Here is a 71,885-nt window from a genome sequence, read left to right as displayed (position 1 = left end):
GGTCATATCAGGGCAAGGACATGAGTGGCAATCAGTGAGTACGTGTCACTTCCCCAGGGAGCCCAACCTAACCTGAAAAGATTTAGTAGCAGGCATTTGCTGATTCTGAATGTTAGTTCTGTGGTGAATACACACTGTTGACCAGCATCGCCTCAAGAACTAACTTCTAGTCTTACTCAGTTTTACCTTGGAAGAAACAGAAGCTCCAGAAAGATTCAAGAGTCCATCAAGGCACAGGGATTTATGTAGGAGAAGGAGCAGAAAGATTATAAAACCCAGAGGTAGTGGATGACTTCAGGGAAGCAGAGTTTTATTGACACAACAGGGCAGAGGCACATGTGAACTCACCAAGACTGACAGCATGCACAAGACCTGGACAAACACCCAGCATGGGAGGGAGAAGTAGGCACCATTTCCCACCCTCTTCCAAGAAGCTATTCTCAACTGATAACTGCTGGGAGAAGGAAAACTCAGTTTTCTTCAGTGGAGTGACACTGAATATATCACCCATGCTCCAGGAAAGGCCCCATGCTCTGGGGTAGTCAGCCAGCAATTGAACTCCCTGGGTGGTGTTTTGGTGTGTGTGTGTGTGTGTGTGTGTGTGTGTGTGTGTGTGTGTGTGTGTGTCTGTCTGTCTGTCTGTCTGTCTGTCTGTCTGTATGTATGTATGTCCGTATGTTTAGGGTTTTTTTTTCTGATTTTAAGAGAGAGAAAGAACATGAACTTGGTGGATAGGAGGTGGGAAAGGGTCTGGAAGGAGTAGGAGAAGGGGGAAAAGAAAGATCAAATGATTTTGTATGAAATTCTCTAGGAATCAATAAAGTATTATTAAGAGAGGAAGAAAGAAAGGAAGGAGGAAGAAAGGAAAGAAGGAAGACAAGAAAGAAGGCAGGAAGGAAAGAAAGAGAGGAAAAAAGAAAAAAGAAGACAAGCAAACTGGATGACTGATTGAGCGCTTGCTCCCCATCACCTAGGATTACATGAGGCAGGAATAGGAACCCAGCTTAGTTTGTGTCTTCATTCACATGCTCACATCTCCAAGCTCACAGTCATAGGAGTGTGTTATGGTGAGCTGGTTCTGAGTGGAGAGTGAACATAAATAGGAAGATTCCATGAAACATGACCATATACTTTGAACACATTTAACTATGCAAAAGTGACCCCCCCCCCTTTAAAAAATGGAGTAAAAACTAGCACAAGTTTGTATACGGCCTAAATCTTGACAGTGAAATGAAAAGTGGCCTGAGCTGGTGAGCTCTGAAATGCATAGAGAGGCTACAAGAAACAAGGGGTGCCTAGAGAGTGATGGGGAGTAAAAAATGTCCCCCACTGTAGGCCAAGTAACAGTCTCCATATGCAGCAGTATTCTGACCTTGCATGGTGCGGCCAATGTCAATAGCTGTTGTCCCTAGTCGATGGGCCGCCCGTTTGCTACTTAGAGAGTCTCTTTATGCACTTAAAAGGCATCATTAGTACCAAGTGGCTATTAAAACAGTCTTGCTGTTCAGAATGATTTTCTGAAGCAAATGCAGAGGAAACGTGTTGAGAGTTGAGTCATTATCTGTGACCACAGAAGGACTGACCATGGGCAGCTGGTGTCATTAATCTCACTAAGGGGAAGTGTGAGCAATTCATAAAACCTACTTGGTGAGGTTTCTCCCTGAGTGGACACCCGAGCAAATGACCCCATGTCTTTGCTCTAGGTAAGAGGGACACATTTGGCTGAGACATCCACTTGGCATAATGAATCGTGGGGACACAGGAGGGATTCCAGGCATTGTCAGGGACAGCTGGAGTACAGGAGTTGGGAGAGCTGTCACAGCTCTCTGCTTGAATGCTGACCGAAGGCCAGACACAGTCCTGGTACTTTACATATTATCTGTTTGATACTTACAGCAGTCCTGTGATGAAAACGAAGTCTAGAGAGGTGAGGTGACTTGCCTGAGGTTGCACAGCTCTGCTCTTGGGACAAAAGGGATAGCTGAATCAGGAAAGTGCTTGCCATGACAAAGACCTGAGCCCCACCCCTTTTGTCCATGTAAAAAGCCAGGCATGGTAGAGTGTAATGTCAGTACTGGGGAAATAGAGACAGATGGATTCCAGGGCTCACTGGCCAGCTAGCCTAGTGGCCCTTAGTGGCCCAGCTAACTTAGTGAGTGCCAGGTCTCAATGATGGGCCCTGTCTCAAAAAGTAAGGTACATGGCTCTTGAAGAATGACACCAAAAGTTGACCTTTGACCACTGCAGAGGTGTACACCTGCATGCACATATAGCTGTGCTCTTAATCTTGCTATAGAGTGTGACTTTGGAATGAACTCTGCCTCCTGACTGTCCCCACCCATATTCCCTTTTTTCTAACTGTGCAAGAGCTCTACCACTGAGTTACATCTCCAGATTCCTCAGCCCTTTTCAGTGTTGGCTTTGGGGGACACAGGCATCTGAATTTCTGCTCCAGTTTTGTCATGTCTTGGTTGTTGGAGCCTGGACAAAGGACTCATTCAAGAATCACCTTCACTCTTGGGGGAGAGGGTGATCTCGGAATCACGTGATGCTTCAATGCATATCTTTGCTCTCTGGTGCCACACCCAGGGGACAGACCCAGTGCTAGACAGGCCAGGACACTGGTGGGAAGACGTGGATGTGGCAGGATCCCTGACTTAATTAGATCCTGTGCCAGGGGAAGCTGCTTCATGGAGCGTCTTCCTGACCATACTTTTCATGCTGGGTTCTGGGTTAAAGTCTAGTGAGGACTGGATGTTTGTGTCCCCTAAATTTACCTGTGGAACCTCCCATATGATCTTACTTGGTGACAAAACCCATGAAGAGGTGACAAGGTTAAATGAGGTCAGGGGGGCCTGATATGATAGGACTTTGTCCCTGTAAGAAGAACAAAGGGAGCAGGGTCATTTCTCTACATGAGTGTAATGAGAAACCATTATTTGTAAGCCAGGAAGAGAGCCTATAGGAAGGGAATTGTCTGGTCCTTTGACTTTGGACTTTCCTGATTGAAGAGCTGTGAGAAAATGAATCACTGTTATCCAAGGAATATGTTGCATGGAATATGTTGGCTTGCCACAAAGGAGAGCTGAGTCAAGAAAGACATTCAAACCTCAGCTTTCACTGGCAGTACCCAGTGATGGAATTTTGGTATAGATGGCTACTTTGCTACTCTTGCCATGAATTGGTAGTGTCAAATTCCCCTCCTCTTGGATAGCTTGACCTACGGAATGCAGTGGAAATTATGTTCAGGGACTTCTGAGACTGGGTCTTGCAACTTCTAGCCAAGGTCGCTGGGAGCTGTTGTTGCTCTAGAAACTCAGCTGCCACAATGTGAGGAGCTGTGAACAGGGTGGCACCAGAGCCCTGCTTGAACCTGACTTTCAGTGAGTAGAGGATCTCACACCACACCTGCCCCCATGCACGCTTAGAAAATGCTGGGGCTGGGGAAAGGGAACAGCCTGGTTATAGTTTCCTGATTCTGCTAGACTGGGAGCCAGCAAACCTCAGTCTTCCTGTCTCTTCCCCTTCAGAGCTCAGGTCACAGGTATGCACTGGAGTGCCAGACTTGTCACATGGGAACTGGGATCTAAACCCCAGTCTCCATGACTGCACAGCAAATGCCCTGAACTGCTAAGCCATCTCTTCAGCTCCAGGGAATCAGTTTTTAATACATAAACTCTGGGGGCACATTCATACCACAGAAATGCTATACAATAATACAGATTAATTCACTAAAGTATAAATGTTATCACTGGTGATATGAGCTGTGTATGAGTAATGTTACATGCAGTAATGTTTATGCTTGAATTTTAATTAAGATAGCAATTGTATGGGATATACTTACAGGAATCATGTGGCATTTTGGCACAGCATGCACTGTTTTAAGGATCAAACCAAAGAGTCTGTCCTATCCATCACCTCAATCATTTATGTCTTTTTTCTTGAAAATTTCAAAGTCCTCCTCACTCACTATTTTGAAATGTGCAATTAATTACTGTTAAGCATAGTTACCCTAATGTTCAATAGACCACGAGAAAGTATTCCTTCTGTTCAACTGCACCCCCGTGCCTTTAAAAATCTCGTCTCCATCTCCCTCTCCCCACATCTCTCCCAGGCTCTGTAACTATGATTCTGTCCTCTACTTTTAAGATTCCAGATTTGAGCGAGATCCTGGAAGATTTGTGTTTTGCTGTCTGTATAATTTAAGTTTCAAAGAATAAGAAGGTGCAGATAGGATGGTCCCCTGCTACATCATTGGGAGATGCCCAGTAGGACTCATGTCCTATTCTTACCCCTGAGTAAGGGCATCATGTAAGAAGCATGCATGGAAAGTCACAGAAAAAAATCATCAGAAGTTATTGAAGGTATATAAGACGCCAATTTGGTCCAAGAAGAAAGAATGTTCTAGTACTTGGTGTGAACTAGATAGGTCAGGAAACAGCTGGGGTATTAGCCTGACCCTCACCTTGGTGCTGGGAAGGGATTGATTGGCTCTAGACCAACCGCATGTGTCCTATGTCTTGGTGCTAAGCTTAAAGTCTGGCCACTTGAGTCTCAGCCACCAGGATCCAGGTGAAAAATCTATCACATTGCCTGTGGCATTTATTAGATGGATGCATATCCTAGTCCACTACAGCCTGTGTAAATCTCCATACAGGCTGATTTTGAGCCATACTGACCAGTGTTGTCTGAGACAGCTGGCTCTAGGGAAGTGCAAGAGTGGAGTAAATAAAGGATGCTCCCTCTCAGGATGCCTTGGTCCAGGATGAACCAAAGCCCTTTCCCATTGGACATTGCTGAGGAGAAAGGAGGGCAACCTTTCCAAAGCATAAAATAATCGGTTCATGGACTCTCTGAAACATATGCTCTTAGTAATTGAATTTTAAAAAATAAAATGATAAAACACCCTGACAGGAGAGCCTCTTGGTTAAACAGTATCTTAAGAAGATCCCGACTTCTTTAACTATACATAGATGCCTGATCCAGATCTACATAACTTCCATCAGCCCATTTCCTGATGGGCTCATTTGATCAGTGTACTGATAGAAAGAATGCCACTTTTTTGAAGTGTTGTAATACATAAAAAAATCTACATATTTAAAGACAGTGGTGGTAAGATTATGCTTGTGCCCAACCCTAAATGTATTGCTGAAACCTACCTCCCAATATGATGGCATTGAAAGTGATGAAGTACTGATATTAGTGCTCCCCCTAAAGTCCTGAACCCATTAGAGACTTTGTAAAGACCCACAGATAACCTTCTCTTCTACTGTGTGAGGATACAATGAAAAGTGCTACCTAGAAACCTGAAAACAGATCTTGCTGGTACCTCCAGCTTGAACTCTCCAGACTTCAGAACTATGAGAAGTAAATTTCTACTCTTTACCAGTCCCCCAGCCTGTAGTGTTATTATAATATGCAAATAGATGAAGACACAAGACACTGAACCTAGCACATAATAGGGGCCCCAGATGTTCCACCTAACAAGGTGACATAATTTCAGGTTATGTAAATATATATGTAAATGTGCATGTAAACACAGTCACCCTGTGAGTTCAGTGTTCATATAGTAATATCTGGCACACAAAGGAGCACACGGAAGGAGAAGACCCTGGCCTCCTATACAATTTCCACTGTCCTCTGCAGGCTAGCCCCTGGTGCCACCCAAAAAAAGCAAAGGGCACTTTAGCCATCTATGAACTTTGGGTGTATAAGATCATATTGTGTGATGGACACTTACTCTGAAGAACTTTAAACAATGGCCAGCTGTCCGTGGATACCGGCAGGCTCCAGCCCCCACCCCCACCATTGCATTTAATCAAAGAGTATTCAAAATATGATTCTGGGAGATTATAGTGGAGATTTGCAGGAGGCTCTCAGTGTAGGCAGAGGTAGTGGGAACAGATTGTGGCTGGGGGCCTGAGACTGGGATAATCACAGGCTCAGACGTGCCATTCTCAGGCCTTAGGGTTCAACCATCAGCTCTGGAAAAGACCTTGAGTATTGGAAGGAGGAACAGCAAATCTCATGCCTGCCACGGCCCTCCCCTTTTTCCAGCAATCACTGTGGAGAAGTCTCTGTTTTTCACCTGGGTTTTGCAGGCTCTCCTCTGCAGTTTGGTCTTCAATGGCTGTTTTCCTAATGCTGACTTAATGTGATAGGGCCCCTCCACCCTCCTCTAAATGACTAGACCCAAAAGGAGTATCAGAAGCCTCTGCTGCAGTCTCCTGGTTGGGAGGGTCTACCTGGACTAAGGAGGGGATATGGTGGAGAGTGCCTTGAAAGAAACCTTCAGCTAATGCTCTTTATTACAAGCGTTAATCCTGCAAAGCCGACTGGAAATAATGTTTATCTTTTCGCAGTTTAATTTTCCAGACCCTAAGCCTCAGGTCAGCAAGGGCGACTGCAAAGTCCCTGGGGAAGCTAGGGTGGAAGGTGGGGGGTGGGGTGGGACAGGACCAGCTGTTGCCCAAGAGCCAAACGCCAAACTGGGGGGGGGGTCTCCCAAAGGAGATGAGGGAGAACCAAAGGAGGGTTTTGCACTGCCGCAGGAAGCTAGGATCAATCAAACCACAGATCTGAGATGTTTTCTGGTTCCCTCCTTGGACTTCAGTTTCCTCATCTGAGGAGACACATAGTTTTGTCATTTTTGATCTTTAAAGACACACCCTACTCCGAAGGGTTTTATTTTTCTATAGTCCCCCTCATGTCCAAACCTCATTTCTCTCCGAATCTTCCAAAGGCCTTAAAATTGGATGCTTCTGCTGCCCCCTTTCTCACCCCATCCTGATCTGGAGGGCATCAACCAACAGGGGCCGGTCTCACAGATGAGTGGTCCAGCCCTGAAGGAGACTGAAGTTCCCAAATGCACACACCAACTTTCCTTTCTAGTCCCTACAACTTCCCGGGGCTCCCTCCCAGACTCTACCTGCTTCACTGCCTACATTGGAAGCTGTGAGTTTGTCAGCTGAAGCTGAGTTCTCTAGAGCTGGGATTTGGGCCTCATCCAGCCTTTGTTCTGTGGGTATCTTCAAACCTCTCACCCAGCTTCCAACTCCAGACAGATTCACAAAGGGACAAGGACACAAAACCCCTGCCCTGCCCCTCATCTGTACTGGAAGAGTTTGCTGACACTTAAGATTAAACAGAAAATATGCCTTCTGTGGTCTCTACCAACCCCTCAAAACTGCCCTATTTCATTGCTAGGTTCTGGGGAAGCAGTGGGCCAAGGAGCTGTCAAGTTTCCCTTCATGGATCTTCAACACAATAAATTTATAATCCCAGCACCACCAGTAAACAAACATTCCTTCTCAACAAATATTTTGATGTCTTTCTGCTGTTCAGCTACTGGCTTATGCAGTTGGGGGCTGGGGGGTGGTTACTGTGTCCTGGGCATTGTGTGTGACTTCCTCAGTTTCTGTCTCTGCTATAGAATTCAGGTCTGCAGCCCAAGACCCTGTCCCAAGAAGCCTTTGTGGTGATTCCATGTCCCACTCCTGTTCCACCAGACTTATCCCGGCGTCCCTGGCATTGATAGGCTGTACACCTTGGGTTCAACTAGGTTATTTTTGAAGTTATAGCCTGGGGAGGGGAAGGAGACACAGACCGTCTTTGGAGACCATTTCAACAAGGAAGTTACAAAGTGAGCAGGCTGGGCAGGGGTGGGTGAGCAGGAGATGCTGTTCAGGCCCTCCATCTGGAAGAGGAGGAAGAGAGACTTGGTCAAAGTACACAGGGCATCCACTGGGTTTTCCCCAATGTGCCTGCCATCTCCCCTCCAAGTCTGTTAGGTGCATGTCTGCCTGGCCAGTCCCAGCCCTGCGAGCAAGGATAGCTGCAAGGATGGTGCTGTGTGTTTCTCTTGGGCAAAGTGAGAACTCCTGGTCCCTGCCAAGGCCTGGAAGCTTCTTCATATGAAGGTGAGTCCAGAAGCAGCTGTTTCCAAAATTATTCTGCAAACTGCAGCCATTGCGCTAACCTGCTGAGAGAGGAGAGATTGATTAAAACCCGAAGGCCGCTTGGTCGCAATTTCTAGAAAATCGGAGGTCAGCTGTGTCCCACCCCAAGGGAAGCCAAGGTCTAGAGGCAATTTGCTTGTCAGAGGTAATGCTTGGGCAAGTTATGTGTAAATTCACATAACAATGTAACCCAATTTTCTAAGCCAAGAGCTAATCCTGAGAGAAATTACTACAAAGACCAGAATCTGACATAAGTAATTGCTGGAGGCTGCCTAGTGCTTAGGGACTGTCTCTTTGTAGCGGTAAAGTTCCCCTTTACCAGGTCCTTGCACATCAGAGGAAGGGGCCATTAAATGGCAGTCTTGCCATGCTAGGGGTCAAACCTTTGGGACTATCCCGAGGGACAGCCTGGACCTTGGCTTCCAAGTTGTAAAATTCAGAGAATGTCTGCATTGTCCGAATATTTCAGTAGGCCAGGAGAAGCAGCACACTGACCAGTAGCCCGTGGTAGGCATGCCCCTTCCCCCAGATACCTCCAAAAGCCAGACCAACTCTAGAACATGCTTGGTACCAGCCAAGCAGATGCCACGTACTCTTCTAAGAGGTCAGGCTGGGACCAAGGGTGCTTATGGGGAGAGACCTGGCAGGGTGGAGACATAGGGCTAGACTGTACATGTCTTCAAAGATTATGTGATTGAGGGGAAATTCTCTCCTTGGCATTTATTTTTATGATTTGGATTTAGATTTAAGGGTGTTTAGACTTTGAGAGTGTTGTTTGTGGGCATTCTTGCACCAGATCTGGGGTGATAGGTTGTTATCTTTTGGACAGGCACTCCCAGCGCCTCTGGGGTCCCACTACCTTCAGCTCCAGACGGGTACTGGAACCGCACTTCAGGCTCCCTCCGCCTCGGGCATGGCGTACAGTTCAGTGGCAGCCCCTGCAGGGCGAACGTGGAGTTTCCGAAAGCTTTGGCTGCAAGAGAATCCTCTTCAATTGCGGAGTCTCTGGAGACCAGGAGTCGCCTGATGGAGATGGGCTGTCTGGGAATCATGTGGCACTCTGGACTTTGTGCCCTGGGTGGGGTTGGGGGAGCATCTTCGACAGTGTTAGCTGCGGCAGTGTGAGCCAAGGACCAGATTCGGGGTTTCTGGCCACTTGGGTAGTGCACGATCATTGTGGGGCCACTTGGCTCTGCTGTAATGAAGTCAGCTTCTCCTGATCGCGGGGCCTCGGTGAGGGAGAAGCGGGGTATCGCCAGGCCGCACTCTCTGCTCTCCAAGCGGCCTTCTTGAGCGGCAGTGTAGGGAGCAGGCAGGGACTGCGCGCTTTTCTGAAAATCCACCAGCCTGCGGGGTGCTGAGACCGCTGCCTCATCTTCGTCTGCTTCCTCCTCTTCCTCCTCTTCCTCCAGGTCTTCCAGGTCACTCAGTCGCAGCCCCTGGGCCTCCTGGCTGGCAGTAGCGTCTGTAGGAAATCAAGAACGAGTGAGAAAAGCCTAGTACCCTAGGGAAACTCGCGGGAGTCCTACCCAGAGAAGCTTTTAGCGAGTGGCGCTCTGCACTTTAGCATTCTCTCGCCACCCGCTGCTCTCCCCAAGGTCGGCTGCTTGCCCCCAGGGAAGAATTCCCCACATCGCCTTGCCTGCCCTGCCTCTCTGATCTCCTGGACCTCGCTAAGCCAAGGGAAGTTTACTTTGCACTGCCGGAGTCCCTCAGTTATAAAAGGGGAGGGACACTTTTCTTTCAACCTCAGCACCCACGGGAGACTGGTGTCATGTTATTTAATTCAGCAAATATTCACGTGTGCAGAGCATCGTTTCGGCATTCAGGAGACATTTAGAACTACAGCAGTAAAACGTCTTCGGGTGGGGGTGGGGCGGCGGGGAGGGGAGGCTGTGACCTTCTAGAGGGGTAGGCAGAGACAAACTGCAGCAAATTTTCTTACAGTGATAAATATGGGAAGCGAGCAAAACCAAGCCGGGAAGGGACTTGAGAGCTTGAGTGAGAAGGGGATGTACATTTGAGAGGACATTTTGAAGCTGAGAAAAAGCTGGAGCTACACTGTTTCTCTGTAAGGTACTGGTGCAACACTGCAGGGGCGGGGGAGCGCAAGGATAAATGGACTTTAGAGAATCTATAGTAGCACAGGTGGCTTTGGGCCCGATGTTTAATGTCTTAAGGAATCTGCCAGGTGAGCTAGTGACTCTTCTGTCTGTACCTTTGGTGTCACGGGTCAGGCAGCCCAGAGAGTCTTCTCCTGCACTGTCTGCCTTCCTCTCCTCCCCACCTTTGTTCTTGGGCGCCCATGTCATCTTGTTCTCTTTCTTGAGGCGCCGTCGAGCGTTGGCGAACCAGGTGGACACCTGGGTGAGGGTCATCTTGGTGATGATGGCCAGCATGATCTTCTCGCCCTTGGTGGGGTACGGGTTCTTGCGGTGCTCGTGGAGCCAGGCCTTGAGTGCACTGGTGCTCTCTCTGGTGGCATTCTTCCTGCGGCCAGCACCGCTCAACTCCACTCCACCATACCTGTGGGCAGACAGGGTTCCAATTCCAGGCTTGGAACCAGGGGCTTGGCCAGTAGAAAGTTCAGGTGCCTGGAAATTTAGTTCTGCTCCCGCCCTTCTTCCACCAAGGTGAAGGCAGAGATGGGGAGGATGATCAAAGGAGGCCAGCCACCATGCTCCCCATTTCTCACCTGTCATATTGATACTGTCCCAGAGTTGGCTCATAGGGGTAATAGGCCCCTGGCTGGGTCAGGCTGGGGGTAAAGTTTCCTGCAGGGTCCTTAAACTCATACTGAGGATTCTGGTGGGAAAGGAAAAGAGAATCCAGGACCACACAAAAGGATACCCCTGCCCTGTAGGATCAACATCCCAACACCACCCCTTGGATTGGCTGTGCAATGTTGGCATAACCATTTAATGTTTAATGTTCTGTGCCTTAGTTTCTCCCTTATTAAGTTTGGGACAATAAAGTCATTCATGCTGATAGAGTATTTGGTAGAGACCTAGGGACAGAATAAGCAGCAATTGAGTATCAGCTACTAAGATGGCTGCAACTTCTGGATTCCTCGCCCCATATGCACCTACTGGGACTCTTCCCAGCAGAATATTCCTGACCCTTGGCATGCTTGTGATTTGGGGGTAAGTTATTTGAACTCCTCTACACCTCAACTATTCATCTGCAAGTCAAGAATAAGGATGACTTACCTACCTTACAGAATTAAAGGAGATACAAATGTTTTCTAAGCAGTGTGAAGTTCTGCAAACTGTGAAGTGCTGTGAACTTGGATTTTTTCCTTACTCACTATGCTATTTTCTCAGCATTGTCTGTCCCACATAGATTTTCTCTGGACAAGGTCACAGTAGAGTTCATCTGTGCTAATTGCCTATACTCCCATGCCCCAGTGTTCACTGAGCAGTCCCAGGCCCCACCCCATTACTCACCAGTGCACCACATAGTGGGGATGGCTCTGGGCCATAGGGCAGGTACCCAGGGTAGCTCTGGGCAGCTGCATAGGGTGCTCCATAGATGCCCAAGGCAGCACCCAGCTCTGGCCGAGCACTTCCCAGCAGCCCACTGTCATAGGGTGTACAGCAAAGAGTAGATGCAGAGGTGGAGGCTGAGGCCACATCTGACACTGATCGTGGGGCCGTTTCACAGCAAGTGGCACTGGAACTTGCAGACACTAGAAACTATAAAAACAGGAAAGGAGTCACTAGAAGTTAAAAATCCACGCAAACCATCTGCTGGCTCTAGCCAAAGGAGGGTAGGAAGAATGCTTCGTGATGCTTTCAGTCCTTCATTCGAGAGCAACCAAATACTACCAGGTGCAGAAACTCTCTGCTGACTGCTGGGATGGGGATTCTCTGACAGAAACTTAACCCAAATTGCTTTTAGGGATGCAACCAGGCCACTGATAAGTCTCCACCATCCCAGACACTTTGTGAAAATATAACCAAACCCCTACCTCTCCCCATGAGGTTCTGCAAAGGCACAGTTATGTTAGCCTTCAAGACCATCACCAGCATCTCATTGCTGTCCCCATTGTACTAAAAGGAAATCCATTCAAGATCAGAGCAGACTTGTCAAAGATCCCACAGCAGGTCAAAGGTCGGCCAGACACTAAACCCCAAAGAGATATGGAGGACAGTGGGGGGCATCCTCAGAATTCTTCCAGGAAATCCTCACGACTGTACAACTCCCTGGTTCGGAAAGCGGAGGGATGCAGAAACAGAGCTTAAGCCAGCCCAAAAAAGGTGTGGGATCGGAACCGAGATTCAAGCGGTACCAGCACTCTGACCTGGAGCACATTTGTTTTCTCCTGAGAGTCCACTGGCCACCTCAGGAATCTCTGTACAAGAAGAACCGTGACTGCAGGATCCCTCAGATGCCACTCCACCCCCCTCTGTGCAGAGACCGAGTTTTCAGGTGGCACTCAGGAGTGAAAGCTCTCAGTCTGGTGTCCGGATGTCAGAGGGTGCTGTGGCACATTTCCCTCCTCGCTCCTGGCTTCTCTTGGGAAGCTCAGGGGTCAGAGTACGCACCGGGCATCCCTCCCGCCCCAGTCCCCCTTTCCTCCAGTAAGGCACTACTCACCTGGGATGCACCACCATACGGATGTCCAAAGTGCGGGAAGGCCATAGCTGCTGACCTTCCGGGGGCCGCTCTCCCTTTTTCCTTCTGAGTTCCTGGCTCAGCTCAGCTATTTGATGGCCCCAGCCGAGCGGCTTCTGGTTTTCTTACAGGGCTGCAGGTGCTCGGCACCAGTTCCTTGGCCCACTAAGAGGGACCAGAGGCAGAGCCAAAGGCAGCCGAGCTGCCGAGCCCTGCTCGTGGGAAGGCACCCCTGAGGCCTGTGGGGTCCTGAAGGAAGAGGGGCCCATGGATCGGCAGAGTTAGGAAGAAGGCGCAGGGTGCCAAAGGTGCGCGGTGGCGAGGTGAGGCGCGGCGCGGCGCGGGGCTGTGAGGTTCCAGAGGTGTCCCAGTCCAAGGTGGCCAGAGGCTCAATGTGACGTCACGGTAATCCCAGGCCGCCAGAGGGGACCGTGGGCCCCGGGGCCCCGGGCCACCGAGCTTGCCAAGGGCAGCCAGACCGTGTGTACGCGCGCTCACTCTCGGACACTCTTCCTTACTCCGCGAGGTTTGTGCAGCGGGCGAGGAACGTCAAAGACCCTGACCCTCTGCTCGCCACTAGATCCTACCAGCTTTCGCCTCCAGCTCACGCGCGCGCGCGCACACAGACCCTCTCCAAATTCCCCGGGAGAAGCGGGAGAATCGGGAGATGCGCCTCCCTGCCCGCTGCACGGGCCCAGGGCGCAGCGTGCTCGCCTCCTCCCCTGCGGCCCCGAGGAGGCGAGAGGCAAGCGGGGCGGCGAGGGAAGAGAGAATACAAAAGAAGAGCCCAGAGGAAAGTGGGGGAGTCAGACAAGGGGGGAGAAGGAGGGAGAGGAGAGATGAGGAGTCTGATGGCGGGGTGGGGGGGGGGGGTGGGCGAGGGCTGGGCGGAGGCAGAGCCGGAGCAGGTGGAAGAGAGAAGCGGCTCCCGGGACCAATCCCCAACCCACCTCTGCTTCTCTGCTATATCAAAGTTTGTTGGCTCCGCCGGCCCGGAGCTCGTAGGGTTGGACCAGCTCTGGGCAGCTTTGGTGGAGCCCATCTTTGTCCTTGGGGACCTGGCTTGGGTCTCAGTTTCCTAAAGCCGTTGGCTAATTCTAACCCTGTCCGGATCCCCTTGACCCCTAGGATGTCTCTGCAGGGGTCTGACCCTGGGCTAGACCGACGAGCGCCCCCTCCAGATCAAGGTGCCGCATCCGTTGGAGAGCTCCCATAGACGCGCCAAGTCTGATCTCTGGCATCTGTAGGCTGCCAGCCAAGAGTCTGGGCCATCTCCTCCAAGGGCCAGGCTCGGCTGCCTCCCGAGCGCCGCCTGCGGTGTCTGTCCAGAGCCTGGAAGAAGGTCGAAGGCAGCAGGGTCCGGCTGCAGCTGCTGCGTTTTTCTAGGGGTGGCGCTGGCGAGCCGCAGTGGAGAGCTCCGGAGGGAGCTTCGCCAGGGACACCCAGCTGGGCCCAGTGGTGAAAGAAACCCCTCGCGGGGCTTCTCAAAAGAGCATGGATTCCCAAGGCGTGGGGTGGGGGTGGGTGGCTTGCCTGTCTTCGGGTCAGGGGAAACAGTTCGCAAGTGCTATAGATTTTGCATACTTGCAGGCTTGACACCCTTCCAAATAACTCCAACATGGGACTAGATGTCTAACAGACAGGAGGGACTTGCAGACTGGGACAATAGGTCTTAGGCGGCGCTGCTGGGGCACCAGGTGGAGTTTGCAAACCAGAAAACCTTTTCTTTTAGTCACTGGATCACAGTGCAGGGCACTTGACAGCTTTTGGATAGTGCTAGATCTTTGCTACATCTCTTCCAGGGGCCGTGGGGGTTTGTTCAAGGACAAGAGCAAATCTATTTAACTAACTTTATTTTTTTTTTATTGAAACTCGAGACAGCGTGACCCAGAGGACACTGAAGGCTCTGAGTTCTTGTTTGGCAGAGGGATCTCAGCACCAGAGGCAAGGTTGAGTTCCCTGGGAGGGTGGGACCCCTCATGCAAGCTTGCCTCTGGCCTCTGGCCTGGTAGGCCATACCTGGTAACCTCTTTAGAATGGCACCTTAGGCTCAGCACCTGCTCACTTCTCACAGCTTATGCAGAATAGACAATGAACTTAAAGATGTCACAAACCACACGCATCTAGAACCCAGTCTAACCACAGCCTGAGGTTACCTTGGAGAAACCTTGCCGTCAAACTGTGAGAGTCCTAGTTAGAAAAAGAATTATAGTCATTGCCAGATTGACTTAGTGATAAAGAGTCACAGTAATAAATGGATCCCTTGATTTTTCAAAACCCACTTTGGAGCAATCCACCCCTTTATAGCTTGGATATCTCTAAGGACTCGCTCTCTCTCTCTCTCTCTCTCTCTCTCTCTCTCTCTCTCTCACACACACACACACACACACACACACACACACACACACACACTTTAAAAGTAGGAATTGGAAAAAAATCATTAAATTAGTCCCCTGGGGAACATTACTACTAATTAATTAATTGCAAACATTTCCAGAGGGAAGGTATGTCAATTGTAAAGTAATAAAATTAGATAGTTGAAATACTTACTCAGCAACTTTGATTGCCCATTCATTCCTAAGCTGAGGAATTTTTTTTTGACAGAAAAATGGGGATGGTGGTGGAAAAAAGCATTAGCCCTGTCCCTTGGTGATATTGCAAAGTAGAAACTGCCTTATAGGATTTATTGATTTTCCTTGATTTATAAAGCCCTCTGTGGTGTCAATGCTGTGTGTGGGGACTCTAGGCCTAGCTCTCTGGTGTTTGCTCTTGAATGTGAGAAAAACCAACAGGATTTAGAAAAGAAAACTCAAAATCAGTGGCAGAACAAATTGGGAAGTAGGACTGACCAGAGCACAGACTTTTCCTTCTGCTGTGTCTGGGTAACACATGGGGGGGGGGTGTGCTTTCTGTTATGGTTCTTTACCTATTGTTTTCAGAGTGGCTTTTATTAGAATGAATCCCAGGAAGGAAGGCTGTCTCTGTCCCCTCTGTGTTCACTACTTTAAGAGACCCTAGTTTTATGTAGCCTTCCTAGGGACAGGGTGTAAGTTCAACAAAGCTCTCCCCACCCAGTATTGATGGTGCTTGGTTGTTAGAACATGCCTTGCATATTTTAGTGGAAGTCCCTAAGAATGATTATTATGAGATATGCCTCAGAAGAAAACAAAAGCAGCAATTTAAGCCAATATCCACCTCTGGCAGAACCCTCGGGGCAGAGAAGTCTTTCTTGGAATTTCTAATTCAGGAATTCTATAGAGTTTGTGTTCATCTTCCTCTCTGTTTCCAGACTCTCACTTCTATAGCCTGGTGCTCTGGGCTCCTCCATCATGTCAGCTTTTCATTGTTTTGTTCAATGCTGATTAATTTATTTTCGGGGGGAAAAATCCCCAATTGTATATGTGTGCTCATAGAATTTTATTGAAGCAAGTAAATAAACCCATCAAATACAGAACCCCCTCCCCAGTTATATTTAAGGGAGTCAACAAAAACCACTCAGTGTCTCTTGAAAAATGATATTGGTTCTTTTGTGATATTGTGCAACGTGTCTGCTAGTTCTTCTAGCTGCTCACCAAAACTAATAGGAAACAAAGTGCAAAGAGGCCCATTTGGACCAAAGAGAACACTAATCCATAGTGTTCATTTGAAGTTCATATTGCCCCTTGTTAAGCTCATTGAGGCTCTTGAGCAAGTCAAGTAAAGGATGTGTCTATGGCAATAGCTGGAGAACACTACCTCGCAAAGGGGAAAAGACAAACAAACCCGAGGAAAACCAAATCATCCTGTAGTGTTTAGATTTCAAACTTCCCCTGATTTCCTAGTGATTTACACAAAAGACCAGAGGCAAAGAGTAACCCTAAATTAGGTCTGAAGGTCTCAAATTACAGATAGAGCGAGTGAGTTCAGGGGCACAATGACATAGTTGAGACTATGCTAAAACGCATTTTTTAAAAGTATGCAGTGTTTTTAGTGACTGTTTTTGAACTGAGAAGAATGAAATTTCCTCCAATCTATGCATGAATGAACAAGTGCATCTGGACAGATGCATCCATAATTTATACTGATCAGTCACCGCAGGTCTCCCCGAGTAAAGCCGAAATGAACACTAATTGTTTTGACGGAAGTAGTGTGCATGGCATCTGATAGAGAAATGCAGCGAGCCCCTGCCTTGCCTAAATACATATTGTCAACAGAAAAATCTGGCATCAGGAGAGGAAAAGAAAATGGCAGCAATTCCCAGGTGAGGGTGTGAAGCAGCTCCTCTGGAAGAGAGAGGATTAACTTCGTAGAGATAGAGTAGAAAATGCGACTGGATACAGAAAGCCTGGTTTGCAAGCATTGTGTCTAGCGTAGTGCTAAAACTGGTAGCTTGATAATAAGAGTCTAATTCTTTTGTATTCTGTGAGCTCGTGAGCATTCCTGGACACCTCTGATGATTTGTCTTATTAGAGGCTCTTGAGAGAAACACCGAGAGGTGAGAAGAAAGTCCAAGGTGTCACCGAGCCAAGCAGATGACAGAGGAGAGGCCAGAATCCTGCCCTCTCGATTTGGGTCTTCCTGGATAAGTGTATTTTACATGCATAAAGTCAGATACAGTCACGAGAGGTTGCAGACTCCAGCTGAACTGTGTGAATTCACAGCTAATGCCTCATGGTGACAGTGTAATTTAGTAGAGAAAAATCTGAAAAGATGCCGCTGTGAGCATAGAAGTTCCAGGAGGCTTCTGCATGTGCCGTGTGGGTCTGTCTTATGAAACGGCTTACTGGCATAGCAATTGGGGAGTTTTACAAATTTGATGTGACTCATTCATTGAGATACTGAACAGCAATCAGAGTCAGCTGTGACTGATGGGCATATGAAAAGAAGACAAGAAGAGGGAGGAAAAAAAAGAAAGGCCCTCTTTAAGCAAAGCAAAGATTGCTATGCCTGTACTGATTTAAAAACAGTAATAGAATTTAGTAACTGATTCTATTCATGAAGAGGATGTTTTTAAATCTTTGATTTGGTCTCCTCTAAGCTGGGCTTGCTATATTAACGTTGCACTTTCCCAACAGTCTTTGCACGGAACAGTTCTTGATTTTTTTTTTTTTTTTTTTTTTGTCCTTTGCATGTTGACATCTTTCTAGAGATAGGATCAGGCGTCTGCTGTGGCTTCAAGGAATTAAGCTTTAAAGTAAATAGCAGATGTATGGGTTTGAAAACCGGAGAGCAGATTTTGAAGCCAAAGTCTTTGGCAAAGAAATACAAGTAAGCAATGGAGACATTAAAGAGACAACCGTTAGGGATCCTGGGGGTAAGACTCTGTGTTCTTCTTCCCTTTGTGGTAGGGTCTGGGGATGGTTCTTGAGCAAGGGAGCAGCATCATGGTCAAGACAAAAGGGAAAGGGAAGCATAGCATGTTGGGCTTCAGCTACAGAAGGAGTAGGATGCAGTTTTAGAAGAAGGCTGGCTAAGATAACATTTATAAGGATGGTATTTTGCTATTCTTGACCCTAAATGATTTCACTGCCATAGAAAATAAAGCTTCAGTTAAAATTGTGAGCAAGTTGGAGTTGTGTGTCACCTATCTTGTGACATTCTCTCAGTGCATTTTCCTTAGCTTTCCAGGTTGTGATCTGGGCAATAAGCTGGGTGTGGTGATACACGTGTTGAATGACAGGGAGGCTGAGGCAGGAAACTTGCTGGTTGGAGGGTCTGTGCTCAGACTGTTCCAAGGAAACTCAGAAGACAAACAAATAAACAAAAGGCTCAGATTTTTTGAGCTGTCCTGAAGCCTACTCTCTGGTGTGGCCTGAAATTTGCTACTTTAGGGAAAGGGGCTTTGGCAAAGCCACTCACTGGGCAAAGTAATTTATTACAAATACTCACAAATCAATAAAAATATGGGCAGTATTATTTTTACAGAAAAAAGGAGAGAAACACATGAGACATGCCCATTAAGCCATGGTTGTTCTAATACCTGTGTGTCTGCATGGGTCTGCAATTAAAAACACTCTGGTAATAAATCTCCTTGCAGTCTCTTTTAATGCTTTTAACTTTTCTGAAGGTTCAAATTGGTATCCCAAAAATGTGCCAGGACATTCACCAGGTATTTTATAGACTCATAAATAAATATGGCAATTAATCTATGCTATATTTCTTTCATATTTGATGACAATTTATTATGGTGTTCACCCATTCTGTGCACAAAAACTCTAATGCACTTAAAATCGGATTTCAAACCAAACATTTTATGGGAAAATACAGTATTGATCATCCATTTAAAGATATCATGAAGATGATTCATAACCTGCTGTAAAAAAAGATCTCCTGAGAATCTTACAAATGAGTGGGCTGGGGCAAGAGTCTATTCATAAAAGCAAGGTTGTTGAGTCTGCTCCTCTTGTTTCCTTCATCTATCTCTGAGTTTTTCTGGCACTGATTGCTTTTGCATGCTGCTGTTTCGTAAGAAAACCCCCTCCTATGACATTTTTCATAGAGACACAGGTTGTGGGATTTCATAGAGTCTTTTTTCCTGCTGCCATTTTGTGTTGACATTCTGTCTGCAGAAAGAGTTTGGGGGACAATGGAAGAGGCTCCTTTCACTTGGGTGATAACCAGGCTCTTGGGTAGGGATGGGGCCTTCCTTAGCACTTCTCTCATTGTTGTGACAGCCCCACCCCTGACAAGACAAAGTGACTTAAAGAAGGGAGCGCTTGCTTGCGTTTCTCTCACTCTTTGAGAGTACAGTCCATCATGGCTTGGTGATGAGAAGAGCTCTTGCCATGGTGGCAAGAATGTGAGGTAGCTGGATCCACTGTCAGAAGTAGGGGAGGGGGAAGACAGAGACAGAGACTGAGGAGATGAATGCTGGTGCTCAGCTTGCTTTCTGATTTTTATTTTTATCCAGTCAAGGCTTCCAGCCCATGGGATGGTGTCACTTACACTCAGGGTGGCTCTCTCTCCTCAGCTAAACCTGTCTAGAAACACCCTTATGCACATACATCTAGAGGTGCATCTTCGAGATGATTCTAGATCCAGCCTGGCTGATAATGAAGATGGCCAATCAATCTCCATCATGTTTGTTCATTATTGGTCAACTGTGTCATACTTGGTGAACTCATCCTGGCACCGCCCATGGCTTCTAAAAGTTATCAAATATCTCTTGTGCACATGTACTTCGAGACAAAAGGAGAATATAAGAGACTCTGAGGTTGCTGGCCCCTTTCTTCAAGGAGCACACAGTTTATGAGGGGAGAAGTACATTATGCAACAGACATTTACTGGGTGTCGACTGAATGCCAAGCTGCCTAGGAGACTAGGATTCATCATTGAACAGAAGCATAGTTTTACCAGTGTTAAATACTTTGACATCAGCTTGGCCTCACCCAGCACCATAATAATTTGGGAGAAACACCTAGTAGTTACTGAATACACAGAAGTCTCTAACCATGAGATTACACATATTTTACATCACCCTCACTTAGAGCCTCCAGCGTGCAGTTATTGAGTACTTGTTAAGGAGTCCTGAGTTAGGGGTTAGGGGTTTAGGGACAATTGCTTCTTTGTTTGTCCAAGTTGTTTTGTTTGTGTTTGGCTTCTAATGTTTTACGTCTATAGAATACCAAGTATTTGCAGAGAAAATGAGAGAGTTGGGAATGTTTTGTCTCCTTTGGATGCTCAGCTGATATTGTGAACTCTTGACTTCAGTGGATGACTAGTGCCCTCCATAGTGTCTAAAGGATGGCACCTCCCAAAAGCCTGGACTGATGCAGTGGAGGACAGAATAGATCACGGTGTATCTTTAAGACATTGGTCACTTGATTACTTCAAATCTGTGCACTTTATTTGTACCCAACATCCCATGCCTTGCTCTCTTGCATTCTCCAAGTCACCCTGGGATCTGATAGGACAAGATTCTCATTCTCAATTCACAGATGAACAGGAAAAAAATGTACAAATGTTCAGGAAGCTTAAGCCATGGACTTGGGTCATGAGACTGAGCAGCATCAGAGACAAGCCTGGGACCTTGAGTGTTGGAGTTCCTACCTGGTCCACTTACAAGGCCTCAGTATCTTTTATGAAACAGGACGAACACATTAAGAAAGGTCTAAGCTTAGAGTTGCAAAGATGTGTTTGTGGATAGTGCAGTAGCTCCTCCCACCACTGGGAAGCTATAGCTCACTCTTCTAATTTAATTTGCAACAGGAATCCCTCTAGCAGAGTTAGAGCTCTATGAGTCACCAATTTCTGCTGGCTCAGGTCTGCTCCCACCATGACCTGAAGAGAGAATGAGAGCTTGCCAAGCTCATCATAGTGCCTAGGACCTCTTCACCCACTGTGTAGACTATCCAGCAACACCTAGTCACGTATATCTCTGAACCATCCTAGACCCAGTGTCCTATAGACAAGGTGTCCAGGTTCGCTGGAGAATGTCACTGTTCTTCATCTGCAGAGATGGAGGCATGAAAGATAATGCTTGTCCCGTGCTGAGAGAAAATAGACTAGATAAAGACAGTATGAAATACACAGGGAAGGATTAGACCTTTCCATGTAAGCTGGAGAACATAAAGCATTTCCTCTGTCACTCAGGCTAGAGGGCAGGGGTAGAGCAGAGGGGAGACCTGTGATGATAATTATGAAATATAAATTTATACACATATTCTGGGAGCCTTGAGAGTAGACAGGAACCGTTAAAACACTTTTACATTACCAATACCACAGGGATCTGGAAAGCAGGAGGGGGATTAAGGGCATCTTTCCACCTCAGAACTAATTTATAACTGTAGATGATGTGGTCAACAGACAAGGAAGCACCGATGTGCAAGGTTTCACTGGAGAAGTTCAATGTGAGTGTTGAGAGGTCCTGGCCTCCCCTGTAAACCTGTGACTGTAAACACAAGGCAGCCAGGCTTGAAGGGAATCGAGTGCAGGGCTCTGACACCCAATCCAGCCCTGACTAAGCTTTTGATTACCTGGGAGGCTTTGGACAAGGCTCTTCTTCTCTGGAAACCTCAGTATATGCATCTGCCAAATGGAGACATTGAGCCCACTGATCCACAGAGGTTTCTCAGGCTTACATTCTTATTGAAGTTGGATTATTCTTTCTCTTTTAGTGCTCGAAACCCATCTGCTACATGCAACTGTGGACTTTCTAGAAAGTTTTCCTTTTCTTTTCCTTCCTTCCTTCTTTCTTTCTTTCTTTCTTTCTTTCTTTCTTTCTTTCTTTTTGACTGAAGCTCACTATGTAGGGTAGATTAGCCTAGAACATGCTATGCTGGTCTTGAACTCTCAACCTTCCTGCCTCTGCCTGTTACATACTGGAATTACAAGCCTCCTCTGCCATGGCCAATGCTTGAAAGATCCGCCTGCCCTGGGTGAGTCATCAACATCTTTAGAAGCCCCAGAGAGCTTCGTCTCCTGGGACTCTGACCAAGTCTGCAATAGGGCCAGTTTTCTATTCAAGAAAACTGTAAAGAAATAGCCACACACCTGGAAAAATGACAAAGTGGGTGAGCTAAGGACAATCATCCAGGTGTGCTTGCCCCTGCCTGTCACTTGCTGGAGTGGCCCTAAGCACTGCTTCCTTTGCTGGGGAAGAAAAAAGAATGTTATGTGTCCCACTTCTGATCAATCAGATTTAGGGGAAATCTGCAAGAGGGATTTGGGGAAAGCATGTGCTTTAAGATAAAAGAGGACATAGTCACTGCTGTGAAAATGGATGTAACTGAAATTGCAACACTTATCCATCCTTTCTATCCATCTGTCTATCTAACCACATGTCCATCTATCCATTAATGGATGAATCATTCATCTGTTTATCCATCCAGCCATCTATCCATCCACTCACCCAGTCATCTAACCACCCATCCACCCACCCTCTTGTTATCCATCTATCTGTTTGCCTATCTACCCATCCATCCATGCATCATCCATCCACTCATCTGTCCTTCCATCCATCCGTCCGTCCATCCATTATCCATCCATCACACCATCCTTCCCCTTTCCCCTTCCTCCATTTCTTCTTTCATCCACCCATGTTCCCCTAGTGCCTACTCTGCACTAGTTAAGGTTTTAGAGTGCCAGGAGGTGGCTGTAAACAGAAGACAAAGTGCCCATTCACCGAGATGCCATGGTAAAAGACGGATGATAAGCAGGTAGACAGGTAAGATTCACAGGTGCGAGATGAAGATAAATTCTGTGGAGGGAAAAGTAACACAAAGAAAGGTCATTACCAGGAGCAGAAGAAGATGCTTGTACATAGTCTTGGAACTGGGGAGCCAGCAGGCCACTGTTCCTGCTCTCCTAACTGTGTAAGACAAACTGGTTTTGTTCCAGTCTCTGTTAATTTGGTTTTCCATTTCTTATGGCTGATGGATTCTTGAGACAGTAGAGTAGGGGTGAAAAGAGACAAATAAGTCATCTGATTATTTCATCCCCACTTCCCAGAGGCATGGACTCCTAGCAGATTCTTGGCTGACTTCCAGAAAGCATCCGTGTTAACACAAGCCATATAAATATGAGCTGTATACACAAGCTCTCCACTTCTCCATGCATGATCACATGCATGCACCCTCCATTTAGGATGGTTGGGATCCTGCATGTGAACAGCCATTATTATATAACACAGAAAGAAACAGCCTGACCACTGACTAGCTACAGTCCTCTGAACATATTAGCCTTTAAGTTTGATTTCCTTCTCAGGGAAGTAAGGATAGTAAGTCATGCATGCAGGTTTATTGTGATATCTTACTAAGTTATTACATAAAGCACACAGAACTGTGCGCAGTACATTGCAAACAGGCAGACATAGGATTCTCCATGCTATGAGTGTCATCCTGCTATTTTCTGTCTTGTACCAATCTACTCTTAGATCTTAGCAACAGGCAAAGAGACAGCCCTCTTTTTGATACCTGTGTCACAGTTCTCAGTGTAGAGGGCACAGGCAACGTTTCTTAGCTGTTCTTGATGGAGGAGCATGTTCTCTACTGAAAGTGCTGGACAGCAAACACGATTGCCTGTGCGGACGGGATTTCCTTTTTACTGTCCTTCCCTTAAATGCTTTCCTTTCCAGCTATGTATACACCTTCAGGGAAAGACATACATACAGGGCATTTAAGAACTGATTTTAGGAACTGGAGAGATGGCTCAGCACTTAGGAGCAATGGCTGCTCTTCTAAGGGACTTGGATTTTATTCTCGACATCCACATGATGTCTCACAGTCTTCTATAACTCTAGTTCCAGAGGATCCAATGCTGCCCCCCAACCCTCACCCCACCTTTTGCCTAGATATGTACCAGGCATGCATGTGGTACACAGACATACGTGCAGCCCAAACACTCATACACATAAAATATGATAATTTTTTATCTTAAAAATAAAGAAACTGATTCTACCTAAACTTTTCTTCCACAAGGCCACGTCTCTTTAAATAAATCTAGAAGTCCTCCTTGCACAGGGGTGTGTGATAATTTGGCATCATTCATTTTTGAAGAAAGAGGTATTTAAATAGCAATCAGTCCAAAGGGAGACAGCACATTAAATAACTCAGAATCATAATTCAAGGAGAGAAAAAAGCACAAAGGGCAGCAGCAGCAGCTAATCCTGAATAATCATGCCTTAGAGATACAGCAAAAGATCAACAAGTGACTCAACAGACATTGACTAGTTGGGCTTCTCATCAGAGGGGAGACATTCCTGCCAGTGAGCCATGCAAACTCATGAGTTCTGGAATTTGGGGACCACTACAGTAAGATCAAAGGGGTGGGAGAGAACCATAGAAGGGGATTGCAATGGGCTGAGAAGGGTGGTGGGTTTTCACTGACTTACCAGCAGCAGCTGTTGTGGGCAGAACAGAGGCAACATCTTCTCGAATTCTACACTCTTTCTCAGGCCCATCTGCCCAGCTTTGTTCCTGCCCAACCACTCAGTTACACCATTCCATAGGGGGTTCAGCTGTTAGATTTTGGGGGAAGAATAATGGAAGCAAGACATGGGTAGCAGGGCAGCTGAAGATGATGTGTGTCATGAGGTTGTGGGGGGTTAGCATTGGTATTAGTTAAGATTCTTTCATCTGCAAGAGCAGCGGATACTGGTTTATTTCTGCTAAAGGACAAAGCTATATGCAAAGAGTGGCAGGGCAAAGGGGTAAGCCAGACATTCTGAATTGGAAGCCAGATCAAAGATCTCAGTGAGAGACCACACGGGTCCCTGCAGGAAGCCCCCATTAAGAAGACTTAGCCCGCTTTTTAAATAAGAGCCATATTCCTGAGAGAATCTGAGAGGAGCATCTTTTTCTGGTTCAGTATCATTGTGATTAAATCAATGACCATCCTGCAGTGGAGGCGATAGCCCAAACGTGGGTTGGAGGGACCTTCTGTAGGACAAGGAGAACCCTCTCTGCATCCAAAATGGCAGAGCCAGGTTGTCATTGCTAAGCTTTGGAAGAGGAGAATCTCCAATAATACCACAGAACAGTCTTTCATTGAAAGCTTGGCATGCAGGCAGTTAGCCCTACGCTGGCTGGACCCAGGCCCTAAGAAAGTTGGCCTTCATGATTTATGAAGGCAACAGGGAGCCAGCAAATCCATTCAGCACACGTGAAATATTTCAAGTGAGGCACGAGGGAACTGGAGCAGGACTCAGTGAAGATGGATTTACATCTGGTAATAAAAATCTCAACCCTAGGAACCTTTGCACTCGGGTCTGGGTTTTGTCTGGATCCCAAAGCTTTCATAAGTGTGTAAGAGCATGGACTTGGTAAAGGTTGCAGTTTCTCTTGCATTCTCCCCTGGGGATGTGGCTGCCAGGACAAGGCTGGGAGACCTACTATCTTTCATTATCTGCTTTGAGTACGTTCCATCTCTTGGCATCATGGTCTCTTGGGTAATGTAGTTTTGACCCTATAAAACTCCAGTGCCAAAAAAAAAAAAAAAACACCCTCCAGTGCCGTCACCTAGGTGAGAGACATTCTAATGACTCATAAGACTTTTTCTGAAACACTAAATCCATAACATATCTGAAAGCATTTTGTAAGGTAGGAAATGAGCAAATGCCATTAGTTAGTGTTTGGGAGACAGAAAACCCTTGCTTCAAGCTTTCTGCCAAGGAAAGTGCCTCACTTATTTGAGTCTGTATTTCCTCTCATCTGTTAGATGTGTGTGTGTGGGGGGGTAATAGTGCCCATCTCATGGTGGTGTTGTGAAGTTTATATGGAAATACATGTCTTTCAAAGTATGAGCACAAGATCAGTGCAGAGCCTGTGACAATCATTTCCAAGTCCCTTAGACAGGTTCAAAAAGGCAAATCTAACACTCAGGGCAGGCACAGGACTCCCAGGGACTAAGGCCTTTGGGATCTGTTTGTGAAAGCTGTTTCTACCTATGCACATTTCTTTAATCCTGGGGACAATGTTCTCAAGTGTCCTTTCAGTTAGACAGAGCCATATTTCTAGTTTGGATCTCAGAATGAGTAGCAAGAGTCACTTCAGGCTGGGGTAGTGAGGAGTCTCTGTGTGAGATTCCTATCACCCCCCTTTCTTGCTTTTAGAAGTGTGGGAGACTTATGTTGACACGATGGAGCCAATGGATGTCCTAGTCTCTGCATGGACAGGAATTGGCATTGAGGCCCTCAGGACTGCAGTAAGTTATACAGAAGTTAAGCCATGAGACTGGGAGACTGCTACTGTGGCACATCCTTGCCTATTCTGACTGATGTTCTGTTATGTGACTGACTTAGCTACATTGTCTTCCACAAGTCATTGAATTTCTCCAAAGCTTACTGTGCTCGGCTGTTTAATAGGATAAATAGTTATATTAACTCATAAGCTTTGTAATGATATGATGTGTAAAAAATGGTTTCTCTCTATATAAGAATGCTAGGTGGATGGTAGCAGCAATGGCAGCAAAAATGGCAGGGTTGTGATGGTGATGGTGATGGTAGTGTTGATTGATGGCGATAGCAGTAGGAGATGCAATCATAGGATTCCAACTCTTCTATTCAAGTGGGAGAATCAGACAGCCTCCTGCTCATGACAGTGACAATTTTTCCCTGACATGCATTGTTTTTTTGAGTGATGCTGATGAAATGCCTTAACTGCTTAAGCAACTTCCTGGTCTATACAGAAAAGAGATAAATATAATAAAATTGTTCTCATTTAGAAAACTACTAACCAGTAACCTCAGCCTTCACTCTGCCCTGCTTTTAAACTATACATATTTTATTATTTATGTGTGCATGCGGGGGTGGGGGGCAGGCGTGGCATTGGATCTCCTGAGTCTGGAATTACAGTGTGTGTGCTGGGGACAGAACTGAGGTCTTCTAGAAGGTTATCAATTGATCCCAACCATCAAGATGTTGCTCCAGTCCTTACTTCTTAACTCCCTGCTCTGCTTTTGATTTCACAAGCATGCCAAGTCAGGCCATGCTAAGTTTTGCCACTGGATGATGGCTGTGATTATGCTGTGTCTGCAAGGAATTCATAGTCCATGCTACAGTTCCAATAAGCACCCCGAGATACTGTCTGCCTTACCACTTCACCCTGACCTTACCCGGGTATTGTCACATTGTGGTCTCCTGAAATGATCCTGACTTATGCTAGTCTTAGTTTCTTAATCTTTCATTAGAAACAATACTGTTGTGTAATGAGAACTGGACAGCTTAGAATTTAATAAGGACTCAAGAAATATTAGCAATTGCTGTTTTTTAAAGGTAATATTCTATATTATTCTGCGTTCCCAATGCTTGGATCTGTATTTGTGAGGTGGGATGAAGGGAATGGTGCCCTTAGAAAGCACTTCTGATGGGATTTGAGGTGTTTGTATATTTTGAATTTACTTTAGGCTTGTGCAGAAACTTAGATTTAACCAAAATAAAATGACGATTGCTTGTCATAGGGAGGTTGTGCTGCTTGGAGTTTTCAGTTCTTGGCCAATTACTATTACTGTTTGGATGAGGCCCTTTCAGACTGATTTTATTTCTGATGCCTCTCCACAATCCCCTTCCCATGACAGGCATATTGGTGATGTAAGTGAAATACATAATGTGATGTGTATTTTTAATTTATGTGCGTTGATTTATATTGAAAAATTTGCTATTTTCCATTTTCTTCATGAAGCATTTTATCTTTTCAACCTGCCCATATTCCTCTTTGTATACCTAATTTATTGTTCCTCCCTACTATCTAATATTCCATGTAGTCACTTTTTATTAACCAGAAAATTGAATTACAGGAGCACTTCTATTCCCCAGCCAAGTCTGCTATGCTAGAGATGTTGTCTTCATTTTGTGCTGGGTAGATCAGTCATTAAATTATGACCTCACGATTCTGTAACAGCAGGGATAGTAGTGCATGCCCACTTAGGCATGTTGAGAATTACAGTAGGACAGAACTAAGTGCAGACTCTTTGATTTTTGCGTCCATGTCATTGGTATGTGTGCTCATGTGCATGTATGCTCTTGGCTATATTGTACTTTCCTGTGTCTTAAATAAATATTCCAATTTACATAATTGAAGTGAATTTCCATGGTGCATGAAAATATAAACTCAGGGCTACGATGTCAATTAGAACAATTCGTTTCCTACAGCAAAAACAGCCTTGAGTGTAGAGGAAGGCAATCTATATTCAAGTTTTGCTTCCACCTCTTGCTAGCTGAGTGATTTTGCTAAGCCGTTTAACCTCTTTCACTAGGTGGAGAATAGTAAATAGTGGGGTCTCACAGAACTGAGATGACATAGCAATTAGGCAAGAGGAAGAAACATGGTATAGTATCTGCATTTTGCTTGGTTTCAAATATGGAATTCAAGACTGTGATGTCAGCTAACACTGAGTACCTCTGAAGCTGCTTCTCCTTTGGTGCCCATGCAAGATATGACTGATCTGAACACAACCCCATCATCCTTCCCCTTGTCATACCAGGAGGCCACTGCCAACTAACTAGAGCTGTTTTGCCCCCCAAACATCTTATTTGCATTCCTGATTTGGGTACTTAGCTGGGTCTACTGAGGGACAGCAAAGACAGATGTATTACCAGCCATATTCTTAGCCAACCCATGCATTATCACAGAGCTGGGATCCACAGCTCTGCATTGCTGACAGTGACAGATTCCTGGATCTAATGATATTGTCATTGTCATCAGGGCCAGAGGCATTTGGGGAAGTACACATGCAGTGAAGGTCATTCTGTAAATGCACTAAAATCTCAGGGAGGGACACCTTCTTTGCCCAGCTTTGTGGTTGGGATGAAAAGCACTCTCATTGGAGTTGCTTGGATCTAACCATATGTTGTTCTCCACAGGCAAATTCCACTGGCTCAGTACAGATGGTGATTTGAGAGCCCCTCTGAGTCAAAGGGCAACATCACTTTAAGGAGTCATGTTGGTTGTCACTGCAGCATCTAAGCATGGCAGTGGCCATAAGCAGAGCACACTAGAGCCTCTAAATCTTAGCTTGGGCCCTGTATCTCCTCACCTTACCTGTAACCAACATGAGGGATAAGTGTGAGAACATGGGGCCCCTCTTGAAGCTAGAGGCAAACCTGAGGTCCAGCCCAAGGACTAGAAGTATCCATAGTAAAAAGGTACATAGTGGCTGGATTTTCTTATGTAAAGGGGATGAGGGATTTAATAAATCAAAGTACTCAAAATTCACAAATTCAGAATCCAGTCTGTCATTTAGGGAAGGTATTAGAAGGCTAGAGACAAAAACAAACCCAAATCTGAGTTCTGCACCCACTTCTGTTCTGTGAGGAACATTAGACAAGGGATTTAATCTGTCAGGGCTGCAATTCCCTCATCACAAGATGAAGATGGTCATAGCCTCCTCTCGGGATTATCAGTGGAATTTTTTAATGGTGTGTGTGTGTGTGTGTGTGTGTGTGTGTGTGTGCTTGTACTCAAACACATGAGGAGGTGTAAGGATAACTTTTGGGAATCACTTCTCTCCTTCATATCATATGGGTCCTAGGGATCAAACTCACATCATCAGGCTTGGAAGCAAACCCCTGTACCTGCTAAGCCAGCTCAGTGGCCCCAACATGAGAAGTTCTGAGCTGTGCCTCAGAGGTTCCTTAGTAGCTGCATGATCAAGACAGGGACAGAGGGAAAGAACTTCCAAGTCTCACAAAGCTGACCAAGACAGAGCATCCCTGTATGACAGGTCTGACCATCAGCACTTCAACCCGTTCTATAGTCACAACTTCTCTGCCTGCTACTGCTCTGCCCTCCCAGGAGACCCACTGGAACTGCAATTCTTCAAGGCAGCTTTGTGATGGAAATGTGAAGTGTGTCACATACCTCTTCTCCCAGGTATACCCTTAGGTTAATCAACTCAGAATGTCTGGAGCATAGACATTAGTTTTTTAAAAGGCTTCTTAACATAGCTGGAACTAGGGTCAGGTGAACAAGCTACTTGGGTTTCAAAAACCCAAGGGATACACTCAGTCTGGGGTCAGCTTTGTTCTGCATTTGCCAAGAAGGAGCCTCTCCTTAAATGCCACACATGGGGAACTCCCTGAATTTATCTGGTCATGGCCTGCTCACCAGTAGAGTCCGGTGGCCAGAGACAGTTTTAGGAATTGGGAAAATGATGAGTTTGCATCATGTATTTATGGTCACAAAGGCAGTATGAGCCCCAGCTATCCTCCTGTCTGTCTTTCTTTACCACCTGAACCTCTTTAAGTCCCCCTGACAGGTGGAATGGACCACTCAGCCACAGACTGTCAGATCATCACAGAGCTCATCAAATAATGGGTCCCAAGGGCCTGTGGGTTAAAAAGACTCACTTTCTTGTTTTTCTTTTTCTTTTTTTAAGACTCACTTTATTAAGTGAATAGATTAGAACACCTTTTTCTTGACTTTTCTTCCGGGGAATCCTCTATGCCTCTCAAAAACTTGCCAAGGTTTTGTTCCCAATGACTCTGTTTATTCTACAAGATGGGGGGAGGGGAGTCTGCCTTCATTAAAACAAAAGTAAATCAGTTCCCCAAACTCTGCTCCCTAATTTCTGATCATTCATAACAGGTCCCCACAAAAACTGCTTTGGCTTAAAAGTTTTGACACCTCACTATGTCTGAGATGGTTTGGTGGTTTGAATGAAAATGGTGCTCATAGGCTCTATTAGTAAGTGTGGCCCTGTTGGAGTAGATGTCACCTTGTTGGAGTAAGTGTGTCACTGGAGGTTCAAGAAGCTCAAGCCAGGCCTAGTGGTCCACTCTCTCTTCCTGCTGCCTGCCAATCCAAATGTAGAACTCTCAGCCAACTTTTCAGCATCATGTCTACTTGCATGCCACCATGCTTCCCACCATGATAATAATGGACTAAATCTTTGGACTATAAGCCAGACCTAATTAAATGCTTTCCTTTATAAGAGTTGCTGTGGTCATGGTGCCTCTTACAGCAATAAGAAACCCTAACTAAGACTGGTGGCTAATCTTGGTCATCCACTTGACATACCTGGAAAGCAGGAACCTCAGGTGAGGGACTGCCTTTATCAGTTTGGCTTGTGGGCATGACTGTGGGGCATTTTTTTATTGCTAATTGATGTGAGAAAGCCCAGCTCACTATGGGGGATGCCATTCTTGGGCATGTGGGCCTGAACTATATAAGAAAATTAGCTGAATAAGCCAGGGAAAGAAAGCCAGTAAGCCTAATTCCTCAGGGGTCTCTACCTCAGTTCCTGCCTCCAGATTCCTTCCTGGAGCTCCTGCCCTGGCTTCCCTAAACCATAGACTGTAACTTATAAGATGGAATTAACTCTCTCCTTCCCCAAGTTGGTTTAGTCAGTTAGTATTGTATCTCTGTAAAAGACATAAACTAGAACAGTACCCACAAGAAGACTAAACAGCATCGAGACCCACAGTGCTTTCATCCTGTGTCTATCTCCTTGACTCTGGGTCGTCTGCTTAGCTCTTCATCAAGGCTTGTTAGTCACTCAAAAGAATACAAGGAATATGCTAGAAACTAGTGCTACCTAAGCTATCCAGTTACCTTTTAGAATTGCAGGCACAAGCATAAGAGTCACTGGGCATTTTACTGTGTACATTTCACGGTGTTCTATTCCAAATCCCATGAACTAGCTGAAAGTCTCCAGTTAGAATTCTGAAACTGCAGTCACCTAGATTCCAGGAGCAGCTAAACCTTGTAGGACAGACCTCCCTGTTGTGAGATATTTGTATACTGTGTGAAAATGTACGGCTGTGATTGGTGTAACAAAAAGCTGAATGGCCAATAGCTAGGCAGGAGGTATAGTTGGGACTTTCAGGCAGAGAGACAGGAGATAATTGAGGTGTAGGGAGATGCCAACAAGACACGGAGAGAGACAGACATAAGAATAAAAGAAAGGTAAAAGCCAGGAGGCAAAACGTAAACTAATATGAATGGGCTAGTTTAAGTTATAAGAACTAATGGGCAAGCCTAAGCTAAGCCAAGCTTTTGTAATTAATAAGAAGTCTCCACGTTGTCATTTGGGACAAGAGGTGGAAAAGAAAGTCCATCAACACCTCCCACCCCAAATAAAAGTCTATGGCAGTGAGGTCACAGCCTGGAGCAGGGGCCATCTCCTGGGAACTCACTGTCCTCTTAAGCAACAAGGTCTTCTTCAGATCACTTTAGAGAACCGGAACAGAGACCATGGTCAACCGGGTCACACCTCGCTGAGGCCGCTGTCCCTGCACACCTCTTATGCTCGCCCCGCTTCTAAATCTACTTAAACACAAAGCTCATGTCAGGATCCTGAAGATGAACTTGGGGTTCCGGAGGCCCCTTTATCTCTTCTTCTTTCCAGTGTGCCGTGGTTAAATCCCCATCCTCTGCTCTTCATCATTATGCCTCTCTTCAATAGACATATTAGGATGGTGACCATCTAGTCCTTTGGGACTCCAGAGCCCTAGCTTTTGCCCTAAAACTCCAGCTATAGTTACATTAGTCACACTACACTGTAATGTAAGTGGCAGACTTTCTCTGACTAAGTGATGGCCATATTTGCTTGTTTTTTATGGGCACTTTCACCACGAATGAATCCATTAGATTGGCTCGATGAACATAGAGGTTCAGTTTCTAATTAGTCTTTTGGAGCCACCTGATGACAGAGAACTTGCTTTCAGAACTACACTTTGAACATAGTAGGGACATGGACAACATTTCTTACAATGATGTTAAAAATCTGGTAGCACCTGGATCTCAGGCCTCCACTCTCAGCCAACATGGAGTTTAGGAAGATGTTGATGACCATAGCATGGAGCAGGCTGTACAGAGCTTGCTCTTACCCACACAGGCTAGGCATGAAGGCTGGTTGAGGGTGTGGCTTGAGAGTAGCTCAGTCATACAAGAAAGGTCAGGTCCCCTGTTCCAGCAAGGATGGCTTGGAGGATGTGGTCCAAGAGGCCCCTTCTTTCTACCCAATTTGGTAGTATAGGGATTGGGGGGAGGGTTTGGAACAGAGGGAGCAGGAGCAGAAAGCCTGGAGTTCAGCTTGACATCAGATATGCTACTGGCAGCCTCTGTGTGGAGACTTCTACCTATAAAGGAGGACTGTGATTCATACCTGTATAGCAACCAAAATCTTTTTTTTATTAAAATGCTCTGTGCTTCAGGATAAGGGGGAGTTAAGCTGATCTGTCTAGAAGAGGATGTTTGCCGAGAGCACACTATTAGATATTTTGTCTCCTTTAAAATAATACTAAGAGATGGGCTTTATGTCTCTCTGCTCTATATTGCAGCTTGAAAGAGGCCAGGAGAAGAGATCGTTGGTCTTTGATACATCAGGCACCCAGGACTGTCCCACCATTTGCAAGCTGGAGTGAACAAACTAGATGTCACCAGTGAAGACACAGCTCTCCACTCCAGGGGACAGAGTGTCTTCCACTCTGTTATACATGCTATTTCTTCACCATGAAAGATCATATCAAAGCCATTTATTTATATACAAAATAGGGCCTCATTGTGGTCTGCATTAATCAACGCTCTACCTCTCACACTAGTGTTCAAGACCCGTTAGCATTTGGGAGATAAAATATGTATATTTGATTATTCCTTGGCACCTTATGATTTAAAAAGGAAAGAAGGGGAAGGGGGTGGCAAATCCTTTAAAGTGATTGCTCCTTAGGGCTACATGGAGAGAGTTTCATGTTGTCTGAGCCTGTAAAGGTGTCTCGTAGCATGTTATGGTGGTCCCCGTGGCGGACTTCAATAATAAATAACCACCCTCTTAACTGGTGCAATATGTATTATTTTTCTCCTGTGAACTCAGGGTCTCAGTCACACACATGAGTCTCCAATTGCAAATAATAAGATGTGGGCAAGACTGGTATTCTAATTCAAGAATCAACTTGACGAAATGTCGTGTTTAAATCTGCATGAAGGCTGGGACTTGGAGTGATACATCCGTGAGCTGTGAGTGACTTCCCTTATTCCCAAATTTCAAGGCTTGCAGGAGTCTGAAGTTGGCCATTTAAATATCTCTTGCTAGGGCTGTCACTAGGATCCTCTGTGTGCTGTTCTGTGAAGCCGCAGGCATGGGAGGTGTATTCTTACACATCTTATTTTAAGCAACAGCAGCAGAGTCTACCAAAGGCAAATTTATGTTTAGAGCTATCAATAAAACATAATGGAGAATCTGCTAAATTAGTAATCACGAAAACCTACCCAGTGCTCTCTCGCTTGCTCTTGCTTTTAATATTACAAAGCAACTTTTAAAGCATTTGCTTTTGGTGGAGGGTGGTCTCCTAAGACAACGTAGTCTTAAACATCTCAGAGGTACCCCAAGGCCTTCTTTTTTGGATTGAGGTGTCAAGAGAGAACTAAACTAAAATCTAATAATGGTTTTAAGTTAAATGGCTTCAAGTGCTGCCAAGGGCTTTACAGCCCCATGTCCATCAAGGAGAGGCAGTGCTTTATCGGCGGGATGGGAAAGAGGGTGTTTGTCAGCAGCTGTTATTAAGGCAAATGAATAGATAGTTTCACTGGGCCATCGAAGAGCTGTGTACCCACAACTTGGTCTCGCAGAAACTACACACAGAAGCATTCAGCCAAGAGGGATGCTGGCTCCCCAGCACACCAAAGAAAGTGGGATTCTTCTGAGGGCATGGGGAAGATGCCTGGCTAGGTGGTAGCAGACTGTGAAAGTCTAGGATGAGTACAAAATGGGTTCACACTTGTAGCTAGAGAGATTGGAGCTCAGCCTCCCAGGACCCCAGAAGGCAGTCTGCAGATGGGCTCCTGGGCGTGGTTTCTTTTTGGTGCCTCAATCATTTGCAAGAGGTTGGCAGGCTAGAAAACTGACAATTATCTCCCTAGACTTCTAGAACATGAGAGCTGGAAGGCTCCCAAGATCAGCCGGCAGAGTGGTTTTCATTTGCTCTCTACTCTCAGAACTCTTTTCTTCCTGAAAAATATTATGCAGAACTCTGATTGTAAAAAAAGAAAACAATAAAAGAAGAAAGCTCTGGTTAAGGTGGGGTAGAGGGGCTTCCTGCTCAGACTGCAATAAGCTACAGCCCAGGGAGGGCAAGTGAAGTGGCCAAAGTCACACAGCTTGCAAAGAATGCAGAGGAACCGTGGTGTCTGATGGGCTGTGAGTGCTGTATTGACATCCCAAAGCAGATAACTGACTCCAGGCTAGTCTCCTGTCTGTAGTGTGGTTTCCCTGCCTAAGGCTGAGATGTTTCCCTGTGGTTGGCCTGTCTTTCTTGTGTGTTTGCCTTGTTCCTTCTGGGGCAGTAAAAGACACTCACCATTAAGCCAGCTTCAAGAAGACTAGCTTGCTACTATTTCCATCTTATCATTTTGTTTCAATTAACTAATTAATAGTTGAGTCAGTCTTTTGATGTAGCCCAAGCTGCCCTCCAACTCATTACCTTCCTGCCTCATTTACCCAGGGGCTGACATTCTAGATGTGAGCAACCACAACCAACTTCATCACTTTGCTTTGAAATGATGGCTACTTGCTATATGTAAGGCATCCCTCTGCAGGAGGCTGGGACCGTCAGCTGCTGGACTGTTATTAGTACAGGCTTCCCAGGGTTTTCTCCCCTTCAGTTGTGAGTTTGAGTTTCCCTGACTTCCCCACTACCACCCAATTTGATGACAAGGCACAAAAGATACAACTCAGCCATAGTCCCTGTCAAGAGGAATTCTCATTTGTGTAGAGAGAAAAATGAATTCTCTAGGTTTCTGGGTTCCTAGAGCCTGTTTCCTCACTACTCTGAAGTTAGCATCTGCCCCCAGTTATGTATAACAAATAGGGCATATTGCAGGCTGCAAGCTGTAGGCTGTAGGCTTTGACCCTGACCTGCAAACTCACAGGTTACCAACTCTTGGCCTAGGACATGTCACTTGACTGCTCTGGCATTTCAATGTCTTCTTCTGTAAAATGTAGAGGATTACACGTTCTTATCTCTCTGGGCTACTTTAGCCTGAGCTTAAGCCTTCTGAGACTCCATCCTAGAATGTCAATCATTAGTCACTCTGTCTTTCAGCACAAGGATGCAGGGGTCTGAGGGAGGAAGAATTATCTAGAAGTCACAGGGCAAGGGAAGATGGGGCCCATTAGAGTGCTAACTGCTGCCCCTCCTCTCCATGCAAATGGCCCCAGAGTGTCCCTCTCCAGCGAGTCCTTTCCATGTCTAAGTGGCTATCTCTACATGTGTTACCTGGTTGGTACCTGTTGCACCATCTTCAGAGTCTTCTGATATGACAAGTCATCACAGAACCTGTCAATTCCCTGAGCCCATGAGCATTCTTCCAATAACCAAGCCATGCAGACAACCACAGTATTGCTATTTCTTTCTGTACATTGTACTATCTAGTTTGAGTCAGAGTTCTAGACTTTGCTTCCACTACTGCCCTAACAACCTGGATATATTTGGACACTGATCCCAATCCCAAAGACTGGGTTCCCTTTGATGTTCCGTGTCCTCTACTGGGCTGACTAATGGCAGGATTCCATGCAACATGCATTGTTAGAAGCATTTTCAGACCCTCTGGGAACAAAAGGGAGAAGTGGCAGTAGAGGTGACAATAGCTCCAAAAGGCAGGGGAGATCTCAGGAAGGTGCAAGGAAAAGGGATAATTGCTTCAGGTCCAGGGATGAGGAGAGGATCAGCAAAGATGGTGGCTTTGCTTTGGGAAGAGAAGAACTTTGATGGGAGAGGGACTGAGACCAAGCAGGGCAAGGCATGTTTCCTGCCCATTGTGGGCAGTTCACGGAGAACAACTCTGAAGTCCAAGGTGGGAGCAGGGCAGGGCAGCCTCTGAATGCTTCTGACTGTGTGTGTCTCTCAAGAGCATCACAGATTTGCCTTCCTTGGATGCTCACACACCCCTTCACTGGACTCTGAATTGTGTAGGTCTAAAATTTCCCTGAGCAGGTGTGTGGTTACATTTCTAGCATTCATTTGTCTGTCAGCTCTCACTTTCCCAGTAGCCTCTGGTGTTTGTGATTCTGGGCAGGCTGCTAACACCATGGCTCAAGGTAGGTTATGAACAACCCACTCTAAGCTAATCAGTGTGCTTCATCCACTGGCCATGGTCATTGATCCAGAAGTAGCTATATGGATTCAGCTGCCCTAGTGATTTTTTTTTAATTCTTTGGGAACACAGAGACAAAGAAGCTTACTTTTCATCTGTAACAAAGAAACAGAAAGCTCTCTAGCTACTGCAATCTACACTGGGACTTAGGAAAAGCTAGCTAAAGTTGGGGTCCCCATCAAGCAGATAAAATAGAGAATTTGAAACTAAGAAGTTGGATCCTGGTGAATCTTCCCTTTCCTGAAGCCTCCAGAGGTCCAATTACATATCTTATAGTAACAAGAGACCATCGGATTTAGGAATTCATTGAAATCCAAAGCTGTGGCTTGGGTAGCTTGGTCATCATTGATGCCCAGTGTGCTGACCAGTCCTGTGTGACCTCAAAGCTACAGGTCTCAGTGAGTTTTTGTCTAGAGAATAGAAGGGTAGATGGAAGAAACAGTCAGAATGGTGATATTTGTCACTTGTTGGGCACTTACTGCTTGCCCTCTGGTTCAGCCGTGGTTTTTCAGCTCACTTTAGGGGTCCAACAGCTTCCTGAGTCATCAACAAGGAAGCAGACACCCAGAGAAACTGAACCACTGGACCATTTGCTGAAGCCTCCTCACAACACAATAAGAAATTGGAAGGGCTCCGATTAGTTGCACACAATACTATGCAGTATTTTTATTGTTGTTTTGTTACTTGGCTCAGCTTCTTAATTGGCCATCTTTTCTTGCAAGGCATCAACAGTCATCTGTGGCAAAGACTAGGCCCCTACTACACATGCATTCATTGACTGATTGGATGAATGAATGAATGAATGAATGAATGAATGAATGGGTGGGTGAAAGAGTGACCGATGACCTCCAAGGACCCATCCCTCTCCAGAGACCTCTGAAATCTGCCTTATGCTCTTGGCCTAATGAGGTTCCCAGCAGCATTTCTTAGGTGAAGGGCAAGTCTGTTTCTCCTCCTCTGAACTAAAGCTGGCTCCCCGGGCTGCCCCCCACTAATGAGGGGACACAGCCCAAGGGGACCTCGTCTCCAGGCTAATTATTTTCAGGCTGTTCTGGCCACAGGATTGAAAATATGCAGGCTATTGTTGGTGTCTTACATCTTGCCACTGTTGCCCTTGTCAACTTCCAAGGGCACAGAGCCGTGGCCCAATGGGCTCGCCCTTTCAAGGTTAGCCTGACAGCAAACACAAACTTAATTGAGCTGGAATAATATATTTTTCCCTTGCTTGATGTGCAGGTGACAATACTTAAGATATCGACACGCCTTAATACTTTTAAATTCCGTTGTTTGCTGACCAGCAGCGGCAAACTTAAATTGACCAATCTATCCTGCCCAGCTGGAGATCAAGGGATCAGTGCTTAATTTCATTCCCTGAATAAAGAATTTTTTTTTATATCCACATGGAAATATCAGAACATGAAAGGTTAAATCAATATGGAGTTTTACATTGCTTAAAGGGCATTTGCATCAAAGCAGCTCCAAATGCAATTCACTTGTTTAATGAATTTTTTATGCTTATTTAATGAATTTCACAAAGGTTTGGTGTTTTTCATAAAATGGATAAGGACTTCCAGTTTTATGAAATAATAAAAATGGAACTGAAGTTATGAAATGAGCAATCTCATTAGTTAGGCATGATATATTCATATGAAAATGTACATGTCTCTGTATTATTGCCTGGCCACCATTATGCCAATAGTGGCTTGTTATAATAACATGGTAAATATTCCTCTAGTTAAGATATCAAGAAGTGACAGAAGGAAATTGCATTTTCTTCCCATTTCTAATAATGACATAATTAATGCTCATTTAAAATAATTACCTGGGCGTTGTTTCCCAGGAGTGCCTGTACGGTGCTCACAAATGTGTCCTAAGAACCTCCACTCAGAGGCTGGTCCTTGCTCTTTAATTACTTATTTGTTGAGGTACTGTGATCTGTAGAGCTCCAGTTTTAGTGTCTTGGTGCACAAACAGAAATATGCAAGACTAATTGTTCCAGAGACAGAAGTAAATTCTTGTGCTTAAAAGGAGACAGGAGAGAATGAAAGAGAGGAGAGAGAGAGAGAGGATAGAGGAGAGAGAGAGAGAGAGAGAGAGAGAGAGAGAGAGAGAGAGAGAGAGAGAGAGAGAGAGAGAGAGAATTATGATATAATTCTTCCTGGGCTTTGTTTTGAGGCTAGTTACACATTCTTTTCCATTTGGCACTTCTTGCAGTTTGATGAGCAGCTCTGAGACCTACCTGGGGATTCATCTTTGATGTTCAGAGGTCAGAAAGTACCCTCGTTAACAACTCCAGCTTCGAAACACAGATCTATGCCTGTTGACTGTTTGACCACGGGCAAATTACTTAACCTCTCTGAACTTCAGCTGTAAAATAAGCATCATTCTTGGTAGCTCCCCTACCATAGGGTTGTGAGTGATGGGAACTGAGGCAATGCAGATAAAGCCTCAAGCACAGTAGCCAGCAGAAGCCTGTACATGCCCTGTCAGCTGTCTGCATAGGCGGTATGGGTGGCAAACGCCCCTGATACTGGAAGAAGCAGCTAGCATCGGGCTGGGTCGGCCTCACTGGAAAGACTCAAAGCCTCTTCATCTTTTTCTTATTTCAGAGGGCAAACGACTGCAGTTTCTCTTGAATTTGACACTAACAGTCTCGGCAGCTCTAGTCACACAATGCCACCGAATCCTTTCTGGCTACTTCTGTGTCGTTGACAGTCATGGAACACGGAAGTGAGCATATTCAGCGGGCACCAGCTGAAGCACTTTAAAAAAGGGGACAGTGGGTGGGTGAATTAGCTTAGCTTGTTTACTCTGCAAGACCAGGGTTCAACCCCCAAAACCTGCATAAAGGCTGAAGGAGAAAACGGGCTCTGCTACGTTGTCATCTATGTGCGCTATGAGTACACAAATAAGTAACTAAACAAATGTCACCATTCCCATGCTGGAGGGTTCGTGCACTGGTAGAACACTCTGAATCAGCCACTAAGACCGACCCACCTATGCAAATCCATAGCTTTCCAGAACGGTGTGAGTGCTTTGATCCTTCAGAGCTCTTGATTGTAGGATGCAGTAGTCGCACTGGATACACACGGTACAGAGCATTTTCAAACTGGTTCCTGGAGCTCAGTATTATACATTTCTTCTGTATACCTCCTGTCAGTTGTTTAACCTCTCTGAGAAACGTCTCCATCTTTCAAACAGATGATGACCTATTCAGTTTGCTGGCACATGGGACATAGTCCTGCTTCTTTTTCCAACATCAAAAATAATTGTGCCCATATTCCAGGTGGAAATAAGAGTTGTAGAGAGAAGAAATGGGAGATGCTACCCCCTAGTGGTAAATCTGGGCAAGGCAAACTCACAGATGAGGTCAGAGTGCTTTCCTTTGTGTATATAGTGGCATGGCTGGTACACATTAATTTCTTAATTTTTTTCTTTCTAGTCCTGGATTTTGAATTACAGACCTTGAACATGTTATGAGTGTTCTCTGCCACTGAGATATACCACCAGACCAACTTAAAAAGGTTATTCAAATTTGGGTTAATTTTCTGCATTTTATATTCATACACATACTGGATTATATATCCATGTGTTCATGTACATGTGCACCTGAGCTCCATATTTGGGGGATTTGCTTCTTCATGCTTAGTTAGATAAGAGTTTAAAATGTTTTGATACTGCATTTGTTTTGAATAATATGGTATTGTCTCCCCTGTCATTATTACCTAAGCCATCCAGTGTAATAGTCCTTTGCACAGCATTTCCATTGTCTCAGGATGTTTTCTAAACCATCCATGGAGGATATGAAAATTTATGGAAGATGTGTGTGGGTTCATCTAAATAGCAGGCCATTTGTGATGGCTAGTTTCATTGTCAGCTTGACACAGTCTAGTCTCAATGAGGGACTGTCTAGATTAGGTTGGCCTGTGGGCAAGTCTGTGGGGCGATTGCCTTCACTGCATTAACTGAGAAGACCTTCCACTATGGGTGGCACCATACCCTAGGCAGGGGATGCTGGATTTATAAGAGCAATGGAGGTGAGCATTAGCAAGGAAGCATGCATTACTTCACAGCTCCTGACTCTGGATGTTGGTTCAAGTTCCTGCTGCTTGGCTGCTCCTCAGTGAGGGACTGTAACCTAGAATTGTAAAGCAAATAAATCCTTTCTCCTTCAAATCATTTTTTTGGGGGAAGTATTTTATCATAGTGTTCTAATTGGGTTTTTATTGCTGTGACAAGGATCATGACCAAAAACAACTTGAGGTGATGTGTCCATCACTGGGGGAAGTTAGGGCAGGAACTCAAGGAGGGCAGGAAGCTGGGAGCAGGAACTGAGGCAGAGGCTGTGAAGGAATGTTGCTCACTGGTTTGCTCCTCATGGCTTGATCATCCTGCTTTCTTCTACATCCCAGGACAATCCACCTAGGGGTAGCATCACTTGTAATGTGCTGGGCCTTCCCACATTAATTGCTGACTAAGAAAATGCTCCTACAGTGTTGCCTGCAGGCCAGTCTGATGGAAGCATTTTCTCAGTTGTGGTTCCTTCTTCTCAGATGACACTAGTTTTTATCAAGTGATAAAAAAAAAAAAAACCAACCAGGATAATTGACCCCTTGTCAACTTGACACACAGACATATCATCTTCAACTATAACCTTTCCTTTCTTGTTCATCCCCAAGATCCCACAAAAATATCAGCCTCAATATAAAACACATTCCAAATTTTAAAAGTCCCACAGTTTTTAAAAATTCAAACATCTTAAAAGTTCAGTCTTTTTAAAGCTTCTAAAAATCTCTTTCAGACTTCAAAGTCTCTCTCAAATAGCCGAAGTCTCTATAAAATTACAAAAGTCTCTATAAAATTCCAATGTCTCTTAACTGTGGGCTCCTGTAAAATCAAAAATAAGTTAAGTAATATCTTACTCCAAGAGGGAAAACCAGGACACAGTCACAATCTGGTCAAACCAAAACCAAAACTCAACAGTATAAAAAATTCAGTGCTTGATGTCTGAGAACAACTCATAATCCTCTGGGCTCCAAAGGACCTTGGCAACTCTGCTTCCCTGGTTCTGCCATCCCTAGTATACACAGCTTCTCTGGTAAGTTCAGGTTACTCCACTCTATGGCTTCAGCTGCCCTTTGGTGGTCATCCCATTTGGAGCTGGCTTCTCCAAAATGCTGAGGTCTCCACCGCAACTGGGTTGCACCTTTACCATTAGCTTCTTCTTGAGTTCTCTTTATCAATGTGGACACAACCACACAGTGCCAAAGCTTCAGCCTCACTCCATGACCCCTTCAAGCCTTCAAAACCAATACCACCGGGGAGAACACATTATCAAGTTTTGCTGAGAAACTCTTAAACCATTTCCAAATTTGGCTGTTTATAGCCTTGATCCCTCTGGATCACAGCATCTGTGTCTGACCCTGGGGAAATACTTTCAAAATGACTTTGCATTAATGACTGTGCTCTCAGATTTGATACCAGTCCATCTTAACTTAGGGTCAGAAAGTTCAAACGTACTCTCGCTTCTCCAAGGTTAAACACCAGAATGTTTGGCCAAAGGTGTGGCTACTGAGTGTTTTGACCCTCAAGATCAAATTACAGGATGTTTGACTTAGGGTGTGGTAGCCAGATGTTTTGGGTATTGGGAAGGTAATTACACTTGCTTGTTCTCTATATCACGGAAGCCTTTTGCCCTCCCCTTATGATTGGGGTACATAAGAACTGTGAGTAATAAACTTGTTTTTTTTTGTTTTTGTTTTTTTTCAGTTTTCACCAAGTGCCCTCTCGACTCTTGTACTGTCTCTTGTCTGTTTCTTTCCTCAATCCACACTCCCCTTCTCAGGAACGTACAGACCCGACAAATGACTATAGTCTCTTCTTAATTACAGAGGATTCTTCAGCCCCTACATACCAAATCCAGATTCACAATTCAAAACATTATGTAAATAGTCCTGACAGCATCTTTGAAGAACTCTTAAACTTCCCTCTGAAACCTCACAAGCTAGGCCTCCAATACCTGTATTGCTCCTAACATTCTTATTTTTCCAAGTTTCATTTCTGGCACCAATTTCTGTTTTAGTTAGGGTTTCTGTTGCTATGATAAGGACCATGACCAAAAGCAACTTAGGAACGAAAGGGTGTGTTTCATCTTACATGTTAGGAAATTGTCCATCACTGAGTGAAGTCAAGGCAGAAACTGAAGCAGGGCAGGAACCTGGAGGCAGACACTGAAGCAGACAGCTTGGAGGAGTACTGTTTACTGGGTTTATCCCCATGGCTTGCTCAAACTGCATTATTGTGTATCTCAAGACCATTTGTCAAGGGATGGCATCACCCATAATGGGCTGGGCTCTCTCACATCAGTCACTGATCAAGAAAATATGTGGCACCTGGGAGGGTTGGGGTGGAGAGGTAGAATGGTAGAATGGGGAGGTGGAATGACATATGCCTTTAATCCCAGATGGATCTCCATGAGTTTGAAGGCAGCCTGCTCTACAGAGTGACTTACAGGATAGTCAGAGCTACATAGAGAAATCCTGTCTCAAAAAAAAAAAAAAAAAAAAAAAAAAAAAGGTTGGAGAGATGGCTTGGATAAATACTGGCTGCTTTTCTAGAGGACCCAGGTGGAATTCCCAACATTCAAAAGGACAACTACCAATTGTCTGTAACTCCAGTCCCATGGGATCCGATGCCCTCTTCTGGGCTCTCAGCTCCAAGCATGCAGGTGGTACACAAACAAACACTCAGCCAAAACACCTGAACTCATTACAGAAAGAAAAAGAAGAAAGAAGAAAAGAAATGCCCCCACAGGCTCACCTACTATCCAGTGTTATAGAGGAGCCGTCTCCATTCTGGTTCCCTCTTCTCAGATAACTCTAACTTGTGTCATGTTAACAGAAATAAGTAGGCAAGTAAATAAATAAATCCGACCAGGACACAAAGTGACAGAAAAGGGAAGTAAGACAGCATCCACGGGGAGTTCTGAAGACAGTGCCCCTCAGATGCCAAGGGGTGATGGTACACCGTGTGTATATGGTGAATACCCACAAGCTAAGGCTACTGATTAATTCTGCTCTCTCCTATAGAAAATCAATATCACCTTTGTTACTTTCAATAGCAAGGAAAATTATTCAATGACTTTCTCTTTCATGTTTTCTTCTAGTAGGGCGCATCTTTGGACTTTGTGTTAACAATAACGAACCTAACCTAATTTCTTTTAACATACCTCTTTTATCCCTGTTTTCAGAGATCCTTCGAGACAAGACACCACCTTCCTCCTTTGGATGCCCCTTCTAACGTCACACTCTTGATCTGAACACACAGCAGGCACATCTGGGGAGCTTGTGGCTCACAGAGAAGGGTGAGTTCTGTCCTGTGTGTGTGAAAATACTGCTTTGCACTATAGTGGCATGGAAGAAGCCCTGGAGGATGTTACACAGATCCCCTACAGAAGAGACAGGGTTAACTGTTTCCTTCACCTTGTCACAGTGAGTGGCTTTCACTCACGGGAGTATACTTGTCCCTGCAACCTTCCTTTTATTCTTTAGGTAGAAAGATATTCCAGTACAAAGGTTAAATCCTCTTGTCTTATATGCTCTGACTCAGGAGACCCTGAAGACCTCTGACCTCTCTTCTCTTTTCCATTCCCTCTGTTCTCCCTTCCCCTTGGTCTGCTCTGTAGCAAATCCTATAGGCTTCATAGTATCAGTATCTATCTGGACACTGACTGCCTCCCACCAGACCCTGCACTCTAGGCCACTGTCACAGTTTTCAGCCAGGCATCCACGTTGGTCTACCATCTTGGCAGAAATCAGAATGAGGCTCCTAAGATGCAAATTGGAAGCAAATACGACTAGGCCATGTCTAAGTTCAGACCCATCTCCTTCAGAGTGAAATCCTGTGTCATTACTGTAGCAGAGGGATAGACAGTCTGGCTTGCTCCCAGCTTGAGTCTGCCTGGTTTCTCCATGCCCCTGAACACTCACCCCCTCTCCTTCTCCCCCTCCCTCCTCTCTCTTTCTCTCTCTTCAGGATGACTCTTTTCCACTAGTTGACCTGCTCTAGTTCTCTTTGCCAGGTCAGGGTATTGGGACAGAGAGACACAGCCCCTCTGCATGTTCCCTTCTTTCTTCCCTATTCTTCTTCCTCCCTGGAGCTGTGTCTTGGGATCACAGCTCCATTGCTTAGAGAACTTTGGATGCTTGGAAGTTGAAGGGTAAACACTTGTAGAAGAACTGAATGAATGAATGAATGAATGAATGAGTAAGTAACTGATGAGGCCCTGGGATGAACTGCATCCAATGTCTGAAGCAGTTTTCTGTCTCTTCATTCTGGTATAGGGACTAAGTTCAGTCCACTCATAGAAAACCTGACATGGAGTGATGACACTAAAAATTGGCAATGGCACAGTCCATGATCTGGCTTGATACCAATGGCAATAACCATGCATACAATCTCATCAGCTTTTTGAAATTTATATAGACCCTTGTATGTCACTGTGCCTCAATAAAGTTACGTTTAAAAAAAATTAAAACTAAGCTGTGGGTGACACAGACTTTAATCCCGGCACTCAGGAGACAGAAGCAGACAGATCTCTGAGTTCAAGACCAGCCTGGTCTACAAGTGAGTTTCAGGATAGCCAGGGCTATTATACAGAGAAACCCTGTCTCCAAAAACAAACAAACAAACCAAGCACAAAAATAAACAGCAAGCTTTAAAGACAAAAGCCATGGGACAACCCAATGTGGAATCCTCCCTCCCATCTGCCCTACTCTCCCTCCCATCTGCCCGACTCTCCCTCCCATCTGCCCTACTCTCCCTCCCATCTGCCCTACTCTCCCTCCCATCTGCCCTACTCTCCCTCCTATCTGGCCTACTCACTCTCCAGGGTGATCATCTCTGAAGTTTGGCTCAGGAACCTTCCAGCTAAGTGAGGTTTGACTGAACTCCCTGTGTGGTGTTGGGGGAACAGCTTCTGTGCTTGTGCTAGGCAGGGCTGGGAGGCACAGGGAACAAGAAGAAGCTTGTGCCCTCCAGGTGCTGACAAGCTCAGCAGGGAGGGGATGGACACAGAATACTTCCAACCCAGGCCAGGGTGGAGGGCCAGCTAAGCAGAGCTGACAGCCGTGAATAGGGCCGGGAGCGTCCATTACATCAACTCTTGCCTGGTCCAATTTATCGCCACCGCTATTACTAATCTAATAATAATAATAATTCCTACTAGGCCGGACTTCTTTGGTATCAAAGGGTTATTTTCCTACTGCCAAAATTAATGATAGATGAAAACAACCCCTTGGAATTAAAAGCAGTTGTGCTTGCTGAAGTTTGGAAGGGGCAGGGTTTCCCGGGGAGGGGGACTTCTGAGTGCTTCTTTTGAGTACTCAGTCTCCCCAGGACCTCCTCCAGCCGAACATCTCAGCATATGCAAAAATCAAAGTCACATTGGGCCTGTCTCTATCAGCTTTGCCATTTAATGTTTAACATATGGGAGGGAAAATGTCCCGAAGCTTTTAGAAGTAAATGAAGACATGCATTCCAGGGTTGTGGTAGGAACTGAGATGGGCCTGGCACTCTCCACATGATGCAGGCTGTGCCAGCGAAGGTGCCTCCTGCCACCCACAGAAGCCCTCAGCAGAGAGCACTTGGGGCTAGTTGGCTTCTCTCTCCATGGTTCCTGGGTTTCAAAGGTTGTTGGCAGGATGGTGGGAGCTTTCGGCACGTGCCTGACTCTTTGCTGGGCTTTGTTAGCCTGGATCTGCATCATTATGCTTGTCAAGCCAGGCTCAGGTTGTTGGACATAAAGCTGCTGCTAAGAGATTTAGGGAACTGGATGTTCTAGAAAGGAGGTGTTTGTCCTGTAGCAGGGCTTGGTCACAGTGTGACCAAAAGCAGAGAGAACGTCTTGAGAGAGGGAGTCTTGTCCCTGGTCTCTAGCAATCAGCTCATGGTTGTTAAGATCCATTTGCTTGAGTAGAGCATCATGGTGGCAGAAGTGTGTGGTGAAGGAGAGCTGCTCACTTCATGGCCAACCACGTTGGCATACAGTGAAACAGGAAGGGGACAAGGGTAGTAATACACTCCCAAAGAGCCATTCCCCAGTGACCCACTTCCTCCTGCCATGTCTCACCTCCCCAAATGGAGCTGAGGCAAGCTTAGGAAACACCTTTGCAAGCCGGGTCTCACTTGGCTTGAACTGTGTATACACCCTCTTCCAAGGATGGATTTGCTAAGCCCAGACCCTTGCTTGCATTTCCTGTGTACTCACACTCCTCTCCAAACAGTGCACCTAGCTAGTAACCTAGGACCCTCACCAGACGGGGCTACATGTACACCCACTCCAAACAATGGAATGCATTTCCCTGCCCTTTGAAAACCTTCAAAAATGTCCCCTATCCCAGGTAACACCTATTCAAACATATTCCAGATATAGTCAAGCATGGGACTGAGGGGGAGGCAATCCTGAGAAAACTAGTTTGGGTATAAGCACAATAAGGCAAACTATGGACCTTTAGGGGAGAAACATATTTTTCAGCTTATACCTATCCATAAATCTGTGTGCATATGATTAAAATCAGATACATATTGAGACAGAACACGTGTGGTGAGTAAATAAAGGCTTATATAATCCAAGCCTGTCACCTGTGCAACCAAACTCCTCCTTCTCTTGAACCCCATTAAAGAAAGCCTCAAATAGTAACCAGGGTCTTGAGTACTCACTCAGCTGTTTCTCTCGGCATGGCATCTGATCTTATGATTGCTTTGTTTCGGAATAGTTTTTTTTTTTTTTTCAACTTTGCAATCTGTGCAAGCCTCGCTTTCAATTCTTCAAGATGCCAACAACCTGGAAATACCTGGTCCAGACAACAACCACTGTCAGCAGAACCATCAGCTGGGAGTACATAGTCAAACCACAGGCAGCAGGGAGGGTGGCATTTCAGATTCAAACCATAGGGCACATTAGATGTCAGGTGCCACCAAAGAAAACACTCCAGACAGTCGAGGTTCCGAGAATGTCTGAAATGGCACACTTTCAGCATCACAGTAGCTTCCCCTTACCTGCAGGTTTACTTTCTCTAGTTGTCTGTTTCCTACAGTGTAATAGTCTCGAGTGAAAAATTCCAGAAGTAGAGAACTTCTAAGTTTTAAATTGGGTGCCATTCTTAGTAACATGATGAAATATTGCCCTTTTTAACAGAAATCATTCTTCTGCCCCAGGATTCACACTCTCCATGCCACCCTCCTGCACATGAGTACATTGGTAGCTATCTCAGTCACCAAGACACCCACCACAATGCCTGGAGAGGTTCAAGACTCCTGATTGTATCATAATGGTCTCAAATGGAAGATTCTAATATGACAAAGAGAAGTCAGTTTCTCTTAAGTAAAAAGGGAAAGTTCTGGGTATTTACAATAGACCACATTCAGTTAACTCTTATTTTTTAGTATATCATAATTGTTTTATTGCTATTGTTCATTTCTCACTGTGCTTCATTTATGAATGGAAGCTCATTATAAGGCATATGTATACAGGGAAAAAGTACCCACATATACAGGGATTGGTGCAATCCTCAGGTTCATCCAGCCACTGGAGGTCCTGGCATGTATCTCACAATGAGTAATGGGCACACTATTGTATATACAAATTGAGTGAATGGCAGGCTTCTGAAAACCAGGAAAAGCCTTCATTCCATTGAACAGACACACTTCTCAGCTGTATCAGCTGCGAGGTGGCTTTGCCCTGGGCCCCATCAAGGGCTTGGATTCTCAAGCATTGGAGCTACTTCATGAAATGTATCTGAGGGCTATCTGAATACCCTGAACACTCTGCTCCAATCTCTATTAAACTGGGACTGGTGCTCACCAATATCTATGAGCATGCCATTCTGTTAGATTATATACCAGGCTTTGGCACACAATGACTCCTTGGCAGTTGTGTAGCATTTGACAATACCCTGAGCACATCACATCTATTACAGACCAGGAGGAGTCTGGGGTAGAGATCTTTGTTTTTACAACTAAGAATTCTATGCCTATATTTGTTCTTTCTCTTTTTTTCTAGTAGAATGGGCTTTGGTTTTTCTCTGGGGCTTAAATAATGCAATTATGATGCATCGAAAACACCTGCAGACTTGTGGATGCTTCCCCCATCGCCAGTACGTCTGTCCCCATCGTGCTTCTGGACTGGGCTGGAACTGCTTGGTCAATGCAATCCCTGGGGAAGGACATTATACAGTTCTGTCACTTCCTTCTCAGAGCCCTGAGCCTCCATGTAAGAAATGCAACTAGCTAGCCAAGCAGACCCTATGGAGGGATTCAAAGATGACAAGGAGTGGCATAGAAGGGCAGGATCCCAACCTTCCAACCACTCATAGGTTAGAGACCTGAGCTAACAATTTTGCTTCTACACATCTCCAGCTACCAGCTGGGTACCACTGGCCCCTGGCAACAGCACAGTGAACAAAGGCACCTGTCCCTGATCTCTGTTCCCAATTCCTGCCATATAAAACTCTCATGTTAAACAATGAATTGATGTCTTGAGCCACTAAAGTAGGGGCAAGGATGGATGTTAGACAAGCTGGCAGATAACGACAGTTCTTTTCTAAATAGCCCATCTCTGAATGAAGTTCACTTCTTATTCCATTCTGATCTTCATAAGCAAGCTAATGCAGATAGAGAAAATCTGTAGGATGCAGAAAAGCACAAAAGTGAAATTTCCCTTTACTGAAATAGCATCACTAGTAACAGTTCTATTCATATCTTTAATTTTGCTTTCTTTTCTTTTAGCAAAATTGAAATCAGATGGGGTTCATTGCCATATAGTCTACTTTTATCATTGTGAATATTTCCCCATGTGCTGGAATATTCCTTAATGTGGGTGACTGCACAGAGAATCTGTGCTCTGAATATACTATATTTGTACAGGCAATTTAATAGTGTTCAAATATTTAGTTTTTTTTCTAAATTTTTCCCACTATTCATATTGTTGCAATCAATATTCAAGTCTGTTATCATTAGGTATTATCTCTGATCATTTTAAGATGTCTGACGTTTTTCAAAGAAAGTATCAGTTGCAGGAAGGACCTAGTCAGTAAGGTGCCTGCTACACTGCCTGATCCCCAATACTCATGTAGAAATAAGAACACCTGGTGGATGCCTATGATCTCAGAGCTGGGGAGGTAGAGAAAAGAGGCTGTCCAGGAGCTCACTAAACAGCCAGTTCAGGAGAATTGGCAAGATCCAGATTCATGAGAGACCTAGCCTCAAAAACAAGACAGAGGGGATAGGGGACACCACAATTGATGTAGACATGGTCTCGACATAAAAAAGCATTCTGGAGAATAAGAGTTTGTCCTATGAAGGAAACAACTAATTTTCAGAAAACAAAACAAAACAAAACAAAACAGCATATTATCTTATTGACCTTTGCATATAAGCTGCTAAGGACTAAGAAATGTGTTTGCACATGTGCATGTGTGTGTTGTTTGCCATGGGTACCTATGTTAGAAGAATGGTTACTTGTATGGTGGTATTGTCATGGAGAAACCTTTAAGACCTTAACAGGTGGGGTCTACAGAGAGGTCAATCCCTTCAGAGGAAATGTGAGATGCCAGTCCATCTGGGTCCTGTCTGGTGATGTGTTTAGATACTTCCACCATGATGAGACACAGCCAAGAAGGCCCTCACCAGAGGCTTCACCTATGGACTACCCAATCGTAGACTTTCAGCCTCCAAATTTGGGAGATAAGCAAACCTTTCTTTCCAAAAGTAGCCTGCCTTGGGTATTTCAATGCAGTATCAAAAACAGACGTGTAGATACTTATGCCTTTGAAGGAACAAGTTCAGGTCACACTTCAGTTAGACCATCTCTTAGGACATTTTCCTTCTATTGATACTTTGCTGAAAATATTTAATATGTATGATTGATGAGCCTTAACCATTGTTTTCCCTGAATCTATTAAAATGTAAATATAACTTTTTTTCTTTATCCTGAATTATTGAATTTTTTAGGCATTAAGCCAACCTTGCATTTCGGTGATAAGCTCTACCCAATTGTATTTTTCTTTAAATATGGCTGGATTCATATATTGAAATTTATTAAGAATTTCTGTGTTCATATTCACTTGGTGCTTTGTTAATGCTTTTCTTTTCCTTGACTGTCTGGCTCATGGATCATAGTAAGACTTGTACACATAGAGCCAGAAAAATCCTTCTCATGTCCCATTTTCAGTGTCTGTGAAATTAGTTTCATTTCTTCTTTAGAAATGTGGGGATAATTTATCAGTAAGGCTGTGTGGGTCAGGAGCTCTTTTGTGGGGCAGCTTTAAATTATAAAACTTAACATTTTTAATAGGCAGAGAGCCTTTTGAGTATTCTGTTTTATCATCTGTCAGTTTATTAGTAGCGTTTTTTAAAAAAGAAACTTTATCTATTTCATCTAAGTTAAGTCTTAGCATAAAACTTAAAATATTTCATTACTTTTTAAAAATATCTGTAGGAGCCATAATGATACATTTTTTCATAAATGATGTTTATATGTTTATATGTAAGGTCCTCGTTGCAATTTAATTCGAACTATGAGCTATTATTTCTTTGAATAATTTTGCCAATCCACTACTTATTTGGGGTGTATCATTTAATTTCTATTAGGGATTTTTCTAGAAGACACTTTGTCTTCTCTCTTGATTAGTGGCCAGAAAGTACATACAGGTAGGAAGCTGGGCTTACCTTCTCCCTCCTAGGAAGCTGGGTTTAGCTCCTCCCTCCTATGCTTCTCTCCCAAAAGGGATAGTGTGAGAGGTAGAGAGTAAAGGAAAACTAAATGGATAGCGTTTAAACACTACACGGGACCTGATCACCCTAAAGTTTCATTCACCATTTTTCTACAACCTCTACCGAGCTGAACACCTGCATTTTACTTGTCAAAGCAGGTGTCCCACAGCATTATTTGGTCTTCAGTGGATATCCTGTTGGAAAATATGAGATTTGTGTATTTTCTTCCTTTTCATCTTTTTCGTTGACAGAAGGGGAAGTGACCCATGGTAAAAGCTGGGGCCAGTTATTCTGCTGTGGCTTGAAGCCCTATGCCTCCTTCTGCAGGTGTCACAGAGCTATTGCCGAAGAAGATCACTGCTGCTCACACGGCTCAGGGCCCATTTCATCACAACCAGCAACTCCACAGGACATGATGTGAGAGAAGCTTTCCTGATCATATAAGCTTGAGCGGTGAATGAATGGCACATTCTCCACCTGCCTCTTAGAGACTCCCTGGCCAATGAGATTTTGGAAATGTTCTCCCTAATATGATGATGCCTTGTTTTATTAAATCCAGTGATTCTCCACTGTATTTGACAACCTGGACCCTTTTACTGTTCTCTTCTACATAGTATTTCAAAAAAAATTCACTGACTACAGACTTAGGATGTGACTTGTGAAAATGTCGTCTATACCTCCTTCTAACTTGTGTCTTGATCTCACATCCCTGAATGATGTCAAACTTCACTTTCCCTAAAAAGCTTTTCCCCAGAGTCCCATTGCACACAATAGCACCACACCCCACAGCAACATATATAAGGGTGTCTTTTGCACAGCCAAATAAATGTAGATTTATTCTTTCATCCTTCCCTCCCTTTGAGTAAAATGGCACCTTCATTTTGTCTATTTAAACTATTTTTGGCATTCTTTCTGTAACAATGTCTAGAGAATGAGATTTTAGAATTTCAATTACTGGGTCAAAGGACATCTTTGTTTGCAGTTCTGAAAAATACTGCCAACTTACCTTCTCAAGTCATTATGTGTTCTTCTCTGATGAAGCATGCCTATTACCCACTGTCCTCAGCAGCAGGGCAGATTTACACTGGGGTCTTTGCCAATCTGATAGGTGAGAAACAGTAGCCCACACACTTGTAATAAAAACCTGCACTTCCCTTGTGCATTTGGGACTGGTACTCTTTTTCTATTCCTGGAGATAGTTTCTACTTACATTTTTATTTTCCTTTCTTTGGCAGCCTTGAAGAAATGTTAAAAAATATTTAATCAAATGTATTAAGCTTGATTTGTGTGCCATACTTTAAAAAAGCTTTCCCCTTCCAAGAAGAGAAAAATACTGCCCAACAGTTCTTCCAGAACTATTAAAGCTTAATGTTCATTCTTCTCTCTCTCCCCCGATATCCAACTCTGTGTGTGTGTGGGGGGGTGGGGGGGTGTTTAGGCCAACCTCAGACCTCAGGTATTATTTCTCAGAAACTGTCACCTTAATTTTTGAGGCAGGTTCTCTCCCTAGGAAACACCAGGGACCTGGATGTCTCTGTCATCCAGATAATTCTATCACTAGGATTATAAATATGAGCCACATGCCAAGCTTCTAACACGGGTATTGGGGATCTAACTCAGGTCCTCATGTTTATGTAGCAAGCACTATTATTGACTAAGCCATCTCCTCATCTCATGACTTAATTTTTAAAATTTAAATTTTTGTTCAACTTTCAATTTTCTAGATGTGGCATGGGTTTTCTTTTTTCATTACTTTTTGAAACTTTATTATTGTTTTTCTTCCAAATGAGTGCATGGTTGCTGGTTCAGGTTCTCATACTGTGTAGATCCTTAAAACAAGATTTATAAGATTGGCTTACAGGATGTTGTCTGGTAGTCCAACAACGGCTGCCTCACACTGGAGAAGCAGGGAATCAGGTAGCTGTTTGGTCCACGGGCTCCCAACAGTCCCAATCTGGCACTAAAGGCCCCGGGGATTCCTGGAGAGCTGCAGTATTCAGTCTATGTTAGAAGCCTGAAGGAGTGGGTTCTAATACCAGAGAAGGGATGCTGCCGCAACAGGATAGATGGATGAACTTGTTGGGATCCAGCCCCTACCCGGTCTCTAAGAGTTGTTTTCCAGCATAACCACAGGTACCTCCTGTTTTCCTGACCTCACCCCACTGGGATCAATATCCTGTTGTGAACCCTTTGACCTGGGGTTTTTGTAAGTTTGTATATAAGGCTGCTCCAAAATAAAGGTGGGAGACATTCTCTCAGAAAGTGGACCAGGCATCTTGTCTTTCATCCCAATCTCCAGGCTTTCACCCGATACTCGACTTAGTTGTGGGTTCAGGCAGCCACAAGTGGAGGTTCCACCAAGATCGGGAAAGAAAGGGGACCCTGAGAGATCACCCTCAGAAGGCTGGCCAGCAAGTAAGGAGTTGTGAGGGTGGATTGCAAAAGGTACTAGAAAATATGTACCTCAACTCCTGAGAGAGTTGGCTTGTAAAGGCACTGGAAAATGGGTATCTCAACTCCTGAGAGAGTTGAACTGTAAAAGCACTGGAAAAGGGGTGCCTCAACTCCTAAGAGAGTATGATTGGAATAGAATCACAGTTAAATACACAGAGAAAGTTTAAAGAGACAAGGTAATGATTAGATTTTATTTTAACTTTGGATTAAGAAATAATGCTAAGAAAATTATTAAATAAATACTGGAAATCCTCCACTGAGGAATCCCTCCCCCTTGAGCTGCACACCAGCAGCCAGCTGACCCAGCAGCCCATGCCCTTTTCCACTTGAGCCCACTGGGGGCTCCAGTCAGCTGGCAATGATGTGGTGTGCACAGGCTAGCTGGAGAAATTGCCTCCTGAGAAAAAGTTGGGATGCTATGCTTGGAAGAAACGCTGGCTTATCCTGTGGAGTGGTCAGATGAATGGTGACCCAGATGTTCTAGAATACTATAAGAATGAACACTCCAAGAAACCCCTGTGATCATCAACCTAAACTTCTGTAAGCAGTTGGATGTAGGCCTGACCTTCAACAAAAAAGAGGTCTAAAAGAGTTTTATGTTTGATATCAAGACCAATGAGTGCACCTTCTACCTGGTGGCTGAGACAGAGGCTGACATGAATAGGTGGGTCCAGAGCATCTGCCAGATCTGCAACTTCAGTCAGACTAAAGAGAGCACTGATGCTCTGAGAAACCTTTCTTCAGTCAGTCATAGTCTCTGCTCTTCTCCAGCTGAGTTCAGCAGCTCCAGTCAGCACCTGCTCCGAGCAAGGAAGTCCTCTGTTCCTTCACACTCTAACCAGCCCCTCGTGTCAAGCCACATCCAGCCTGCCTTGTCCATCAGTGCACCTCAGGAATATCAACACTTACAACAATGCATAAGCCAAAGGACAGAAAATGGGAGGAATGCCAGCTTCTCTCAGAGCACCCGACAGGAGAGTGATATAGCCACACAGAAACTTGCCCAGGGCAGTAGACACTGTATCAACAGAGTCAGCGGGCAGGTCCATGACTTCTATAGCCTTTCCAAGCCAGGCCGACACAATACAAAATTCAAAGACAGTGCTTTTGACCTCCCCCATAGCCTGGCTTCATACAGCCATACCAAGGGCAGCCTCACAGGGTCTAAGGCAGATAGTGAGGATGTGTACACCATCAAGGCACCCGGCAACACCCTGTGTAGGGAATTTGGAGACCTCCTAGTGGACTCAGCCATCGCTCCCCCAACATGGCATCCCAAGACACCCTCAACAAAGACCTCCAGTCAGTGACTGCAAGTATTCAACACAAGGCAGAGAAACCACCTGCTGGTCTGCTAAATCTCCAGAAAAGACTATCGTGGGTCGATCAGACAATGCCAGCTCTGGTGACAACTATGTGCCCATAAACCCAGTTTCTTCTACTCTGCTGGCTATGGAAAGAGCAGGGGACAATTTTGGAAATGTCTACAGTGCCCCATAGGCTCCAGCCGAGGAAACAAGGTCCAGGCACACAAGGTCAATTGCAACCTCAAGCCTGGCCAAAAAGCAAAGCCATCACCTCTTGATCTGTTAAACAACACTGTCATCAATGAGCTCCCTTTCAAGTCACCTGCCACCAAGTCTTGGTCCTCCCAGTACTGCCATTCCAGCTCCAACACAGACTCCAGAGATAGTGAGGAGAACTATGTCCCTATGCAGAAGCCAGTGTCATCATCCCCTATCCTCAGTGGCACCAACAACCCAGCTCCAAAAAGTAATACTGGCAACATAAATTACATAGCCCTGGACTTCTAGCTGCTCTCCCCGAGCCCTTACCACAAGCCACCCACATCATTTGTCACATTTGATAAAAAAGTAGACTATGTCCAAATAGATAAAGAAAAGACCCAGGCCTTACAAAAGATCCTATAGGAATGGACAAAGATGCAGCAGTCCTCAAGACCCTGCAAAGATGCCAAGCTATGGTAAGAATGGCCACCCTCCGACACCTCCTCTCCTTTGTGAGTTTTGTTCAAAAGATGTATGTATGTTCTGTATGTATGGTGTGGCCACACAAGTGTGTATGAAGTGTGATTGTAAATGTGTGACTGTTAACAAAAGAATGCTACTGTGTTGTCTTTAAATCATTTAATTGCTGGGGAAGGAGCAAAAGTTGTTAAAGTACAGGTTACTTGGGAGGGGAATTTCTACTTTTGTTTCCATGGAGGGTGAGGGGCTGTAGATTCCTTCCAGATTGGTATGGTTTCATGGGTCAGGACCCCCTGATGCAATGGCCCAGGTGATCTGAATATTTGTTTTCATTTAAATTTAGTTGGTTAGAAATGGTAGTGGTCACAGTCAATCACTTTTTAAAGAAAAAAGGAAGAATATGATATAGAAATGATACTTTGTATTGGAATGGATCTTCATTTGTTGATATTAATGAAGTTTTCTAGATATATAGATATTCTTCAAACCTTTCAAAGACCTACAGAATATATGGCATTTAAATGGTTTAAGGTTTTTCTTGACAGTGAGACACAACTGTTCTTGGCACACCAATTACATCTGAGAGGAAGACGGGCATCCAAGAAACTCGTTATAGAGTTTGCCTTTGATATGGCAAGACTAGCCATTTGGGCAAGAACCTGCTTTTGCCAGAACTGTTTGACAAACTGGACATGCAGGACCCATAGGAAAGTGACTGCTGATGGACAGTCCTAAAGGGTTCCTGCTACATGAAAGAGTTTGCCAGATATTCTACAGGACACAGAAAAAAGATGACAGGCAAACTGCCAATGTTGGTGGACAGTTTAGATTTTCCTGCTTTGCTGAGAAATCTGCCAGACATATTGTGGCCTATAGGTTAAAGACGGATGCCCCAATGTTACCAAGAAACTTTGGGTGACTATCTAGGAAGCAAGGTGTCTCTGTCAGTTCTAGAGTTTATATATTATCCTTCTATGGTCTTTGGGAATTGAAGATAGATAGTTATAGTAACACACTAAGACAGAATGGTTGAAATCTTGTAGTTCTTACTTGATAACTATTTTGTTATGTATAGAGAAGTGGAAGATGTTGGGACCCAGCCCCCACGGGGTCTCTAAGAGTTGTTTTCCAGCACAACTACAGGTACTTCCTGTTTTCTTGACCTCACTAGGATCAATATCCTGTTGTGAACCCTTTGACCTGGGGTTTTTGTAAGTTTGTATATAAGGCTGCTCCACAATAAAGGTGGGAGACATTCTCTCAAAAAGTGAACCAGGCATCTTGTGGTTCATCCAAATCTCCAGGCTCTTGCCCCATACTCAGACTTAGTGGTGGACAAGAGCAGCCACATGAACTAGTCAGAGAGAGTGAAGGCAAACAGGCAAACACAGTTTCAATGAATATGATGAAGAAAATCCCTCATAGGAATGCTCAGCAGCTTTTGTTTCAGTTGATTCCAGATGCAGTCAAGTTGACCACTGAGATTAGCAGTCACACTCAAGGTCTCATAATTTTTTGATTTTAAAATTTTAATCATGAGCCAGAAAAAATATAGCAATATAAATTTACCATGTCATAAAAAGAACACATGAATCCAGATAATATTGCTGAGTGAGCCTGGTATTTTGATTCAAATGAGAATGGCCCCCATAGGCATGCTGTCATCTTGACTGTGCTTCTTTTCCAGGACCTGCTTACAGTTTTCCATTGTCTTCCTTGGTCTGCACTTTTATTGCCTTCTGTAATAATATCTTATGATGATTTGAGTGAGACCCAATAGTCTCATATGTTTGAATGCATGGTTCTCATTTGGTGGAACTGTTTGGTGAGGACTAGGAGGTACAGTCTTGTTAGAGGCGGTGCATCTTTAAGGGCCAAGTTTTAGTCTTCATTAGCGCCCCCCCCCCATTGTTGTTTTGGGATGTAAGCTCTCAGGTTCTGCTCCTGTGCCATTGGTGGTGGTGTTTGTCACAGCAGTAGAAAAGCAACTAAGACAGCAGGTTAAAAAGTTAAGGTAACCTACTCAGGGGCTAGCTTTTAAGATTTTTCATTTATTCTCATAGGTGGTTTTCTCAGAATCTGTTTTTAATTTTATTATTGTTCACCCATCCATTCATATATTTATTCTTTGTTAAGTCCTCCTTTTGTAGCCCAAAAGGAGGTGTGGGCATCTTATCCTCAGTCTCCTGAGAGCCGGGATTCCAGGCCTGTGCTACCCTCAGGCTAGTGTTTCCAGGGTGGTGAGTGGCAGGGGGCCAAGGGAAGGTGGGGCTGATCTTCCCTCCTCAGCATCCCATTCTTCCAGTGCAGAGATGTGGCTTTTGGTGTTCCATCCTCAACCTCAGGCCCAGGAATGATTTCTTTTAAACTGTTACCTTGTCTTGGGTTTCCAGCATCAGTTTTGAGACTTGAAAGTTGAGAATACTCTTCTTCTCCTCTTGCGTGAGTCACCCAGAATTCGGGTCACTCTGGTCAGAGTGTGGGGAGGGCCGCAGAGTCAGGAGACACTGACCAACAGGCCAGGCCTCAACACTCTTAACACCTGGCCTTATCACATGACCATGAATAATTTACTGGGAAGCACCAGGCCTTTGCATTGGCTGAAGTTCATCTAAAGTGGGGAGACTGCCTGCCAGTCCTGCTCCTGCCGGGTTATCTTGAGGGGACTGTATAAACACCCCCAACACCACACACCCCATAGAGCCTCAGTTTCTGCCACTATGTTGCTTTTCTCCCCAGCTTCCTGGGAGAATCCAAACTATCCCAGAGCAAAAGGGTTTTGTGTACCCAAAGCCCCACACACATGTAAGGCATTACAATTATCTTTGTTATCATCAAAAACATTTATTGAGGGCCCCCAGTGTCCCAAACACCCTTCCAAGGCATCTGCTCTACCACATAACAAATACCTCTTTGAGATGGTTTTAATTGCCCGCTAGCTTCCTTTCAGACCCCATTCATTTCTGAATCCCAGCAGCAACAAAGGGAGCTTTTATTGCTGGGCTTCATTTCTGGAAATTAAATTTCCATTTTCAACACTAATGCTACTGTAATTCGTGGCAGTTTCTGTCTCTTTTTATTGTGTGTGACAGCGACCAGCCTCGCAGCCTAAGTGGCTGAATATGCGATGGAAATGCACAACATGAGAAGACGTTTTTGAAAAGCAGAGGGAAAGAAAAACATTTAAAATAGGAAATTAGAGCAGTTATTGGACCCACACCGTGGTTAATGAGTGGGCGGAAAGCAAACAGTTGCTGGCTGGCTTCTCGGCCTTACAGGCCTGCGACACTTCTTGTGTTTGGCGAAGGAAATCAGTAATAGTCTCCATACATGGGAAGCCTTCAGTTTGCAGTTTTTCAATGCCCCCAGGGAGGACAGGGTTTCTGGTTTCAAATCTGTTAAATTTTTCTTTAAAAGACCCGTTTTGTTCAGAAACCAAAACAAAAATTAGCATATTAAGAGTATATGCAGGTCACGCATTGGCCCCTGTGCTCAGCGACTTTATCCAGCCCAACTTGCAAAACATCTTTGGGTTCCAGAGAAGCCAGGGTGGGACCTGGGCACTTTGGCTTAATTATGTAAAACTCTCTTCAAAAGCCCCGCACCCTGCCTTCCTTCAGGATTCGGTGTATAAAATCTGGCAGAGCCTCATCCTTACTCTTGGGTAGTGAGTTACAGGACACATCTATTTGTCCTTCTTTGTCTGAGTTTTCTGAATTTATTACAACAGAAGAACATGGCTTGAGAGGTCCCAGCCTGGTGGAGCAAGCCTGTAATTTCTGCTATGGAGAGGCAAGTTCAAAACCTGCCTGAGCAACTTACTAGGACCCAGTTAAAAAACAAACAATAACAACAAAAACCAAAATAACAAAAACAACCAGAAATAGAAAGAAACGAGCAGGTTAAGTAGCTCAGTTGTAGAGATGTTGCTAGCATGTGAGGGCCTGGGCTTAATCCCTAGTACAACTCCACCCCTCCACCCCCTACTCCCCACCCCACCCCCACCCCGGCTTCCAGAGGCACCTGAAACAAAGAGGAATGGTTTTGTTTTTCTTCTACTGCAGGGGCCCAGGCCTTGGACAGAAGCAGCCCTGACTCAACTCTGAAGAACAGGACAGAGGATTTATATGGACCTTCCTTTCTGCCCCAGTGTGCTTATTTTTCTTTCACAAATGGGTCTTTTCAAGCCATTGGAAGACACAGTGGCTGTGGAGAGCCGATTTAAAGGTAGCACAAAAAATTCAAGGAAAATGGCAGCTGGGGAATTAGTTGGGGGGGGTGGGGGTGTTAAAACACTTAACTGCTCTTGCAGAAGACCTGGATTCAGTTGCCAGCATCCACATCCAGGGGTTCATAACTACCTGTAACTCCAGCTCCAGAGCATCCATTGCCCTCTGGTCTCTGAGAGCACTGCACTCATGGGGTGCACATAAACCCATATGGGCACACACGTACACATAAGTAAGAATAATTAGTAAATCTTTAAGAAAACACAGAACAGCTGTCTTCATTTAAACAGACTTGGCACATGCAACGCTTAACACACTGCAAACAGTACTCCTGTTTGTGGATTACAAACTGGAGCAGTGTCTTGGAGTCACACTTTCATACTGTCCTGCCAGCAAATCAAGTTCATAAATTGCCTGTCAGATCAGTCTTGGCCTAGTACACAGGACCACTTCTGGGGATTTGAACCAGGAGTTGGGTGGATAGGTTGAAGAACAGCTGTCAGTCGGACTCATGTAGTAGGGCCTGCTTGCTGTTCACTCCTGTTAGACCTCCGGAAAACTCAGGCCTCTGGGGTCTCAGTCCAGGACCTCGGTCACCCCAATCACCAGGCAGATTCGAAAGCTTGCTGCAAACTGCACGAGGCTTTATTGTTGTTTAACGAGCTAACCCCATGTTAGCTCGGGTCTTTCACCCACCCGCCATGGCGGATGGCTAGCAAAGACCGCTTGAACCGGCTGCATAGAGATCTTGTATGGCAGCGTAAGGGGAGTGTCTAGGGGTACGCACAGGCTCAGGATTGGTGTGCCTCCAGGCTTGGAGGGTTTGCCCTGTGTTGATTGGTCAACTGGTTGTTATGGCCCATAGGCCCTCCCAGGGTGGTTGCTATGCTCTGCGTGTCATTGCTGTGCACTGGTCTGTAAAGCACAGCCAGAGCCATAAAGCATAGCACCGCCAGCTAACTTCTGATTGGTTCCTTGCCACAAGGCAGGGATCTGACTTTCTAGTGACTAGGGCAAGGTCATGGCAAGCACGTGTTACTGTCATGGCTGCCAAAATGGGGAGCTGGTCCCTTCACTCCCAGTCCACTTTTCCTCCCCCTTCTTCCTCTTCCTCTCCCTCCTCCTCTTCCTCTTCTCTCCTTCCTCTTCCTCCTCCCCCTTCTTCCTTCTTCTCATCTCTCACTTCTTCCCATCATCTCCTGCCTTGTCACAGAACATCACCCTATTCCTCAGCCCCCTCACCCCCACAGGTCTGGCCATCTGACTGCATCTCTCAGCCAATAATTCAAGACAGTACTCCACAGACATACCAAGGAGTCAACCTGATCTGCACAATTCCTTATTAATACTCTTCCCGGCTGACTACAGGTTGTGTCAAGTTGACAGTCAAAGCCAACCAACACAGTGACCTAGGAGCATCTCCCAACTATAGATATGATTGTCCCATAAATCATGCTAGTACCAGTGGAAAATGAGCTGACTGCAGGCTGGTCCTGAGTGGGTGTGCCCTTATGGAGTGTCCTGCTGGGTCATAGCTCCCTGTAAAGCTGAGGTCACTGTGAGAGACTGGGCATTTTGTGGGTCTCCTAGAGAGATAAAGGGTGAGCTGGAACAAGGTGTGGCAAAGTCAGAGGCTTAGTGTGGGCCAAGTGCAGAGAGCACCCATTCTATTTAGGCCTGCAACTGATTGGATGAGACTGACCCACTTTAGGGAGGGCAGTCTGCCTTCCTGCCTCTGCAGATTCCTCTCTTCTGTCTCACACAAAATAATGAAAACCCGAATTAGTTTAACCAATCGTCAGGGCATCAGTGGAGTTGCACAGAAAATCAGTATCAAAGCAGGGAACACAACTAGTCAGTTTGTCTATGTTGTGATTTGCTAAGAGCAGGGGCTTTGGTAAGGGTGTTGTGGAAATGGCCAGGCTTATGGGTAGAACTTGCACAATGACTGATGGAGACAGTCAGGGATGAGCCCTAGGAGGATCTGGTAAGCCAGAAAGCTCAGAGGCCATTAGCAGAATTGATTTCAGTTTCTGTGCCCCTCCAAGAGAACTGTCATCACAGTTCCCTGGGGCAGGCCTAGGCTGCACCTTGTCTTTCTGTTATCCCACTTACTTTGGCCTTTATCTCCAACAAAAATGTACTAATTTAGAAAATAAATTGTACTGTCATCTCTAATTTTGGGCAGGATCTTTTTGTCCTACAACATAACCCTCAGTGTTGGGAAAGGTTGCCCATGGTCTAACTTGCATCTTGCCAGCTGCAATTACAGTCTGCTGTCACAGTCCATGTGTCAGTCACATCATCCACTACAGAGCAAGTCAGTGCCTGGGAGACTTTGTGTGTACAATTCCAGGCCCAGACTGAGAATAGAGCCTTGGTGATGAGCTGACCTGAGTGTGGCCATGGAGTGTTTGATATCCAGGGGGTCCAGACTACCAGGCCTGTCATCATTCCATAGTGGGGGAAGAGCTCAGGAGGGAGTGACCCAGGTCCACAGTTACTAAGATCTGCCTTTCCATTCTTTGCCATTGCTGTTGGTAGGGCTTTCCAACATGGTCAGCTATCAGATGTGTAACTCTTGCTCCTGTCTCACCACACCCTATCCTCCACATGGCCTGCAGAAGATGCTTAACTGACCTGTGAAGTCTGGCTTTTGTAGAGCATTTTTAGGCTCCAGCAGAGTTGAGAGGAAGGCAGAGTCCCTATGCTCCTCACACCCATGGGCCTCTCTCATGATCACCATCTCTCCCAAAGGGCCCATTTATTACAGTGATGGGATTGCATTGTGAGTACCACATGTTCAGAGCATCATAAATATGGCCTTCTGGGACTGGAGAGATGGCTTAGTGGTTAAGAGCACTGGCTGCTTTTGCAGAGGATCTGTGTCAATTCCAAGTACTCACATGGTGACTCACAACTCTCCATAACTCTTATTGCTGGGGGTCCAGAGCCTCTGTCTGATCTCCATGGGTACCAGACATACACATGGTTCATAAATATACACACAGGCAAAACACTTATACCCATAAAATAGTAAAATATACCAGAGACAGAGAGGGAGACAGAGAGAGAGAGAGAGAGAGAGAGGAGAGAGAGGAGAGAGAGAGAGAGAGAGAGAGAGAGAGAGAGAGAGAGAGAGAGAGAGAGAGAATGACCCACTGCCAGCAAGCCCTTTATTTTTTCCATCTATGCCCCCTCACTGAAGCCAGCCTGGGTAACCCCTGAGATTTATTCTTGAACCTACAGTTTTGTCTTTTCTAGAATGTCCTAGAGCTGGACCACAGTGCTCCTGGCCTCTGTCCCTCAGCAGCACATACTCTGCTTCCCTGGCTACTTTGTGTGATCTGCTGGCTCATGTCTTCTTAGAGAGAATACTGTCTCCTGTCTTGATGGACCAGTGTACACTGATCCATACACCTGAGGAGAAACATCCCAACTACTTCTAAAGAGATGGCTTTTAAAATAGAACTCAGAGAAGTCAGTTTCCTTCAACTCTCTTCCTACCCAAAGACAGTGCTGGGCCCTGATCAAGAAAGATTCCTCTGGCTCTGGTCTTGATGTGCCCTTCCTCCTTGCTGGTGAGAACATGTTTTCTCTGATGGTACTGGGGACGAAGTTGAACCCAATGTCCTGAAACCACTGAGCCAACTTGAGTGGAGGTTGGGCCAATACAGAGCAATGAATTTCCTGTTGGGTGTGTGTGACCAAAGAATGATAAAGGTTTTCAGAAAGTTCCCCTAAATCAGGGTTAAGATCTGTTGTAATTCTTACCATGAAGGAGTTTGAAGACTCCCTTTGTCCTCCTGCCTCTCTGATTCTTTCCAAGAGAAGGGGATACTAATTTAAATGGAGCCAATTTGGGGCCTTGTGGGCTTTGGAATGGAGGACAGCCATGCTGGCCAGGCTCACCTCCTGGTGTGTTGTACCCACCAGGCTAGAGAAGGGGCCACTGGCACTCGGTGCTGGCCTCAGATCATGATAAAAATAGCTATAGTCGTCTTCATCTTGTAGGCTAGGAAAAAGAAGACAGGTTTAGGAACTGGCCACTGCCTGCACAGGTGGACAAGGATGGATCAGGATTTGAAGCCAAGCACAGTGTCTAGGGCCACAACCTCATGGCACTTTTTGCCTTTCATCTTTTAAACACATTTCTGATGATTTTATTGACCTCACTGGGTTCCAACTGCTATGCACTCATGGGCTCATTTTGTCAGCTTTGGGTCCATGACTTTCAGGGCTTATCTCTCAGGATTATGTCTGCTCATCTGGTATTAACCAGAGGGAAAACTCAAGCTCTGCTCTGGGGTGCCAAAGGCTGGGGAAGAAGTGGAAGTGCTGACCATCTGACAGGCCTGTCTTTCCCTGGAGAGGTGGTGCCTACTTATTTTGAAGAATTTAGCTCAGGAGCTAGAGAGATGGCTCAGCGGTCAAGAACACTGGTTGATCTTCCAGAGTTCAATTCCCAGCAATCACATGGTGGCTCACAACCATCTATAATGAGATCTGGTGCCCTCTTCTGGTATTTGGGCATTTTTACATAATAAATAAAAAAAAACTAAAACAAAAAAATTTAGCTCAGTTTCCATGTCCTTGGGAACTCTACCTCCACTATCTGCCCTGTCCTACAGGTGTTAGTCTGACTGGGCAAAGTTGTGCTTCAGTGACAGCCTCAAGACCTCAATGGTTCATCATGGCAGAAGTTTATCTTCCACTAATGTTAAGAACCCTGTAGGTCCAGGCAAGCTTGGGTACTTGCTTCTCCATGTGTTAAGCAAGTTACTCCTGTCTTGTGACTCTGACTTCTTAGCATAGGTTCTTCAAAGTGAAATTAGAGGCTAGAGAGTGGGCCAGTGAGATAAAAGTACTTGCCACACAGGCCTGACCTGAGTTCTACCCCTGGAGCCCACAAAAAGCTAGATACAGGGGCCCAAATATGTAATTCCAGCACTCCCATGGTGAAATGGGAGGCAGAGATAGGAGAATCAGGCAGAAGCCCCAGGGCCAGTAGCCTGGAGTGTGTAGCAGTGAGCAATAGGAGACCTTGCCTCAACAGGGTGGAAGGAGAAAACTAATGCTCACAAATTGTCTTCTAGTTTTTTCTGCCCTCCATATATGTGTTATAGCAGATATATGATAGATAATAATGATGATAGATAATAATGTCAGATAATTTTTTTCTTTAATATTTTTTCAGATGTTTTTTATTTGAATTAGAAACAAGATTGTTTTACATGTCAATCCCAGTTCCCTCTCCCTCCCCTCCTCCCCTACCAACCCCCCCAATAAAATCCTACCTCTCACATATCCTTTCTGCTCCCCAGGGAGGGTGAGGCCTTCCATAGGGTGTCATCAGAGTCTATGGCAAATAAAATTAAATTAAAAAAGAAAACTAGAGAAAGAGATGCTTTAGAGGGTTTGTACACTCACCCTTTGTTGGTCAAAAACCAATCTTTGGGGTAAAAAAACATAACCCCAAAGAGCTGGGATGCTTGTCTCCTGAAGATTCAGGCTGAAGAGGAGAATTACAGATAATGGACAGATAATGTTATTTCTCACACAGGACCCAGCCTCCTTTTCAGGCCCTTATAGCAGTACACTCTTCTTTGTGTAAGTTTGAGTTTTAAATTTGAGTGATTATATGATAGATTCCTGTCTTTCTCACATTAGACTGTGAGGAAGGGACCATGTCCATATTTTCTTGGTTTTGAAAGGAAAAACTGATGGTCATATGTACAAATGAATGACTGGGAGGGTAGAGAGATGGGGAGATGGATGGATTGATGGATGGATTGATGGATGGATGGATGGATGGATGGATGGATGGATAGATGAGCAGATAGATAAGCAAATGGATGGGTGAATGTATATATATATGTGTATATACATATGTATGCATGAGTGGATGAATGAATAAATGGATGGGTAAATGGATGGGTGGATAGATTAGTAGATGGATGAAGGCATTAATGGGTAGAAAGCCCTTTGTAGAAGAGATGACTCGTTTGTAGTTCAGTATTACTTGGGTGTATCTTTTGTCCCCTCCGTTTTTAGAACTGGTGTATTATAATAAGAGTAAATTGCCATTTCCCCTGAGGCCCTCAAAGACTCTTCAATATCACCAGAACTTCACAAATAATCTACCCACCGCTGTAAGTCTCACACATGATGAGTGCTCACCACAGAGATGGGTTCACTGTTAGAAAGAGATCCTAGCAGTGGCCAGAGGATTGGACACTTGGATATCTGACTGTCCTCAGATGCCACTTAGGCCTCTCTTTTCTTCATATTTATTGTAAACTTAGGGCAAATGGAGCTGTAACAGGTGTGTCCATTAGCAATGTCAACACTATATTCAAATTCCCTGTTATCTAGACATCTAGAGCTATACACCCTAAACTCAGATAGGTAGCTGTGGTGTTGCAGAATAATTGTTTAACTATGTAAAGATATGCTGTTTTGTTTATGCTGCATTTTTTAAAAACTATATAAACATGTGTTGCTAGTTCACCTTGCCTGCCTATGGTACCTGCTTGGTATAATAAAAAGCTGAATGGTCAATAATTAGGCAGAGAAGGAAAAGGTGAGGCTGGTGGGCAGAGAGGAAAGGAAAGCCAGCCAGCCCACCAGGGGGCCCACCCTCCCTCTCCCTGCACACCAGACACTGAGGAAGAAGGAAAGCAGTAGCACAGGATGAACAGTACATAGATGAGGTAAATGAGTCTCAGGGTAGCACAAAGATTAATAGAAATGGGTTGATTTAAGTTAAAAAAAAAGAGCTAGCTAGAAACAAGCCTAAGCTAAGGTCAGACATCCATAATTAATAATAAGTCTCCATGTTGTGATTTGGGGCCTGGCAGTCCAAGAAAGCCTGCTACAGGAAGCCTTTGATTTGCTCTGGTCAATGGACTATGAGCAGAAATAGCATATTACTTCTGAAAGAAAGTTTGAACATCAATATGCAAGTTGCCCTCAACTTTTTTCCCTTGTCATGCAGCAGCTGACGGTTCAGTGGCTACCAAGTGAGGAACCTGCAGTGGACACAGTTTGAGGGAATGCTGCCTTTTTGGAACCATGTTATGATGCTCCAAATCCCTGAGTCTCTCCTGCCATGGACCACCATTCCAAAACTTGGGTTTCTAAACTGGTTTGGGGATTCTGGTGGAAGCCAGTCCCAGAGTGGATGACAGGTCCTTAGGGGAGGCCTCAGGGAGCACAGACCTACAACACATTCCCTGTAGTCAGTCAGTCCTGGGTTGATATCCCTGCCAGGTCACTCAGAGCTTGAGTGCTAGGGGACGAGTGAAGGAGAATCTCTGTGCCTTGTTTTCCATTTCTGCAAGAAGAGCTGGGACCCATTTATAGACAGTGGTGAGGTGTGTGTGTGTGTGTGTGTGTGTGTGTGTGTGTGTGTGTGTGTGTGTGTGTGTAAACACCAAGAGCTTGCTGAATGAGGTGCCAGCCATTTCTGAACCTCCTTGACATGAGTACAGACAGGTGATGGGGGCTCGGCCACAGAAGCCAGTGCAGTGGCTTCCAGTGCCTTGTACCACTGCTCTGGGTCCACTCCAAGAAGCATTACCAAGCATTCAACTGGGTCTCTCTGTTCTAGGGGTGCTCTAGCAGGGGACCAGGGGGACCACTTTCAGGCACATGCATCTATTGTGTCATTCCCATGTCCACTTGGCCTCTCATTGGTCACTGCAGTCTCTGTCCATTACCTCTGAGGACCACAGCTGGGTGGCTCAGAAGATGAGCTGCCATCCTGTCTCATGGCTACCTCTACCTGAGGTTATGTGCTCCCTCTAGCTGAGGTCTTGTTCCTGTGGGATTCGGGACAGGGCTGTCTTCAGCTATGGAACTCTTGTCTTGGCTGTGGGGAACAGCCATGTTCAGGTCCTTCACCCATGCTCAGGGGTACCCAGGCATTCCTTTTTATTTCTCTCTTCACCCCAGGAATAGTTCATCAGATCTCAGAAGACAGTAAATTTGTTTCAGGCTCAACACATCCTTTTTTTAAGCATTTTGGGGGATCCAGGTTCCTGCCTACAAAAATCTGCTTTAACCTTCACATCTTTCTCCCAAGATGGCAGATACCATATGGTGGGGCCTCCTGAGAAAAAAACATATGTCACGGGTACCAGGGTTTAACAGGTCCACTGCCCAATCAGTGGCCCTTACTGGGATTGTTGCTGCATTTGCTGAGAACTAGAGTCATGGGTTCTTTTGTTAAGTGAATCCCTGAACCCTGGGTTCCCCCTTTTAATCCTCTGCTAACAAAGCTCCACTTAATATGTTGCCTGAAATCATCTTTCTTGATCTGAGCCAGCATGTGTCCTGACTACTTTCAACTCCTAGTTGATTATGGTCTCTGATGCATGTCAATATTATTATTATTATTATTATTATTATTATTATTATTATTATTATTTTGTGGGGGTGGTGGTTTGAGACAGGGTTTCTCTGTTTAACAATCCTAGCTGTCCTGGAACACTCTGTAGACCAGGCTAGCCTCGAGCTCACAGAGATCTGCCTGCTCCTGTCTTCCACGTACTGGAATTAAAGGTGTGTGCCACCACCACCTGGCATCAATATGTATTTTTAATTAATTCTGAATGTATGTAGACTTTGTTTTTCTTTCTTGTTCTAGCCGTCTGTCATGGCCACAAATTATTACCCAAATCACTCCTCAAAGCCACTACAGCTTTGTGTCTATGGGATATGTGGGTAAAGAACTGGTAATGCATGGAGCCAAGGTGACTAGTAGTCTGCATTGGAATGCCTGACGTCTCCTCCCAGGAGACCTCAGGGGTAGGGGTGACTTGTAGCTGAGGGAAGAGGCATTGGCCTATCTGGTGTCTAATGTTGAGTCCTGGTAGCACGCATATGGGGCTTCGTGTGAATGAACTTCCTCCAATCATGGTGGCCTTAAAGGGACTCCAGGGATCCCAAGCAATGACCCCAGAGCACTGGTGAGGGTCTTTGCTGTCTAGAATGAAAGAACTTGAAGCTCAAGTGTGCTCAGATCTAAGGAATGCAAAGTCAGGGAAGAATATCGAAGACACACGGTATTTGTCCGTTTTGTGGCTATAACCAAATATCTCACACCAGAGAATTCATGAAGACCAGAGGCTCATGCTTCTGGAGGCTGTGAGTCCACTGGCCTGGTTCAGAATCCGGAGAGGCTTCACCTGCATTGAACATAGCACCTGGGAAAGTATACATGGAGGAGAGCAAGCTCAGCCTCTCTTCTCTTCTTTTAAGGCCACTCATACTATCCCAGGGGCTCCACCCTCAGGATCTCCTAAAGGCTCAGCCTCCAAAACTCTCAGCGTTTGAAAAACCCTCAGTGTGGGAGCTGTTTACAGCCACCTTCCGCCAGCTGTCTGGGATCTGAATCCAGAATCTGCTTTCCAGTCTAGATTTTCCAGTGAAAACAAAGGTGGAACGAAAAGAGACAGGTAAATTAGGCTCTCCAAACATTTGTCTTGTAGTTTTCACCAGCCCCTGATCCAAGTCTACAGGTTCATTCTACTTCAGGCAGGAAGAAACTGCAGGCTCTCACTATCCCAAGATGGCTGCCAATGGGTCTTCGAACAAACTTGTGCCGTGAAATGTCGGGTCGGTTTCACAAGTACATAAAAAACAAAACAAAACAGTGGAATCAAGGACACAAACACGAACAAGCCTGTAATCGTGCAAGTCCGAGTCCCAAGGGCGGCCTGCATGCCTCCGCCTTGCCTGTTTTCTTTGCGGGCGATTCCAGCACTCGCCTGGGCCATCTGTTCCTTGTTGTGGGTGGTTAAGTGAAATGGGCTGCCAATACAAATAGCCCACTTGAGGTTTGTTTGCATAAATTGTTTTGAAAGCTTCATGACGAATTTTCAGGATTACTTGCAGTGGTAGGGACCTCGGCGGAGGCGGAAATATAAATTTAGTGATGCCAGTTGGAATCTATTAATTTGCTCACAGCCCATCACCCTGGCTCCTCTGGTTAACTGACGGTGTGACCTTGGGCAGGTGAATTAACCTCTCTGGTCTTTAGTTTCGTCATCTGCTCACTAGGAGGTGGTAAACATAGCACTCGCTTCATGGGATTATGAATTTGAAACAAGGTGATGCATAAAAAGAAGCCCACCAGAGAGATCGGGATGAGAGATGTGTTAATGAATATAAGAAATTGTTTTCTTCTGAAATGAAAGGAGAAAAGGCACATTTGGTATGCAGAGTCCAACCCCGGGTTCCTTCCCAAATGGGTGACTTTGTCATGTTGTTTTCCTAAGCCTTGGATTTTAAATTCAGAGAACCATGAAGACCCTAGATCCCCAGCCCCACAGCCAAGGTTAATATCTCACTGTGATCTCCATGGATATAGTCCCATAAACACCTTGGCTGGGCTGTTAGGAGTTTGAGTCCATGCTCTCAGGTCCAGGAAGGTACGCACACTCTGTCCTTCCCCAAAGCAGAGACTTGAGGAACAACCTGAGGCTCCAGGGGATAGCTAGGTGCTTTGTCCCCTGAGTGAGAAGGGGGATAGGGACTCCCAAGCAAGGGGGTATTCAGCTCACATAGTGACTCCCAAGCGAGGGGGTATTCAGCTCACAATGTCATCAGGATGTTGTGCATAACTGAAATTGGGTTTTTATCCCCTGGTATTGCTGGACTTTGGGGGACCCTTGGGACTTTTGAAGGAACTGATCTATGGTAGGTTGGTGATCGAGAGTGAGTGAGAGAGAGAGAGAGAGAGAGAGAGAGAGAGAGAGAGAGAGAGAGAGAGAGAGAGACGGGGTAAGCACACATGCTCACATGCTCACCAGTAACAGAATAGAGGCTAAGATGAATGAATAAAAGAAGCAGATGGGGGCAGATAAAAAGAAGAAAGAAACATGAGAGAAGAGAGACAGAGAGATGTAGAAGAAAAAGACAGCTGGAGAGAGACTGACAGACACAGAGCAGGTGACAGACAGGAGCAGAGACACCAGTGTATGTCCACAGAGAGAAGACCCAAGGCATGTCTGCAGAGAGAGGAGGGGCACCTGCAGAAAGACAACAGGGAGCAGCTCAGTGGTTCCCACAGTCCTAAAGTCCAGGGCAACAGAGTGGCACTCATGTCACCCTGAGATCTGTGTATCCAGAGACCAACCGAAGTCACAGTGGCCCACTGGGCCCCTCCCCTGCCAGCTTGCTGTCAGCCCCCATCCCTGCCCACTGGTAGGATAATGTCTGCCTTCTGGGACCTGACCTGGTCCTTTCATCTTGCAGCACAAGCTAGGAGCTGCCCAGATGGAGTAGAGGCTCAGGCCTGTGGCCATGCCAGTCAGAGCACTTCCAACGATGACAGTTAAATTGTTGGGGCCTCTGTTC

At 45.2% G+C, this 71,885-nt stretch overlaps 1 protein-coding gene and 1 pseudogene across 1 annotated transcript; one reads left to right on the top strand and one right to left on the bottom strand.

The window, feature by feature from the left end:
- Positions 1–7,510: 7,510 nt before the first annotated feature.
- Positions 7,511–12,602, bottom strand: Irx6 (iroquois homeobox 6). Its single transcript, XM_035441678.1, has 6 exons — positions 12,558–12,602; positions 11,405–11,653; positions 10,654–10,763; positions 10,177–10,484; positions 8,818–9,423; positions 7,511–7,581 (listed from the first exon to the last, which is right to left on the bottom strand). Exons 1-6 carry the CDS (start codon positions 12,600–12,602, stop codon positions 7,511–7,513), a joined length of 1,389 nt encoding a protein of 462 aa, XP_035297569.1.
- Positions 12,603–26,129: 13,527 nt separating this feature from the next.
- LOC107978044 lies at positions 26,130–56,292 on the top strand (annotated as a pseudogene).
- The last annotated feature ends 15,593 nt before the right edge of the window (positions 56,293–71,885 follow it).

Source organism: Cricetulus griseus, chromosome 3, assembly GCF_003668045.3.
Source record: "Cricetulus griseus strain 17A/GY chromosome 3, alternate assembly CriGri-PICRH-1.0, whole genome shotgun sequence".
In the NCBI taxonomy this organism is placed as follows: Eukaryota; Metazoa; Chordata; class Mammalia; order Rodentia; family Cricetidae; genus Cricetulus; species Cricetulus griseus.
This window is presented reverse-complemented; position numbering and strand designations above follow the sequence as displayed.

Bases quoted from the DNA above. Each gene is read 5' to 3' on its own strand.
- Irx6 (XM_035441678.1), bottom strand. From the start codon at position 12,602: ATGGCCTTCCCGCACTTTGGACATCCGTATGGTGGTGCATCCCAG. The intron at 10,485-10,653 runs GTGAGAAATGGG...GTCTGCCCACAG, and splicing joins GGACAGTATCAATATGACAG to GTATGGTGGAGTGGAGTTGA. The intron at 7,582-8,817 runs GTAGTGGGACCC...TCCCCTCCCCAG, and splicing joins GTACCCGTCTGGAGCTGAAG to GCTATAACTTCAAAAATAAC.